Below are 72,089 nucleotides of genomic sequence, written 5' to 3'. Positions count from 1 at the left end.
ACTATTAAAAAAATGATGACACTGGTAATATAACCAATTATGATGTCATTTTTATGACGCTCGACGTGACAATTTCTCAGTTCTTACCGTGGAACAATTTTCAAATAGTGAAACTTAAGCGCGTGAAAGCAAAATTCCTTTATTTGCTCACGATGACGCGAACGCAAGAACAAGAAACAGTTCATAATGGCAACGTAAATACTCGAGACACACAGTTTGACGCAACTCATGCAACTAATAACACAGCAGTTTACACAGCAGTTCCCAAGACACCAGGAAAATATAGGACACAGCTTACACAGCAAAATCAGGTATTAAACGATTTCAAGAATAGTATTAGTCAAAAGATCAGTGAGGTGAGCAAAAGTATACGCACTGAATATTATGTGACGAACTATCCGGGAAGTTAACAGAGCTCGGTAAACAACTAAATGGTTCAAATGGCTCTGAGCACTATGGGACTTAACATCTGAGGTCATCAGTCCGCTAGACTCACAACTACTTAAACCTAACCTAACCTAAGGACATCACACATATCCATGCCCGAGGCAGGATTCGAACCTGCGACCGTAGCAGCAGCGCGGTTCCGGACTGAAGCGCCTAGAACCGCTCGGTCACACCGGCCGGACAAAGAACTACAACGAGAAATAACTACCGACATGTCTCGCAATTTAAATACGTTAACGGAAGAAGTAACTTCCGTATATTATAAACAGGAACAACTTGGAGGTGAGGTACAAAACCTTAGTGAAACATATCCTCAAATTCCAGAGACCCCATGAAAGTGAATGCTTCGGTAAAAAATGTTACAAACACAGTCAACGAGCTGCAAGACGTATGCAAAAACCTACCTACAGAAGTACACAAGTTGAGTTTAAGAGTAGACCAGTTAAGTTTAGAGTCAGAAATTGCCTAAAAACAGAGATAAGTTATGTGAAGATGTAAAGGAAATAACAGAAAAAGCCGGGATGCTCAATGGGGCCGCATCCTTACTGAAAAGTTAGTGTCAGAGTGCAAACTTTGTGTAGATACTGTCGAAGAAGCTCTGAAAGAAAGTCAACTTACAGCCAAAATAGTTTCAGGTTTAAAGGAAGCAGAGGAAAGGTTACGAGGCAGTGTGGCTAAAATTACTGATATTCCAAAACAGCGTACGACAGAAAATAAATCCATGATTTTAGAGAAGTTAGATGCCTTCACTGGTTACCCACAATACGGGGCTTGTCCGTCGAAGGAAAACAGTGAAGGTTGCACAGTGCAAAAACCACCTGCCGGCACTTGCACCTGTCGAGCAAGCGCAGTTGCCATGCGGTACGACACGAGCGAACATGAACACACCTGTCACTGACAACGCGGCGTGTTTGTCAACATTACTGGCAGATGAGGGATTACTTAGCGATCAACGGGTTCCCGGAATTTACTTCTGAAGAGAAAAGAACACACCCTGTGGTTTTTATCAGAGCATTTCTAAATGTTTTGCCACGTACGTGGACAGAAGCCTAGAAAATTAGATTTGTTGTTGGATGCACACAGGGTGGCGTTCTGCAGTGGGCTACGGGCATGGCGGAACAATGCCACTACTATGAACAGTTTGAGAGAGCCTTTCGGGATAAACATTGGTCTGAGACCGTACAAGAGAGGTTCAGACGTGAAGTATTCAACCTAGCTCCATTCAATAGCAGACATGGAAGCTTAAGGGGCTATTCTGAAAAATAATGAGTAATACCAGATACTCGACGAGCCTGGTTTCTTTGGTAGAAGCGCTGAAAAATTTAAAGAGCGTGCCCTCATTAGGGAAAAACTCAGTACCATTCCAGAACACGATACCGAATATTTTCTCTCTGCACTGGACGCCATAGATTTAATATACGAAGAGAGGCAAGAACAACCCAAGCCAGTTAATATGTCAATGTACGGAGGAACAAGTAAACAATGGGTGCGTACTACAACAGGGATGGCAAACTTGCCCACACGGATCTGTGGTAATCGTAACGGTAATCACAACGGCAATGGAGATATTCAGAGGCGGATATAAAACAAATGGGCAAAAATTTAGCAAAAACCACTACAACAGCCGGCCGGGGAGGCCGAGCGGTTCTAGGCGCATCAGTCTGGAACCGCGCGACCGCTACCATCGCAGGTTCGGATCCTGCTTCGGGCATGAAAGTGTGTGACGTCCTTAGGTTAGTTAGGTTTAAGTAGTGTAAGTAGGCTGTTTAGGTTTTTCTATTGGTAACGCCACCTCTGTATAAAAATCACTGGCTGTGCTGTGTGCAGTCTGTGTCTAGTTTGCATTGTTGTCTGCCATTGTAGTGTTGGGCAGCGGCAGCTGGATGTGAACAGCGCGTAGCGTTTCGCAGTTGGAGGTGAGCCGCCAGAAGTGGTGGATGTGGGGAGAGAGATGGCGGAGTTTTGTAATTTGCCATGAACTGCTATATATATTATGACTATTAAGGTAAATACATTGTTTGTTCTCTATTAATATCTTTCATTTGCTAACTATCCCTATCAGTAGTTAGTGCCTTCCGTAGTTTGAATCTTTTATTTAGCTGGCAGTAGTGGCGCTCACTGTATTGCAGTAGTTCGAGTAATGAAGATTTTTGTGAGGTAAGTGATTTCTGAAAGGTATAGTTTAATGTTAGTCAGGGCCATTCTTTTGTAGGGATTTTTGAAAGTCAGATTGCGTTGCGCTAAAAATATTGTGTGTCAGTTTAAGCACAGTCGTGTATAAATTGTTCTAAGGGGACGTTTCATATGGCGACCCTGCCAGGATAACTCACTGGAATTTTCTGATGTTTTTCTTGTAGTTTGTGTAATTAGTGTAGCTATTGTTTATTGCTAACACGTAATTGTAGAGAGAATCTCCTTTGTAGTTGCAGCCTTTCATTGTTGTACAGTAAAATAGTTGTGGCATGAATGTAGTTTTGCACCAAGTATTTCGCTGCTGCACTTGCAATTAACTACATATTATTTTCAGTGCTATGTTAATGTGTTCTCTTATTTTTGCTCTTCAAATTGTGCTTTTCCGTGTTAACGTGTGAAATATTGTGACAATAATGGCGTGTGAAAAACGTAACACTGGGCTCCAAAGTAAACTGAGAAATAATAGTGACGACGAGTGTAGCTTACCAGCACCGCTGTGTAATGAATTAACAGACATTCAAAGTAGTAATTTGGTAACTGTGCATAGGGAAATGGAGCGGGCGTCAAATAATGATGTAGACAGTGAAACAGGTAGTGAACAGGGAAGCATTATCGATTGATCGGTCGGCAACAGCTTGCCTCAGGAATCGGGAATGACAGAACACAATTTTGCAAATACTGTAGACTCAGGTTTTGGGTTCTCACCGTTTTCTCAAATGAGTCAAGAAACACTTTCTGCTTGTCAAAATGTGAATGTTGCCGGTGCAACTTCACTGCCGGAAAGCACTGAGGAACATGTTTCAGACACCAGTGCATTGTTATTACAGTTAATGCAACAAATGGGAAAAGGCTACAAAAATTAGACACAATGGAACAAATTCTTCAAAAGTTAGACACAATGGAACAAAATCAGAGACTAACACAGCAACAGTTAGACACAATGGAACAAAATCTTCAAAAGTTAGACACGATGGAACAAAATCAGAGACAAACACAGCAACAGCTTCAAAAGTTAGATTCACTGGAACAAACTCTTGAACACATGAAGATTTAACTACTGAGTTACATAACATTGAATCAAAATGTCAAAAAGTCTGTAATGACGTAAAAACTCAAATTTGTGAGTATTTTCAACCTATTTTTTCGCGGCATGAAAATACATTACAGAATCACGAAGCAGCCATAAAAGAACTGCAAACTATTGTTCATGAAAATCATGAGACCTTGCAAGCTAAATCTGACTCAGTTGCATCTACCGATTCGGTTACGCAACTTGCAAAAACTCAGGAAAACTTAAAGGACACAGTAGATACTCTGAAACTTGGTTCAGAAAAACACACTGAGGAAATAAGTACACTATCGGAGAAAGTAGCCGAACTTTCGGATCAATTCACTAATTTATCTACAAAGGTAGATGATAATCTGAATGACACAAAACCGGTAGTCTTTAATGACACAGAAGAGTGCGAACAAATTAGGAAGTTCAATCAAAATCAAATCAATATACAGTACAAAAGAGAAATCCGGGAAGTACAAGATCAGTTGGCACAAGTAATACAAAAATTACAAATTTCAGAGGACACTCGAGCTCCAACACGGGAAGAGGGACTTAGAAATACGGAAAAGCCGCAAAATAATAACACAGGGCATTTCGGAAGTTATGAAAGAAATTGGCAATGTGCACCGAATTTTGAGATGGAACGGCCGACACGACCTAACAATGACCGATATGCGACTCGCCGACATGATGATTTTGACTATAAGCTGTTCATTACTACACGTAAATTCAAAACATTTAAGAATTCTGGCAACGACATTCATCCACAAGCATGGCTCCATCAATTCTCTCATTGTTTTCCTCCCAACTGGTCGTTAGAACACAGATTAGAATTTATGTGTGGCTACTTAGAGAATGAACCAGCTGTAAGAATGCGATTGGTCATTCACGATTGTCAAAGTGAAGGAGATTTTTATCATGCCTTCCTCTCAGTATATTGGTCTCAAGCCACACAAGACCGAGTAAAACATGGCATCATAATGATGAAACATTTCGAACAATCAGAATTCTCCAGTCTTGTGAAATATTTTGAAGACATGTTGCACAAGAATCAGTACCTGTCAAACCCATACAGCCCCTCAGAACTCATCCGCATTTGCTTAATCAAATTACCTGAACATTTACGACATATTATTTTAGCAGGACGTTGCAAAGAAGACATTGAGGCTTTTCAGGGACTGTTGCAAGAACTGGAAATTGACACTGACAATCGGGGAACACGGAAACAGGAGCACAGCAATTACAGGTCACATCCGTCACAATTCCGCGATGACAGAAATAAGAACTGGACACGACAAGGCTATTCTCACAACACATATCGTGACCAAAACAGACACCACCCGTATGACAACCATTGGCAGAGTAGTAATAATTACAGGGAACGATCACCTCTCTGCGGTAGTGACTATCACAGAGACAATCAGAGAAACAGACAATTTGGGAACCAAAGTAATTATTATCAAGGGAGACAGAATAACTTTAGACGCAACGGTCCAGCGCGCAGTTACGATTCAGGGAGAAATTCTCCACCACGTGACCGACGAGAAAGAAACTATGGCATCTACCGACATGACGACAGACGATATGATCGTAACAACAGACCTGAATTTCATCAGAACTGGCGGGATTCAAACAGAGCAGGGCACTTTCGACAACGTGAATTTATAGAAGCTAGGTCTCCTAATCCCAATAACGACGTGAGCCAACAAAGAGACAGACAACGACTCGCACAGCAGCAGCCGAGTGCGCCAGCTGGCTCAGAGAAAAATTACATAGACGCTAACCTTGAGAAAAATTCCAGTATTCTTTACCGACGTATACCACATGATAATTGCGTTGAAGTTGAAACTCTGCGTACTAGGAAGAGTAAAGGTTTACTCCACATTTCACATGTAAAACCGTTTATTGAAAGATAATCTGCTTTTTAACTTTGTCTTTGCCATATAACTTTTCACTTTACATTGCTAATATGCTTTGTCAGACTTAAAATCTGTTACCATGCAACAATGTTTGTAGTTAAATATCCAGTCAAGAACCAAGAGAACTTATTTAAACAGAATTTACGAATGCATTGTTATTGCGAACGGACGACACAGTGTTATTGTGTGTGTACATTCTTGCTTGTTAGTTGCATGATTACGTAACGACTATAAGGCTCACATACTTAGAACATTTACCAGTACTGCCAATGAGATTTTAATGCAACATTTTGGTTTACTTGAAAATACATTCTGGATTTAAAGTACTTCCTGTGAGATACCAGATGACACAGTGGTTAGTTTATGTGACAGCTACACGATTTTATCACGACGCTACTAACGAGTGACAATTTACAATGTTGCTTTTGCAGTGTTTCTGTTTTATATCTGCACAGTTTTTTTGAATTCTTCTGGAAAGTAAAATATGTTTTAGTAGTAACTTTTGTGGTATAGCTACAATGAGACTGCCTTTTCCGTAGCACAACAATACATTACAGCACAGTACTTTCTTCATCGCGGTAATAAGCGTAATAACTAAGATATCTATGCACAAAGCATTTCGCTTTTGTTTATCATGAGGTAAGTACATTGGCTTCTGCAGAACTTAGCTTTTGGAGGACGATAACTACGACACTTCTACAGAGATTACCTTACAGCAAGACGCACATTTAGCGCTACAGGACACGTATTTGAGTCATTAATTTCGCACTTAAAACATGTATTTTTAAAGATATTTGAAGCACAATGATACAAAGGTTTTCCGTGACACATTTCATTCCATTGCTGTAATCTGTAACACCTGAGGGTATAATTCCATTAATCGTCAGGGGGGTACAAGCCTACTTTGTGTACCATGTGTTTGGCAAGCACAAGGAGCCCTAGCTAATATGGTATTTGCTTATACAACTTTACACATCGGTACCATATGTCTCTAACACAGAATTACACAGCTATCTGATTATTTACCTGAGAGAGACAAACATTTATTTTACTACATCAGTGACAGACGTTTACGTAATTACACCGTTGGATAACTTCACACTTACAAAATTGTATGTTGTTTGTACTTTGTGAACTGTTCATATTTTTTCAGAACCACTGTCATACTATGAGAGCTTTGAATGATGTATTTGGTATGGGATCATGATTTTTAAAGTGCGATTGAGGCAGATGACACTTTTGACATGAGCAGAGCATTTTTTTAGGTTTTGAAATTATTGGAGGAAGCTACGACGATTTTGAGAGTTGACTGAGGTGTTTTGATGTTATTTTTACGATGACGAATATGTATATATGTAATAAGGTAAGGAGAAATGAATAGTGGTTAGGGACTCTGACTTGCGAAAAAGGATGTTGTAAACCAAGAATCGTACTTTAAGAGTTATGAAATGTATGTAAATGCGTGAATGTATCACAATGCCGACGAAAATTTTTTGGACACTGTTATATCAATAGGATTTTGTTTCTACAGATTTGTAACCCAAATTCTCGACCTGTGAAATTTTCATATGAGACCGTCACTGTAGCGGAAACTGGTGTCGTAAATATTTAGGTAAGAAAGTTAAGTGACCACCTGCACGTAATGCGTCGTGGGCACCCAGCTGGGCAACAGTCGCCTTGAAAAAAGCCATTAGCGTGTGCCTTCCAGAGGCACAGGTGAAAAAAAAAAAAAGGGAGGCCATTTCCTCGCTATCGACATTCCTTTGTAGAAAGCATCGTAAATACACCGTCAAACTTGAACATGATTACACTGTGGAGCTCTTAATTTATGATATTTACTAAAATGCCTAATGAAACGGAGAAACATTTCACGGCTATTGTCTTGCTAATTGAGAGAAATGCCATATGGCTTGCCTTTATGTATTTATTTACTCATTTTGTTTAATATCTAGTTTCTAACTGCACTGTAGCATTGGTTAAAATAAAATTTTACAGATGAACTAATATAAATATTTTCTGTCTACAGATCGAGTAAATAATATTTTTTTCAAAAAAAAATGAGGGAGCACAAAAAGACATTTACCATCAAAGGAACTGCATTCATAATTTTCTTTTCAAGTACTTGGTAATTTCTTTTGTAGAATAAATTGTGATGCATCACTCTAGTGTTAAGATGTGACATAGGTATTAGACATGGCCATTTTTAGTGTACTATTTTTTTCTCCTTGAGCTTTGTCATGTTTAGATGCTGCTGCTATTTGCCAGGCATAGTGCTACTAAATTTCACGCTGCATTACTCTGTTAAGCCAGTTTACTACTGATTTATTTTTCTTGTTTGCTGCTCATTGCCTTATATTAGTTGTAATTTATGCTTCTTGCTTTGCCTTTTGTATTTTTTATCATTGCGAAACTTTGTGAGTGCACAAGTGGTGGTTTATGGACTTGCTATATTCTCTGCAAGACTCTTCGATGGTGATTGTGCAACTGCACAGTCGCAACAGATGGCTGCTAGCCGTCTCTACAAGGACTACATTGGGGCTGCATCTTTGATAGTCCACCAATACCATTATCTCTACAAGGACTACAGTGGGTCTGCACCTCTGGTGGCCCACCAATACCATAATCTCTACCAGGACTACAATGGGTCTGCTCTGTGACGACCTACCTACCAATATTCTTCAAAACGTCGAATGACTCTGCTGTGGGTTTGCTATGTTGTGGCCCATTACCTGTCAGCATGTCAAGAGTCAGCACTGTCTTTCCGATGGAAGGACACTACTTCTTCAAGACTGCATGGAAATCCACTACTTCTGTGTGCATTCTCTTTTACTGTTCAGACTTTGAAAAAAAAAGAAAAACACTGTAATTTTACTGTGATGAATCAGGACTGTCTTTATAGACTGTAAGAAAATTTTAGCTTTTGACCAACATTGTATTAATAAGTGTGTGCATTTGATATCTTTGATATTGCAATTATGAAAAATTTTTTCAAATCATTATTGGCCACTGCCCAAACAATTTGTAAAAGTTTTTGTGAGGAGCATGGGGGCTATGTAAGTAGGCTGTTTAGGTTTTTCTATTGGTAACGCCACCTCTGTATAAAAATCACTGGCTGTGCTGTGTGCAGTCTGTGTCTAGTTTGCATTGTTGTCTGCCATTGTAGTATTGGGCAGCGGCAGCTGGATGTGAACAGTGCGTAGCGTTGCGCAGTTGGAGGTGAGCCGCCAGAAGTGGTGGATGTGGGGAGAGAGATGGCGGAGTTTTGTAATTTGCCATGAACTGCTATATATATTATGACTATTAAGGTAAATACATTGTTTGTTCTCTATTAATATCTTTCATTTGCTAACTATCCCTATCAGTAGTTAGTGCCTTCCGTAGTTTGAATCTTTTATTTAGCTGGCAGTAGTAGTGCTCGCTGTATTGCAGTAGTTCGAGTAATGAAGATTTTTGTGAGGTAAGTGATTTCTGAGAGGTATAGTTTAATGTTAGTCAGGGCCATTTCTTTGTAGGGATTTTTGAAAGGCAGATTGCGTTGCGCTAAAAGTATTGTGTGTCAGTTTAAGCACAGTCGTGTATAAATTGTTCTAAGGGGACGTTTCAGTAGTTGTAAGTTCTAGGGTAGTGATGACCTCAGATGTTAAGTCTCCTAGTGCTCAGAGCCGTTTTGAACCCACTAAAACAGACGAGTAGCGTATGGCCAGCATGTACAATATGTACAGACACAAGCTACCGACAATAATTGGCTGAACGCTTGGCAAACGCAAAACAATGCCAGACAACCAAATAACCCACAGACAGCGGAATGCGGCCGGTAAAGTAACGCACATATGGAGAGCAATGCGCAAAGAAAATTTCAGTTGAGAGCCTCACAGGCTACTGATTGGCGTAATCAGACACCAACAGTCCACATACGCCTAAGTCAGAGACCGATGTCACCGCGATGCCAGAAAATTTGAACCGGTCACAGTACACCCCCGTTCTGTGACCTTGGAGAGGGGGGGGGGGCACGAGCCTGATCAACACTCGCTTCATCAGATACGATCATGGCAGTGATGTGAGAGATGATCTGTATCGAGGTAATGAGAGTACGCAGAAAAACTTGACAGAGGACAAGTACAAGCTACTATTAACGCCAAAATATTTGACCTTGTTGTGCTTCACACAGGTGCTACGACTAGTCTGATGGCATGGGGATTCTTTGAACCTGTGTCACGTGCAACTTGATGTGCGTAAAGTAGTAGGTCACTGTCATACACATCCTGTAAATTGTACCGAGCATCCTTGAAACGTGAAAACATCAGTATTTGTAACAAGTATACCGTATCTCCCCTTCAATATCTGTAGTTATTCATATGCACTACGTGGTTATATTGTTGCAGACTTACTCGGATTTTGTTCATAATAGTTCTTTTACTACGCTTTACTATTTCACTACTTGTCACTGGAGACGGGATTTCTGGCTCTCAGTCCTACAAGGACAATGAACTACGTGGCACACCACCTGTTTCTCCGCACAGTCGACTGTTTACGATACCACGCGTTCCAGTGACTCATCTTGCAGAAATGCCAATATTTCTTCTGCCTCTTGGTTCTCTCTCTGCAAAATTCCTTGGCTCCCTTTCTGGCAAAATGTCAACTCCGGTAATTGTTCTTGTTGATATAATGCAATATTGGCTTTGGGTTGTTTTGAAAATCAGATTTATGCAATCACAATTAGTTTTGTAGAACTTCGTGGGAAATTCTTGGTTTGGCTTTGAGATATTCATTTTACTCTAAAACAAATTTACAGAAATAAAAATTTGACCCACAGAAGGTGACACATAGGTGTCAAAACATGCCTGGGTAAATACAAAAAACTAATTGTGTTTGCATAAGGCTGATTTTCAAAACAACCCAGTTTTAAATAGCCAGCACGGTAGAACATCCAGAGGAGCTCAAACCGTAGTGAAATGAGTGATATTAGCTTTGTTTATCGTTGCCATCGCTCTGCTTTGTATCAACATCACTTTCACTGTAGCACTGTTGTGAGTCACTCGTCGACTAAGCAGCTCAATTACGCTCTGTAGCCGCACGCTGGGCTCGCCACTGGGTACCTCCAGCCCTGCCCTCTGTTCCCATCAGGAGCCGATGTTGTGGGGGCGTTGTTGGTCATACGTGGGCCGCCAAATGCCGTAGACCTCACTGATCTTTTACGACTTGGCACTCAGGGGATTCGTCAGCCACTTCGGATCACGGCTTTATGGGCTCCTTCGCCACTCTCTTTACAATGACGTCGCTAGGTGTCTAGAGCACATTCCACCTGGAAGCACACGCTCTGCAGAGTCCACAGCACACAACCGCACTCGGTTTTCAACTGTTCAGCTTCCTAATCCATCAAATGATAATGTTTAATGACTGCACGTAGCTTTAGTCTGTTGATTTTCTAAAGCAACTGGTACAGTAGCCACATGAGATACAGGTCGTCGATCTGTTGCCAAATTTCGTCACAGACCCTAAAGTATCATGTGTACCATTTGACAAAATTTTTCAGTATTTCATAAAAATGGTGCAAACCTATCACACGATCCTACTAGTCCTTAGACGAATGATTGTCGATGGCGTAGATTGGTCCAGGTGGAGTGAATCTAGCAGCTCTGCGTATCCTGCCCCCCCCCCTTTTTTTTTTTTTTTTTTTTTTTTTTTTTTTTGAGGGTACTACAACGCTGCTGCTAAGCCCTAGAGGTTTCCTCTGAATTTGAAAAGCTGTCTCTTCCTGGAACAAAACACATTAACGTCGAGTATTATCAATGCCTTGAATCTGCTGTAGTGTAATTTTAGCTTAACTTGCTTTATGAAATTACAATGAAATCCAGACCATTAGCTACTTATAGAGGTTGATAAATATCAATGGGGACAGTTGAATATGTGTGCCCTAACTGGTACTCGAACCTGGGATCTCCTGATTACAAGGCTGACGCTCTATACGACTGAGCCATGGGGGATAAAGAGCATAGTGCGACTGCATGGTCTTATCTCTGGCGCGCTCCCCATGAGACCCAAACTTCCTACTTAGTGTCCACACACTACATTTGTAGTGCCCCTGCCCCTGTACTCATTACTCACGGCAGTCAGTCTACCGATTGCAGTAAGAGTTTGAGCAATGTGAGTGCATCCACACTGATAAGCATTATCTATATGAAGATGGTTTCATTGTTCGATAGTTGCAAGATCACGAATGGTACCTGTTGTTTCGAACATGTCCGAGAGAACTGATACCATCTTCCTATATTCATAAAACCACCTTTATGTGAAAGTTAAGTTCGAGGCACAGCAGTACTATGAGCCCATGTCCACCACATACATTACTTCGTTAAATATTCTGCCATCCTTTGACGCTGCAGGATCAGGAAGAAAAGCTATTAACAAAATATTACCAGTTGTCTTCACTTTTATGAGCGCCTGCAGCTCTGCTGTATGGTCAGATAATGAGGGCACACTCTCAGATAAGATGTTATGGAGGTATGGAGGTCTTCCATGAGGATCTCTGGGCGAGGGATACTCGAGAGGATGTTATCAACAGAAGAGAAACGAAACTGGCGTTCTAGAGGTCAGAGAAGGGAATATCTTAGCCGGTAATGTAAGTTAGAGAATTTAAAAAGAAAATGAACAGTAGGAGTAGTGTTGTGTGGTAGGACGAAGGACAGGACTTCTGGCGAAGTCAGTATAGGTTTACCAACATAAAGTCAAATGGGGTAATGTAGATGCAGGTCTAACAATGAAGAAGAAAACAGAATCGTGGCTAACGCACTGTAAACAGCGCAGAGAATGTATTATCATGGCGAAGATAGACAGGAAGCTAAAACCAACGAAAACAGTACCAGTTTTATACGTCAATCAACCTCGCAAATGATACATAAAATCAAACAATATGAAATAAAAGAAATTATTCATAAGCTAAGGGAAAGCAAAATTTAATTTTGGTAGAGGACTGGTATTGGAGTGTAGCAAAAGGAAGAGAATAAAAAATACACAATGTTATCAAAAGTATCCGGACACCAGTAAAAACATACGTTTTTGGTATTACGTGCATTGCGCTGCCAGCTACTGCCAGGTCCTCCATACCAGTGACCACAGTAGTCGTTAACCATCGTGAGAGAGCAGAATGGGGCGCTCTGCAGAACTCACAGACTACGAATGTGGTCAGGTGATTGGGGTGTCACTTGTGTCATACGTCAGTACGCGAGATTTCCTCACATCTAAACATCCCTAGGTTCACTGTTACAGATGTGATAGTGAAGTGGAAACGTGGAGGAAGACGTACAGCACAAGAGCGCACAGGCCGACCTCGTCTATGGCTGACAGAGACCGCCAACAGTTGAAGAGGGTCGTAATGTGAAGATCGACTGAAAGTACAACGGCAGGTATGTGAGAGGTGAGTGAAATTTGGATTTCGTGGTCTAGCGGCTGCTCATAAGCCACATACCACGCCGGTAAATACCAAACGACGCCTTGCTTCCTGTAAGGAGCGTAAACACTCGACGATTGAACAATGGAAAAACGCTGTGTGGAGTGAGGAATCACGGTACACAGTGTGGCGATCCGATGGCAGGGTGTGGTATGTCGAATGCGAAGTGAACGTCTTTTGCCAGCGTGTGTCGTGCCAACAGTAAAATTCGGAGTGCCAACAGTAAACTTCTACGCTTGTTAGTTGTAGATAAGCTGGAAAACAGTAACACCAGACAGAGCGGTGGACGAGTATACTCCCATATCCTGTTAAGCTGATTTCTCAGACCCCAGGTTCCATACCTCAAATTGTTCAGTGGAGCATTCTGTATATCCTGTTGAATTTTTGCTCTCCCTTAAGGAAACACCCTGTATGTAATGTAACTGTGTCAGTTCTTTCACACCTCCTTCAGGTGTGGCTGAAATCACCTTTCCACCTGACGATGTTGTTCCTTTCAGAGCAGTGTGCTGAATTCTGTCCGCAGGGAAGGCTTGAGCCTGGTCCCCTGACCGGCGACGTCTTGTTTCCTCAGCAAACGGAGTGCCGGCACTGTCGCAAGTGACTTCCTGAAGTCACTGAACTAGGAGGAATCAAGCTGGCCGCCGATGTCTACAGCGCTGTGAAACTCAAGGAAAGTACGCGATACGCGAGCCTGTAACGTGTTCCATAACTCAACAGCAGCTTGACGTCAGCAATGATGGCCTCTAATTTCCTTCTTGGAAAATGTCATAACTTTTCCTTTTTTTCATTTGCTTCGTTGCTCCACTTGTTCTTATTCTAAAGCTGTTCTTTTGGTTTTTGCCATTCGAATTTTCATTAGAACGGCAATAAGAAATGATCTCTCCTTTACTTCGTGTTATCTCGACGCAAAACAGCACGCTCTGGTGAAGGCGAGGCCCGCGCTATCGCTGGCGACCCTTCTGCTCTTGACCCGCGACGCGTCCAGGGAGCGCCTGAGTGTTTTCCTGGTGGACAGTCACTCATCAGTGCAGCTGGCCAGTGGTTTTCAAGCAAGCTGCGAAACCACAACTAAACGATTCGATTGTCATTCCTCTACGAAAGGAGTTCCACATGTCTGATGATGTGTTTATTACACTGGTATGATTTTCACGTTGTTACATTTAATCACTCTCATTCTATTAAGTCCATTCATTTCAGATAATTTATTTTACTCAAATATGATATATTATATTTGTTTTTTCTCAGTTGGAAATATATATAGGTTTTGGGAAGATCAGCTATTAACATTACCATATCTACAGCCGTTACAGCAAAATTACAAAAAGTCTTAATTGCATCATATATACTGAATGAGCCAAAGATACTGGTACACCTGCCCATTTTCGTGGAGGGCCCCCGCGAGCACGCAGAAGTGCCGCAACTCGACGTGGCATGGACTCGACTATTGTCTGAAGTAGTGCTAGAGGGAACTGACCCCAATGAATCCTGCAGGGCTGTCCATAAATCCGTAAGAGTACAAACGGGTGGAAATTTTTTCTGAACAGCACACGGCATCCCACATATGCTCAGTAATGTTCATGTCTGGGGAGTTTTGTGGCCAGCGAAAGTGTTTAAACTCAGAAGAGCGTTCCTGCAGCCGCTCTGTCGCAATTCTCGATGTGTGGTGGTGTAGCACTGTACTGCTAGAATTACCGAAGTGTGTCGGAATGCACAATGGACGTGAATGGATGCAGGTGATCATACAGGATGCTCACATACGTGTCACCTGTCAGAGTCGTATCTATACGTATCAGGAGTCCCATACCACTCCAACTGCACACGACCTACACCATTATAGAGTCAGCCGAGCGGTTATAGGCGCTACAGTCTGGAACGGCGCGACAGCTATGGTCGCAAGTTCGAATACTGCCTTGGGCATGGATGTGTGTGATGTCCTTAGGATAGTTAGGTTTGAAGTAGTTCTAACTTCTAGAGGACTGATGACCTCAGCAGTTAAGTCCTATAGTGCGCAGAGCCATTTGAATCATTATAGTCTCCACCAGCTTGAACAGACCTCTGCTGACATGCAGGGCTCATGGATTCATGAGGCGGCGTCAAGACGCCAGATGCAGTTTGAAACGAGACTTGTCCGACCAGTCAACGTGTTTCCAGTTATCAACAGTCAATATCAGTGTTGACGGACCCAGGCAAAATATCCTCAGACTACTGGAAGAATGTGAGAGTTCCTATTCCACATAATGCAGGTGCTGACAAGTGAAAATTCTACAGATCCACAAATTTAGTTAGGCACAGTCACCATATGTTCACACGAATTATTTATGGAAGAATGGAAAAAGTGACAAAACCCATGTCAGGGGAGACAAGCATCTGTTCCAAGGAAATACAGGTATACACCAGTATGTAGTTACCTTGCGACTTTCTCTAGAACAGAAATGCAAACATTGTTATAGCGTTTGTAGATTTAGGGAAATTTTTTTACAATGTTGATTGAAATACCTTTTCCAGTTCTCAAAGACACTGAGATGAAATATACACAATGTGACCCAATGTATCCGGACGCCCCCAACAACGTGCGTTTTTCATGTTAGGTGCATTGTGCTGTCACCTACTGCCAGGTACTCAATACCTTCGACCTCAATAGTCATTAGAAATCACGAGAGAGCAGAATGGGGGGCTCCGCGGAACTCACGAACTTCGAATGTGCTCAGGCGATTGCGTGTCACTTGCGTCATACGTCTGTACGCGAGATTTCCACACTCCTAAACATCCCTAGGTCTACTGTTTCCGATGTGATACTGAAGTGGAAACGCGAAGGGACAAGTACAGCACAAAAGCCTACAGGCCGACCTCGTCTGTTGACTGACAGAGACTGACGACAGTTGAAGACAGTCGTAATGTGTAATAGGCACACATCTATACAGACCATCACACAGGGATTGAAAACTGCATCAGGATCCACTACAAGTACTATGACAATTAGCTGGGAGGTGAGAAAACTTGCATTTCAGGGTCGAGCGGCTGCTCATAACACACACATCACGACGGTAAATGCCAAACGACTCCTCGCTTGGTGTAATAAGCGTAAACATTGAATAGTGGAGAAACGTTGTGTGGAGTGACGAATCACGGAACACAATGTGGCGATCCGATGGCAGGGTGTGGGAATGGCGAATGCTCAGCGAACGACATCTGCCAGCACGTGTAGTGCGGTGGTGTTACGGTGTGGTCGTGTTTTTCATGGAGGGGGACTTGCACCCCTTGTTGTTTTGCGTGGCACTATCAAAGCACAGGACTACACGTTTTAAGGACCTTCTTGCTTCCCACTGTTGAAGACCAATTCGGGGATGGTGATTGCATCGTTCAACACGATCGAGTACCCGTTCATAATGGACGGCCTGTGACGGAGTGGTTACACGACAATAACCGGGATTAAATGTCTTGCACAGAGTCCTGACCTGAATCGTATAGAACTCCGTCGAGATGTTTTGGAACGCTGACTTCGTACCAGGCCTCAGCGACCGACATCGACCCCTCTTCTCGGTGCAGCACTCTGTGAAGGATGAACTGCTGTTCCCCAAGAAACCTTCCAGTACCTGATTGAAGGTTTGCCCGCGAGAGTGTAAGCTGTCATCAAGGCTAGGGGTGGGCCAACACCACAATGAATTTCAGCATTACCGATGGAGGGTACCACGAACTTGTACGTCGTTTTCAGCCACTGTGTCTGGATAGTTTTGATCAGATACTGCACGCAGTGTAAGGTTATTCACATTGAGTACAGAAACAAGAAGGCGGTTATAAGTGTCGAGAATGGAGAGAGACAGGATTGTAAACAACCGCCGCTTCTATTGAGTATGTACGTCGAGCAAGATTTGAAGATAAATTAGGAGATATTTTGGAAGGTAATTAAAGATCAGGATGAAAAAATAAAAACTTTAAACTATGTTTACGACATCCTAATGTTATCAGGGTTGCGAAAGACTTGGAAGAGCACTTGGACTAAATGGATAGCGACTTCATAATATATTATAAGGTGAACATCGAGATTAGTAAACAATGACAATTAAGTGTGACAGAATTACATGAGGCAGTGCCATGGTAATTAGATTAGGAAATGAGACACTAGAAGTAGTGGATGATGTTTACTATTTGGATAGCAAAATAACTGATGAAGACTGTAGTTCAGGGGAATAGAGTGTAGACTGACAATAGCAAGAAAAGTAATACTGAAAAAGAGGTGTTTGTAAAGGTGTAATATCAGTTTAAGTGTTAGGGAGTATGACATGTAGGTATTTGTTTGGCAGTAAATCGTGGATGATTAGCAGATCAGCCAAGAAGTGAATATAAACTTGTACATCACGGTTCTATTAAAAAAAAATGTTGAATATATGATGGACTGAATAACAAATGATGAAGACAGTAGAGACAGATGAAAATTTGTACCAAGGCAGGGATTTGAGATGAGGTTCCCTCGCACTATGGAAAAGCAGTAACCACTACGCCAGTCTGGCACAATGGCTTTGCACAACTGCACAGACTATCCTAGAGCACCTGCCTCCCCACACCAAATCCATATTCACACCTCAGGCCGCTTGGTAGGAACGAGAATTTGAGTTGAACAGGGAGGCATGCAGTGATAGTGCACACTGTTCTGCAAACACACTATAGCAGGGTGGCGTGCGAACCAGCACATCTGCCTAGAGTGCACGACACACAGGTTCAAATCCTGGTCTTGGTACGAATTTTCATTCATCGCTCATATATATGTATCACAGGTGTTTCAGACTTGAAGAGATCTCTGGAACCATATACTTTCATTTGATTAAGTGAGGGAGTACTTAACTGACTTGGGGGAAAGGAAATTTATTACGCAACTTGACTAAAGGAAGAAACTGGTTGATAGGAAACGTCTTGACGCAATAATGAATTGTCAATTTCATTGTGGAAAGATACGTGGACAATGAGGGTAAGAGTTGTGGGAGGAGAACGACGCTTGAATAAAGTAATTACGTTCAAATGGCTATAGATTGCTGTAGTTATACAGAAATTAAAAGACTGACGACCTTATCAGAAACAATCAAGGGAAGTTGTATAATGAGGTAGGACTATAACTTGAATAAAGGTGGCTGATCTGAGTGTATACCAAAGCGGACTGCCCAACATGTCTTAACGCTCACCTCCACGTAATGCGACGTGGGGACAGTGATCGTAAAAAGCGAGACGAGTGTCACACCCCGTTAATGACAGCAGGCATCAAACCTATTATTGATTGCTGCTGTCACTGTATGTATGGCCATTTCGACAAGTTTGCGAGTGAACTTTGCTGAGAGAACAGTATACACTGGACATTTAGCGTTGGTAGCCAGCAGCACACGAGACTGCTGGTCTTCAGCTGTGCCAGACAGCACGGGAACTGGGCGGTAGCGGGCTGGAGGTGTGCCGTTTGGCCCGACGTATCACAGGTCTGCTCCCTCGTCAAGTGACGCGAGGCCCTGAGAGCACCGAAGAAGCAACGAGGCGTTCTGCCCGGTACGTGTGGAGGCTGTAGTTCACGCTGGAAGCGGCTGAGTCACCTTTCGCGGTGTTTCGTGTACTGTTACTCAGGCCCACTCATTCAGGTTACTGTGAACGTGGACCACCGTGTGTACTTTGGTAGATTCTCGGTGTCCAGTTGTTGCCGTTACTGAGCCGTGATTTGCTGCCTGCGATGCTCTTGGCAGGGTAGTTTCTCTGTCGAAGTTACGCTCTTTGCGGCGTCCAGGTTGGCCAACACCCTCTAATTAGGACGGCCGCGGCTCGCGAGAAGAGGCGGCAGTGAGAGGGGGAAGGAGGCAGCGCGCTCCGTGTACTGCGGGGACGCACCGTGCTGACACTCGGGCGCCTGGGTCTGGCGGAAGCAGTCACCGGCCAACACGGGCTCTGTTGAAAGGGCCGGGTCTGTCTGGAATCCCGAGCAGAGCGCCGGAGCTTACCCTGGCGTGCAAGTTAACGGCGAGCTCCTGGACTAACTGTAAATGGTGAGCCATTTGTTGTAGAACTTTTGGATGTCATTGCTCCGTGTAGCCTCTTTGATTTCCGCTAGTCATTCCTTCAACCACCTGGATGTGGGATACTTGGTATTGCAAGTCCGTCTAACTGCACTGTGCACTGGTTCTGTTGCTTTACAAGTGTGGCCGATATTCGGCGATTAATTTTATTACTATTATTGTTAATACGTTATGTCGTCAATTTTATGACTCAAAGCTTATTCTCTGTATAAAATTCGAGCCGCCAATTTAAATTGGAATTGCCAACTTTATTGTCGTTGGCAACTGTAATAGTAACAACTTTGCATCTTCAAATGGCGCTTTGCTTTTTAACGATGTGTGCGGAATGTCTGATCATTATCACCTTGAACTAGTTGTGGTTTATAAATTTATCAAGTGAAATTTGACGTCATTGGAGACTGTGTAATGAACTATTGCTTTAACAGTAACTGGGACTGGCACACTATAACGTTTAACATCTCGTCCAGCGTTTGGCGCTACCCAGTACTTGGCTGTTGCTTTTAGGATTTTAGTGAACTGTGTATTAATACTGGGTTTGTGTGATCTAGAAGCCGTTATTGATTTGTGCAGGCCCTCCTGCCTGTTGGTGTCACTTTAGCTCTCGAGCACGGAATTCAGACGCGCGGCCGATGTGAACGCCAAACGTCGAGAGGGTGCTGATTACTGTATAAATCTTTCAGGCTACCGTGACATCATATTGGCGAATGTTTTCCATAATAGTTAATTCGCGTGTTTATGAGACCTTGCCATTTGAGTATTTGTTTTGAAAGCGAATAGCTTTTACAAATTGTAATTTTTCATATTCACAAGTGATTAGTGAGCTCAGATCTGTAGTTATGATACGGTTACGTTTGTGTAAAGTAATTTTTTATTAATTTAAAGTTGTGGCCATGAGGCTGTTTCTCTTTAAAATTATGTTCTGAATTATTCTCATTGCTTTTATTCAATTGAATAACCGGTGTAGATCATCCCAATTTGCAAATGCTAATTAAGCATTGTGTTGTTAACAGTGCTCTGTTTTAATTAACGTCGTGAGAATAAATTTTTGTGTCCACAAATGAGGCCAACATTCCACTCCAGAAGCCCATGTGCCCTGCTTACTGTTCTACCACCTTACCACTCACTTCTGCACTTCCTGATGAGCATGTTGTAGACAATCCCATTTCGATAGATTACAACAGCCACATTCACAGGACTGAATGGATACGTTCCCCTCTTGACAAACGCTCAGGAACCCGATCACATCTTAATAGCCCCACTAAATCTATCGATCTTAGTCCCATAGAAATGCGAGTCTGCGAGTTCCTGGAACAGCGTGTGATCGCAGCTCACCCCCGACTAGTAGCTCTACAGATGTAGTCATCATTTGGTGCATATCATACGAAATCCGTGTATTTCCTTCGTAGCCGAATGGAGGCCACTGTCAAGGGTACACGCAGTGTTGGCGGTATTTGCATCCTCATGGCGTGCTTGTCAGCGGATGGACTGGAACAGGCTCTGATGTGAGCACCCCGCGGTGAGCAGGTACCTGGCTACCGTGGAGTCGTACTGGAAGACGCCGCAAGGTCAGAATGAGCAGCAGGGCGGTTGCCGTAATTATCACGTGCCCTTGAGGTCACTGCTGCGAGGCGTTGCGCAAGAATACTTCCAACGTCGGACGCCGAGAAAGTTTGACCAGGAAGCGCTGGAGGAGGGGGCGTTCTGGAGCAGAAGGTAGACTGCGGACAGAGTAGTCCGGCAGTGGCCAAGATAAGGATAAAAGGCGGTCTTCGCGACAGCCCACTACAGTGGCTGCAGCGGCACAGAACAGAACTCACACATCTGGTAAGTCTCTATGTGTTTCTTCCAGCGCTGTGCGACGTGCTGTGCGTATCGCTTTCCTCAACTTGACGGTCTCCTGTTCTCAATGTTATCCTCCTTAATATCGGTATCTGTGAAAACGAGACTAGCTAGAGGTGGTACCGAGTTTTAACACAACTTTCTCAAATGTTTCTACGACCTCTAGCGCAACAACTCTTGATATGCATTCCGGTATCGATTCCCGTCATCTACACATTTCAGCAGCTACTGATTCCTACGGCACAGTCGACGTAATGGCGCCACTGGCCACACTAACTATTGTTACATGTTGTGTGCACTAGAAACAGGTTCCCGAGCGCATGCTACTTTCGATGCAAACTTGTCAGATCCGACAACTGAAGGAGTACAGATCTGCTGGAATACTGCCGTACAGTCCTCATACAGGGTGATGCACGAAGATATGCAGATGTTTAGTTACAGAGTTATGGCTAGTAAAAATTTTGCCTGAAATTTAGCAACTTCGCTAATATGAAGATATCGCAAAACTGGATGAGATTAAAGTAAAGCACGATTCCCATTTATTTTGTTGTTATTGGTCTGATGTCCGCCCCAGTAGCTGAGTGGTCAGCGTGACGGATTACCGTCCTCTGGGCCCGGGTTCGATTCCCGGCTGGGTCGGAGATTTTCTCCGCTCAGGGACTGGGTGTTGTGTTGTGTTCATCATCATTTCATCCCCATCCGGCGTGCAGGTCGCCCAATGCGGCGCCGAATGTAATAAGACCTGCGCCAAGGCGGCCGGACCTGCCCCGCGAGGGGCCTCCCGGCCAATGACGCCAAACGCTCATCATCATCATCATCATTGGTCTGATGAATCTAATAAAACGTGTCCCAGGCGTGTATCTACAATAGTTTTCCGGAATATCAAGAGAAGCAAAGGCGTAATTTCGTGAAATTTTAAATTTATTAACTACTTGGCCTAATTTGTTTTTTAAATTCCAGACAATTGCAGAAAGTTTTCAACAGAAGTTGTAGAGAATTTAATTTTGGAAAAATTGTGGTAAAAGCGTTAACTGCATGAATGTGTCACATAATCTGCTTTTATTTATACCACGGCACACGTGAATTCGTGTTAAACCGAAAAAAAAACGAAGCTCACTGTTAAGAAACTTGTACAAAGTACATAAAATTTCGCAATACAATCACAATAAATGTTCAAAAACCTCTCCACCGAGTTCAGTGCATTTAGCTGCACGTGTATGAACAGATTTTGTTGCTCCTTTCAGTTTCACAGACTTGTTCATAATTTCGTCTATTGCATTCATAACGCAACCAAGTAGCGCCTCACGATTATTGACATTGTCATCATAATCTATGCCTTTCACCCATCCCCATAAACGGAAATCCATAGGTGTTAAATCGGGCAATCTGGGTGGCCACCGACGTGTAGCACCACGACCAACCCATTCCTGGGGAAAATGTTCATTTAAATGTGCAGTATCTGCGCTGGTGAAATGTGGAGGCGCGCCGTCATATTGAAAATACATTTGCAGTCGCGTAGCAAGCGGAATATCTTCGGGCATGTGGGGCATTTCTTCTTGAAGGAATTGTAAATACGACATGCCAGTTAGACGTCCTGGGAAAATGAATGGTCCAATAAAGTGAGTGTTGATTATACCAGACAACATATCTATGCTAAATCGCTGCTGGAAATTGCGCTGCACTGTTGCTTGTGGGTTTCCTTCAGACCATACGTACTCGTTAAAAAAATTGTTTATACTATCTCGAGTAAACAGTGCCTCATCAATAAATAAAACGTATTTGTGTAACTTTCGATTAGTTTTTAACCAGTTGCAAAACTCCAAGCGAAGGGCAGGATCTCCCAGGTGTAAATGATGCACTTTTCGTTTATGGTAGAGACACACATTATTGTACTTCAGTGTACATCATACCTTACATCGTGAAATGCCTAATAGTTGAGAGATACGCCGTGTACCGTACACAGGCTACCTTGAACAGCATCCATAATATCTTCATCATCGTCTTCACGTGTCGAGCTCTCGTACTGATTATGAACGCTAGGTAGAGAACCTGTCTCCTGTAACATTCGAAATACTCCACTAATGATTCGTCCATTCGGAATCCTCCGAGATGGATAACGTCCGCGATATTCGTTACTGTCAGCCGTAGCATTGCCATCACATTTTCCATAAATAAACACTATATCGGCGTATTCATACGTCGTAAATTTCAAAGGCATCCCTATTTCAGAAATAATCTACAAACCACAACAGTTACTATATGGTTTTACTTAAATACACTGTTCTTATTGTGTTCTTTGATTGAACAGTACAGAAAACTAACTCTTTAATGGTAACCAACAATGACATAAACGTTTCTACATTCTTAATGAAAAGTAAACAAATTTACTTGTATAACAACCTTGCCTTCTCTGGACGTTCTACTGCAGATAGACGTCTGGGTCATGTTTTATTAGATTCAACAGACCAGTAACAAAAAGATAAATAGTAATCGTGCTTTAATTTAACGTCGTACAGTTTTGCGAGCGTGATGCTTGGCTTATGAGCAGCCCCTCGACCACGAGACCCAAGTTTTCTCACCGCCCACCTAAGTCATAGTACTTGCCGTGGATCCTATTGCAGTTTGGAATTCCTGTATGATGGTCTGGGCAGATGTCTGTTTATAACACATTACGACCCTCTTCAACAGTAGGCGCTCTCTGTCACTCAACAGACGAGATCGGCCTGTACGTTTTTGTGCTGTATCACATTGGAAATAGTGGACCTAGTGATATTTAGGATTGTGGAAATCTCGCGTGCAGACGTATGACACAAGTGACACCAAATGACCTGGCCACATTCGAAGTCTGTGAGTTTCGCAGAGCGCCCCATTCTGCTGTCTCACGGTGACGAATGACTGCAGATGTCGGTCATATGGAGTTACTGGCAGTAGGTAGCAAACAATGCACCTATTATGAAAAACTTATGTTTATGGGGGTGTCGGGATGCTTTTGTTGTGGGGGTGTCCGGATGCTTTTGTTCTCGTAGTGTTTGCCTATGACCTCCCATTAAACCCCTGGACCCATTTCACCGAAATAAACAAACAAACTACATGACTGTATGAGCATCATCACTGCTTGTCTTGTAGCCTTCCAGGTCGATAGGAGTGGGAATATGGACCATATCGTATTTTGACAGCTCATGCCATATCAGCTGCTCCGTATAATAGGCATGTTGTGAGGTGGCTGGTCTTAGGAACCTGCTTTGCTGTGATGCCTACTAATCGACTGTAAAAAATGGTTTTACAGTGGGTAGGCTGTACTGAACAGCAGTGTGTTGGGATCAAGTAGAACTGACCTGGTTTATCGATTTTCTTTGCATTACATCAGGGGCACTGATTGGTTTCAAGTCCCTGATGTGTAAGCTGCAATCCACAATATGTTTGTTGTGGGAATATTATCAGCCTGCTTTATCGACATGTTTAGTAATGGCTACATATGTGGGTGGGCATGGCTGGGGAATTTCTAAATGGATAGAGGAGGGGATGGACTGAGGGAGGGACCAGGAAATGATGGACTGGGTAAGTGGAGGCAGGGGGAGATGATAGGAGGCGGTGGACCGAGAGAGAAGGAGCAGGAGAAGACATAAAGAGAGATGGGAGTGGGAAAGGGTGAACACTGAGTGGCTGGGAGTAGAAGATGAATGAGGAGAGGCGGCTGGGGTAGATGAGTGGAGGATAGGAGGAGGTGGGTAGGAGAGATGGGCAGGAGGAGAGGAAAAAATGTAGGGAAGAAGAGATGGTTCAAAATAGCTCTAAGCAGTATGGGACTTAATATCTGAGGTTATCAGTCCTATAGACTTAGCACTACTTAAACCTAACTAACCTAAGAACATCATACACATCAACGCCCAAGGCATGATTCGAACCTGCGACTGTATCAGCTGCATGGTTCCAGACTGAAGCGCCTAGAACCGCTCGGCCACAATGGCCAGGGAAGAAGAGATGGGTTTGGAGAAGAGGAGGACAGAAAGGTAGAGAGGTGTAGGAGATAATGGAAAGAGAAACGGTGGCAGGAGGAGATGGATAAGAGAAAGAGGCCAGGAGGAAGTGGATAGGGAAGGATGGGAGATGCAAAGGGAGAGGGTGCAATAGGAAATGGATACATAGAGGGGGCAGATTTAGATGGAATAACATATTGGAGGCAGGAAGAGATGGAGAGGGAGAGTGATGGAAAGGCTATGGACAAAGTGGGGAGGAGGATGTGGGCAGTGAGAAAAGGGAAAGGAGAAAATGGAGAGAGGGGGTGGAGAAGATGGACAGAGTGAGAGGGAGGAGGAGGAGATGTAGAGAGAGAAAATAGAGATCAGAGGTACAGGGAGAATGAGATGAACTGAGACAGGGGTTGCAGGAGCCAGATGGATAGTGTAGGTGAGTAGTTGTAAGATGGAAAATGATGAGGGCATAGGACTGGACAGACAGACAGAGGGGTGAGGAGGAGATGGATGAAGACAGTGTGCAGGCAGAGATGTATGCAATATATGTGCCATACAGGTTTGCAAGTGAAATTGTGGGAACAGTGACATACAACTGGTACTCTAAACTGTACACCCATATCACGGACATTATAGTCAGTAAGATTTTGGAATATACAGGCTGATCCAACTTTATAAAGTACCTTGAATCATCGGCACATGGATAACACTGACTCAGGAAATATCTTTCTTATGGAACCCTACTGGCTTTTTGTCCACACAAAGTAATTACTGTTATCGACAGAGGACCTGTAGTTGATTCCATAATTCTAGCCCTACAGATAGCTTCTGACACCGTTCCTCACAACCAGCTTCTAATAAAATTACGTACCTGTGGAGTATCATCTGTGACTGGATTCGTGAGTTTACGCTATCAAGCTCTCATTATTCATCTCTTGGTGCTCCATCTCTCTTTCCATCCCTCTTTATCCCCATCCATCCCCATCTGCTCCTTTCTCTAGCATTCCCTTCTCTATGTATTTCAACCTCCCCAGACATGTAGCCACTATTAAACGTGATGACAAAACAAGCTGATAATACTCCCACAACACACCTATAATACTGTGTGGCCTACATGTCAAGGGCTTGAAACCATTTTCTTCTCTTGATTTATATGTTGTGGTGCTCTGTATGGCGACTGCAGGGTGAACCATCTCAAACTTGCACAGCAAATATTATGGAAATGGGATGTGATATTGACGTGCAGTTTTCACAGAATGAATTGGAAGCCAGAGTCTCGTACTGTTAGTCAATACACAGATTGTAATAATACTTAGAAACTGTATTTTATGTACCTGCAATTTTTCAAATGAAACAAATCTTATTGCCAGTAACAAACTAAAAATGGGGTAAACTAGAATTTCAGTGCTGTTTGCTGCAGAAGTCTAGTGCGAGCCAGTTATGGGATATCACATTGTGAAAAGTTTCCACATTGACACTTCTTTGTGCCATTCAACCTGCATAGTTGTTAGATCGATGTTGTTACGTTGGTTTACAGTGTGCTTGTGTGTTCCTTGAGTGCACTGCTATGAGTTACTAAGTGACAGTCTAAGCAGTATCTCATGTGTGTACAATGGGATTTATCGGTGCAGAAAAAGCTGACATGTGCATGGTGTATGGAGAGTGTAGGAAGAATGCAGTTCATGCGGCAGAGCCCAATCTCGGCCATCTTCTCAATCAGTTGTGTGAAAATGATAGTGTAACAACTATGCAACGCAACAGAATGAAACAAGTGAAGACAGATGGGGGGAAATTAATTTTCTTGCTGTTGTTGCAGTTGATCAACACAGTACCTCCTGTGCAATCGATTGTGGAAGTGGCATGAGTCAGGCAAGTGCCCTACACATTCTTCGTCAGCGTAAATTCCATCCCCATCCTCAGTCAAGAGCTTCATGGAAACAATTATAAGAATCGTGTTAACTTCTGTACATAAGCATTACGACTAGTACTCCAGATGTTTCATGTGTCTTCTTTCGTGGTGAAGCCAGGTAAACGGTGAAAACGTGCACTATTGGTATGTTGACAATCCCCATTGGCTTCCTTGGGTGGAACATCAGTGCCCACGGAGTGTAAACATTTGCTGTGGGATAGTAAACCATCAAATCATAGGCATGAGTTTCATAGATAGAACAATGAATGCGCACAACTATCACAGCCTCATAACAAACCATCTCCCACAGGTACTAGAAGGCTTTCCTCTGCGCACAAGGAGGAACCTGTGTTACCAATATGACCGACGTGCACTACATAGTGCGTGGATTATTACAGCGTGTCTTCACAAATTGTTTCCAAAACGTTGGATTGGATGGCGAAGACCAGTACGTTAGCTGCCCCTTTTTGCAGATTTGATGCCTGTTGATTTTTTCTGTGGGGAAAGTTGAATGACGCTGTCTGCAAGGACATACCGACTGCACTTGATGATACGCAACGAGTCATAACTGCAGCCTGCTCGGAGATGTTCGACGAAATGCTAGCGTGTGTGCAGCAGTCGCTCCATATCAGATAGGAAACGTGTGCTGCCGCTGCTGGTGGTCATTTTGAACACAACCTGTGATGGTCAGTTACCTCGTTACGGCCCAGAATGCACATAACTAGTGCATGCATTTACGTTGTGCTTTAGTGTATACTACCGCAGGTATTGTACAAGTGACAGTGTGGCAACTTTACAAAGTATTTATATTGTAAGCAGCTTGCACTAGAATCCTGCAACAAACCAACCAACATTATAATTTACGCTATTTTTAGTTTCTTAATGACAGTAAGCATTGTTCCATTCAATAAGTGTACCTTTGCACAAAAAATACACTTTACAAATATTATTACAAACTGTTTATTGGCCAACAATACGGAGCCCTGACTACCTGCACGTGCTGTGATAACTGCGCATCAATAGCACATTCCATATCCGCAATATTTTCAGTGCAAATTTTATGTTAGTCACCCTTCATGTATACTTTACATTTTCTGTTACGCATATAGCTGCATCCAAGCTGCTGTCCTGGAAACTAGCATGAGTTCTTGCAGTTCCTATGTGACCAACCAGTACATCCGAACATTATGAAGCACAGAGAAGGAAACTATCTATTGACACACAATCAGCAAGGACTCAGAAAATATCGTTCTTTTAAAACACAACTAGGAGTTTTTACTCACGAAGTAATAAGTGCTGTCGACGGGGGATTCCTATTTTTAGATTTCCAGAAGGCTTTCGACACCGTTCCTCACAAGCTTCTTCCAACCATGCCTATGGAATATCTCCTGAGTTGTGCGACTCGATTCGTGATTTCCTGTCAGAAAGGTCACAGTTTGTCGTAACAGACGGAAAGACATCGAGTAAAACAGAAGTAATATCCGGCGTTCCCCCAGGGTTATAGGCCCTCTATTGTTTCTGATCTGTATTAACGACATAGGAGACAAATTGAGTAGCCGTCTTAGGATCTTTGCAGAAGATGCTGTCATTTATTGTCTTACAATGTCATCAGATGACCATACCGAATTGCAAAATGATTTAGATAAGATATCTGTGTGGTGCGGAAAATGGGAATCAACACTGAATAAACAAAACTGTGAAGTTATTCTCATGAGTGCTAAAAGAAATCCGCTAAATTTCGATTACGCGATGACTCACACAAATCTGAAGGCTGCAAATTCAATTAAATACTTAGGGATTACAATTACAAATAACCTAAATTGGAACGAGCACATAGATAAAGTTGTGGGTAGAGCAAACCAAAGACTGCGATTCGTTGGCAGAACACTTAGAAGGCGCAACAGGTCTTCTAAAGAGACTGCTTACACCACGCTTGCCCGCCCTATTCTGGAGTATTGGTGTGCGGTGTGGGATCCCCATCATGTGGTACTGACGGATGACACCTGAAAAGTTCAAAGAAGGGCTGCTCGTTTTATATTATCGCGAAATAGGGGAGATAGTGCAACAGAAATGATATGTGAATTGGAGTGGGAATCATTAAAACAAAAGCGTTTTTCGTCGCAGTGGGATCTTCTTATGAAATTTCAATCATCAGTTTTTTCCTCCGATTACGAAAACATTCTGTTGGCTCCCACCTACATAGGGAGAAATGATCATCACTATAAAACAAGAGAAATTAGGGATCACACAGAAAAATTTAAGTACTGGTTTTTCCCACGTACCATTCGAGAGTGGAACGGTAGAGAGACATCTTGAAGGTGATTCATTGAACCCTCTGCCAGGCACTTTATTGTGAGTAGCTGAGTAATCACGTAGATGTAGATGTAGAACCCTGCGTAGCATATGGGGTTCTATCTAGAAAAATCCGTTGACAGGGTACGATTTCATTCCTCTGCTGAATGTACCCCACAGCCATTTGGGAAGCTTGAGAAAGGGGTCACATGTTGCCACTGGGCGCGTCCTGTGGAGCAGAGGACACTGAAGTGTCGCCCTCTTGTGACGCAGTCGCCATGCAGAGCAGACGCTCCTGTATTTTCAGCCTTCTGTCGTAGCTGACCGCACTTTGCCGACTGTTACCTTCTCTGCTCTCTGGTACCAGAAACCAACTTTCTCTAAACGCGCGCTACCTTCTTCTCTCTTTCCTGCACCAGTACTTCACTAACAGACTGATGAACGTCCCTAAACTCCAGCCTGGACAAGACCTCGTGTACTCCGTAGTTTTCAAAATGTAGCAGAATGTTGGTTTCTCTGCCAGTGCTCTTTTCTCGAATTCTTGACACAGTCCACTTCCACAACTGGTGCGATTTGTACAATCGTTGTGAACTGGTTTCGACTTTACCACTATACAGGAAACTGGTAACATTCTGTGTAATGCTGTGCAAATGCTTTGTTGTACACAAAGACAGTGAGTGAGTAATGTATGAGGGAGTGCCTGATTTTCTCTTAATATATGCGACATGACTCATATAAGATTTTGACCTTGAAAATACACAATGTGATCAAAAGTATTCGGACACCTGGCTGAAAATAACTTAAAAGTTCGTGGCCTCTCCATCACTAATGCTGGAGTGTAATATGGTGTTGGCTCACCCTTTGCCTTGATGACAGCTTCGACACTCACAGGCATACGTTCAATCAGGTGGTGGAAGGTTTCTTGGGGAATGGCAGCACATTCTTCATGGAGTGCTGCACTGAAGGGAGATATCGGTTTTTCGGTGATACCTGGCATGATGCCGGTGTTCCAAAACATCCCAAAGGTGTTCCATAGGACTCATATCAGGACTCTGTGCAGGACAGTCCGTTACAGGGATGTTATTGTCTTCTACTGCCGCCTTAGACTCTTCATTATGAACAGGTGCTCGATCGTTTTGAAAGATGCAATAGCCATCCCCGAATTGCTCTCCAACAGTGAGAAGCAATGAGATGCTTAAAATATCAATATAGGCCTGTGCTGTGATAGTACCACACAAAAAACAAGGGGTGCAAGCTCCCTCCATGAAAAACACGACCACACCATAACACCATCGCCTCCGAATTTTACTGTTGCCACTACACACGCTGGCAGATGACGATCACTGGACATTCTCGATAACCACACCTGCCATCGGCTCGCCACATTGTGTACCGTGATTCGTCACTCCACGCAACGTTTTTCCACTGTTCAGTCGTCCAATGTTTATGCCCCTTACAGCAAGCGCGGCTTTGTTTGACATTTACCTGCGTGATGTGTGGCTTACGAGCAGCCGCTCGACCGTGAAATCCAAGTTTTCTCACCTCCTGCCTAACTGTCATAGTAGTTACAGTGGATCCTGATGCAGTTCGGAATTCCTGTGTGATCGTCTGGATAGATGTCTGCCTGTTATACATTACGACCTTCTCCAACTGTCGGCAGTCTCTGTCAGTCAACAGACGAGGTCGGCCTGTACGCTTTTGTGCTGTATTTGGTGCTTCACGTTTCCACCTCACTATCACATGTCAAATAGTGGACCTAGGGATGTGTAGGAGTGTGGAAATCTCGCTTACAGACGTATTATAAAAGTGACGTCTAATCGCCAGACGATGTTCGAAGTCCGTGAGTTTTTGTGAATTTTTTGATTAATTTCAGCCAAAATAACAAAGTTGCTCTGTGATATCTGCTGAAGATTGTGAGTATAGTTCTGCAATTACGTGCAGTGTAGCCATTCCGATTTTTATCTGAAATCAGAAAGGATTTGATTTTACATTACTAAGTTATTTTCTAAGAATATGAGCCTCAATGCAAGTGAAAATAATGAAAATTAAAAACTGTGTAGGCGTTGGAAGAATTTACTGTGATTTTCACGTTTTTTTCTCCATTTAGGCGAAGAAAAATACCCGTGAAATCATGACATCTCCTCATAAGTTGGTTCATATAATTAGTAGTTTTGTACACAATCATACTATCACATTTAATAATGATCGATTGAATACTTTTTGAGTTAGACTGCACGCAAATGTGAAAAAAGTCATTTGGAGATGAACGCATTTGAGAAATCAATTCTTGGAAACTGGAAATTCATGGAAGTCAACAATAGTGTAAAATGCTTACCAATTGATCTGCGATTCCAGCGCCATATCGTAATCATTCTTCTTTCTCACAGGCTTCATTTTGCGCTTGCTGCAGTGCTTTCCTAGCTTTCCGACTTTCCTTCGATTCAATGAACTACGTCGATTCTGCCGGCATACGCGCTGGTTACCCATTTTTTTGGCATAGCTGAAGCTTTGCGTGTCTCCTACAATTCCTGCCTCGTTCATGGCCATCAGAAGGGATCAATTTCCTTCATTGAATAAGCCAGCTGCTAAATACGACGGCGAATCAACCACTTTTAGTCCGGAGTGCAAGTGTTTGGGAGCTAATCACCAAATAGTGGAATTAAAAGTTTCATTAGCATTTTGTGTGTGGCCATCTACACATTTCTCCAGTAATTCATCCCCTGATAAATCGTATATCGAAGAATTTCCTTCTGTAAGAATGCGAATTTTGCTTTGAAATTTTGACAGAGTATTCTTGGATAGTTAGCTTAACCATTTATACTATAAAAACTGGATTTTTCGAACCTCCTAGTGTGGTTTCCCCATTAACCATCGTAATCCAAATTAGGTTATTATATTAATTTAGATTTTCAATCCAGTTTGTTGAAAGTAAATGAATTGTGGAGATATATTTACTCATAAATTTACAGATTCTCCAGCAGTTGTTTATTTGGCCTGACAGCATTGTCCTTACATCATGTTCTGCAGAAGCGTTAGTTGGTTCATCTGCATTTTTGTCGGAGTACTCACTGCTGCCGACTATAGCGACTCTCATCCCAGTACAGGTAAAGATTTTACTTGTGTAAATTGACGTAAGTCTGTATATGATAATGAATAACCAGTTTTAGTAGGTAATGAAAAACATATTCAATATTTTCATTATGTATTTCATATATTTGTTTTTCAGGAGTCCATCCTGAACTCACAGTCTACCACTTTGGAACTGACAATCAGGGTAAGTGTCATTATTTTCCATTACTTCCAGAAACTTTTCATGCTTCAAGAAATTCATGCAGTGCAAACTTATCTCATTGCTAGGCTTATTTGATGATTTAATAACTGATTTGGATCATTTGATTATTATGTGTAAAATCTCTAACTTCACTGTGTTTCTATATTATTACTTTTGCTTTTATAGTCGGTATGAGTTGGAATACAGTTTACATATGTGTTACATACGTGTTGGTAGACCTTGAGAGTGGTAATCATAGCCTTTTTCTGAATTATTTTCATAAAGGTTTAGTGGTCCCATCTAGATCAATATAACACAATAGACGAAGCTAAACAGTATCATTTCACATAAGTAGTCGTGGTATACAGGTATTTGACATGTCTTCCAGGATTACGGTAGTACATTGTACACCACCTTCCATAAATTTATATTGACTACAGAAAAACCTTCTCACGTTCACAATATTTATGTAACCAATTAAAAACAGGAATCTGACAATGGTAATCATCTCAGGAGGTATCCATCAGAAACTGTAATGCTTGTGCTGTCTACGTTATATCCCTGTTTCTTACCTGTTTAAATTCATTGAGGTATGGGTTCAAAATTATGGTACGTTTGCTTCCAACGTGTCCCTTCATCAGTGGAAGAATTTTTAAATTAATAGTGGATGTCATCATTGTGGTTCAGCTGAACATTTGCTTTCATGTAAAACAGAGTTCCATAGAACCTTCACATGGGCACAAACAGTAAATTTTAAAGGAGTGTTAAGTATTCCCATCTATATAGATGACTTGTAGCACTTACTTCTTCAATTTATTTTGAATAACATACTAGTTTCTCTTTTCTTGGAAATAATGGTTATTTTAGGAAGACAGGTATGCCTGTAAGAACCAGTTACGTGGCACATGCTACAACTATACCAGTAGCATTATGATTCTCTTGTTAGTAACATTACTAAATCAATAATAAACCAAAACCCGTCGAGTTACCTCTTCACAGTGTGAGATATGTAATGTTCCCTATTACGATTGTCATCTGAGTGAATGTCCATCAAATTATTGCTATTTACTTTCTGTAACAGTACGTTACAGAAAGTAACTACAAGTTGGTCTACATTTTCGTAGCAGTATGTAGTTGATATGTACACTGTTTCAAAGGAACCACATGGTAAACAAAATGTCATTCAAGAATGGGACGTAATTGATGTCTGTAGATCATAAATTGTAAGTAACCACGTTGGTGTCGTCTGTAAGCATTAATTTAATTTCACACCTAATTAATGCCTGCTGTGTGCAGATTGTTACCAGAAATTCGAAGCATAAGGGGACGCTAGGCTATACAAAAATGTAACTCCTTGTCCGATGCCACAGAAACTTCCTGTGATGGGACAAGGTTTTAGCCGGTTAACTGATGAGTTACTGATTTTATAATTGCTAATAGCAGGCTGAACAGCACAAAGGCTTTAGTCAAATCACACAAGGTATTTACAGAAAAACAATTTCTGTGTCAACGCTCTAAGGTATACACAAATACAAAGATAGGAATATTCCTCTGAAAGCCAAATTATTTTTATTCCTAATTGCAAAGCATTCAATACAATTATTTATTTATTTATTTATGCATTTATTTTACCTGGCAAGATTAGGGCCTTCAGGCCCTCTCTTACACCTAACCAGGCATACTCAGATTCAACAAATTTCAGTTTCTACAGAACATTAAGGACATATAACATGTTATACAGTATTAATGTTAAGAAAAAATAGAGATTCTAAACGTAGTACAATGATAATTATAACAATCAAAAATTAATTGTAACAATCAAGAATAATAATAATAATAATAATAATAATAATAATGACTATGTATATGAAAGTAAACATATTTTTCTTTTATGAATGTCAGTCCTATTGCTAGTTGGGAATTTTCTCGTTATATTCTTGCAGCTTGTGAGTTATTCTCATCAAGCAGAGACATAAGACAATAGAATGGGGTGAAAGAGATACAGAAGAGGTAGATAGGTTAGAGGAAGAGAAATAGAATGGTAAAATTCGAAGCTATGATGGAGAGGAGAAAGAAAGAGATGAGAGGGGTACAACAATGGTGGCTATACCGTCCCTAATATGTAAGTCTTGAGTTCACTCTTGAATGTTGAGTGGTTCGAGATAAGACGCAGATCACAGGGGAGCGCGTTCCATAGTCGTATGGCTGAGATGGAGAATGACATGGAGAAAGATTTTGTGTTATGTAAAGGTACAACCAAGATGCTAGACGTATCCGATCTGGTATTGCGGTTGTGGAATGATGATAGGTGTTTAATGTGAGAAGATAAGTATTGGGGGCACCAGTGGCTAAGAAATCGATGAAGTAAGCACATCGTGTGGAGATCACGTGCCTTATGTGGGCGTTACCAACCTAGCTGGGAGTATGAAGGACTGATATGATCATAAAACCGTATATTGCATGCGTATCTAACGCAAGCATTCATCACTAGCTGGAGGCGTCTCGAATTTTCACTATTTGTGCCGTGTTGAACTACATCACAGTAGTAAACATTAGGCAAGACTAGTGTTTGGACTAATTTTTGTTTAACATGGGTTGGAAATATTTTTCTAAATTTCTGAATTGCATGTAGGGAGGAGAGCGATTTACGACAAGCTGTGACTTTGTTCTTCCCAGTTTAGGTGTTCATCCAAGATTATTCCAAGGTCTTTTACTGTTTTTTGGTATGGTAGTCGGGTACCATTGAGGTGTATTTGAGGGACTGTTTCGTGAAAGTACCGACTGATTAACTTTGGATGAAATATAAATATGACCTGGGATTTCTTGGGGTTTAGTTTCAGACCTAGGTTCTGTGCCCATCGAGAAACAGAGCAAAGATCTGCGTTCATACTCGCTACTGCGTCAGCAATCTTCTTGGGGCTTGCACTTATGTACAGTTGGATGTCGTCGGCATATAGATGGTAGTTGCAGGAGTGAATCAGTGAAGAAATATCATTAATGTACAGTGAGAAGAGTAATGGACCAAGGACGGAGACTTGGGGAACTCCAGAGTGCACGTTTTTCCATGATGACTTTTCCGACCCACAAATGACTTGTTGACTTCTGTTTTTGAGGTAGCTGTCGAACCAGTGTATTGCGCTGTTTGAGAAATTCAGCTGCTTCATTTTAATTAGTAATATATCAAAGTCAACTGTATCAAAAGCCTTGCTAAAGTCAAGCAGTGTTAGGATGGTAGCTTCACGTCTGTCCATAGCATGTTTAATGTCATCAGTTACTTTGATTAATGCAGTTGCTGTACTATGGTGCTTTCGAAAGCCTGACTGATATTTGTCATGGATGTTATGAGTTTTGAGGTAATCCGTCAGCTGTTCATGGACGATGTATTCTAGGGCTTTAGATATTGCAGGTAGTATGCTGATCGGCCTGTAGTCACCTGGCGACTTAGGGTTGTCAGTCTTGGGTATAGGTTGAATTAAACTTTGCTTCCACTCAGTAGGATATGTACTACTGACAAGAGACAGGTTGAAGATGTCTGTGATAACTGGAGTAATAGTGTCTACGACGTTCTTAATCATGCCAATGCTCACTCCATCATTTCCTACTGCCTCGGAAGAGATTCTCGTAATTGCCTTGTGTACTGTGCCGGTAGTGACATGTTTTAGGAAAAACTTGTCTCTCGAGAGATTGATATCTTGGGGCTCGTAATTTGTCGCTGCGTGGCAGTTTACAGCTGTTGAGAAGAAATCGTTTAATTCTTCTGCAGACGCTTGATAAACAGCGTCAGATCTTCGCTTCCCTATACCGAAACTGCGCAGCTTTTTCCACAGTGCAGCAGGTTTTGATATGCCGCATACGACAGATGGGCATGTCTGATTTTGGCATTCCTCACGCTCTGTTTGGTTCTATTTCGGAGTTTCCTATAAGCTTCGTACACCTCGGGAGTTGGGTTACGCTTGAAGGCCCTATGTGCAGCATCACGTTTATTCATTAACTGGCGTAATGCAGTGGTGAGCCACGGAGCGGGAGCTCTCTTTACCTTGACAGTGCGTTGAGGAGCATGTTTATCATACAGTTCAATGATTTTGCGACATAATTCCCGAATTTTTCCGTCTAAAGTCGGTTCATTGCTTATATCATGCCAAGGGATGTCTGAGCAATCCTTTTGAAGAGCGTCATGGTTAACATTTTTTAGGTTTCTATAGGTTACCAAGTGAGATTTTTCTTTGGTAGTATGCACTGAGTAATTTAAGAATATCACGTCATGAGCAGAGAGTCCCGGAGCAGATGTCTGATTGGCGCAAATTATTTTATCTGGTCGCTTTGTTGCTATTATATCAATGAGTGTATGGCTGTGTGGCGTGTGATGAGTTGGGTCCAGCGGTGTTAAACTCATATCATTGGAGTGGAACAGTCTCCCTAGTTTTTCTGCAGAGGGAGATTTTAACTGTAAGTCGGTGTTTGTGTCGCCCATAATGATTATGTCTTCATACAGTGTCACGAGCGAGGACAGGGCAGACTGAAAGGAGGACATAGCACCGACGTTTGGAGGTTTATAGATTACTCCAATTAGCAGTTTCTGATTTGATGTATTTATTTCGAAAAACAAGAACTCTGCTTCTCCTTCGCCCTTTGCATCCGATGTGCATAGTATAGTAGGTCTCAGATCAGAGCGAACATAGGCACCCACACCACCCCCGCATCGTGTTTCACGATCTGCCCTTAGGAGAGTGTAACCAGTGATTCGGATAGTGTCGGAAGAAATGTTTGGTTTCAACCAAGTTTCAGAGATGAGGATAATATGGAACAGCGATTGGCAGAACAGGTTACAGAACTCGTCGAAGTGAGCCGTTAGCGACTGAGCGTTCGAGTGGGCCACAAAGAGCCCACCGCCGGAACCGGTCCGTCCCATTGTGGCCGCCTGTAGGACCGAGCGCGCTCCGTTTACCTGCTGGCCGGAAGAGGGACAAAAGCTGGATTTCGCGGGGAAGACATATTTACAGGTGTGTCCAAGGTCGTGACTGGCTCAAGCGTCTGTGGGCTAAAGGTGAAAGACAAGCTGGAGGTATCGGAGAAGGGAGGGTAAAGAAAGATGGAAAGTGGCAGTGGTGCTTACGAAAAAGATAATAGTAGTAGTAGTGGTAGTGACGAGGATGAAAATAACAGATATAGAAAGGCGGTTTTAAGGAGATTCCTGTTAATGGTGAATGTTAATTCCCGTTTGACTGACAATATGAATATACATGAGCACTTATGATACACAAATAAAGAAGCAATATCTATGTGGAACAATTGACTGATTTTAAATAGAGTACTTATGGTACTTATAGAAATAACGAAGTAATATTTACGTAAAAAAAAGAAAAGAAAGAATAAAAATTAACTTATATTAGACAGAGTACAATATGAGACTTTGTGTCTCGCGAGATTTCGCTCAGTCTTTCAGTTCGGACATGTTCGTCACCGTTTTCCTCCCTCCTTCCGTCTTGACTACGATCCTGCCATCCTAGGTCCATACATTTTGAAGGTCGAACTGTGTGATCGCAGTGTTCAAAACTTTTCGTCTTTCGCGCGTCAGATCTTCCCTCAGGGTAACCCCACTCTTGGCGAGTTTTCTTTTCTGAGCAAACACTTCAGCTCTTTTCTGGTATGACACAAATTTAATTATTATGGGCCTGGGTTTCATGGCACCTGGTATCGTGCGCCCAACACGGTGGCTTCTGTCAATATCGGTCACGTCGATCCGCACGCCAAGTTTTTCACGCACGAGGCTAATGGCCAGGTCGTCGGTGTTTTCGCGATCGTTTTCAGCTACCCCCAACAAGCGCATGCTGTTCCTTCGCTGATACTGCTCGATTTCATCGGTGGCCGCAGACAGTTTAGCTTCTAGGTCGGCGGCTTTTTTTCTCTTGTGCGGCCAGGGACTTTTTAAGAGACTGGATGTCGGTGCTGTTGATTGTATGAATTAATTATTTTAATAATTTGAGGTTCTCCACATTTGTAACATCCAATTAGAGTTCCCTGGAATTTTGTGTAGGACACCTTTTTCTAAAGAGTTCATATGATGGTGTATTTCATTTTGGTGAAACAAATACTGTGGTGAAGTGTTGCGTTAAAACATGAGTGAAATCTATGTATTCCATCTATTTCCCCAGAGTAGGTTTTCAGCTGTTTACATGATGTACTGCCACATCATGTGATGCTTATTTCTGAAGGCAGGATGGTTTGGTTGACTTACTCAGTGGTTACAGACAGGTGACTCATAACTTTCATGTAAAATATTAGGAGTTAATTGTTGTAGAATATACACTGCAAGTCTAATGTCAGTGACATTTGAGCATCTCATGTACGTGGTCAGTGTGTGTCATGTGCCTTCTGCCTAGTGTGATGCACTGTCGCGACTTCCTCCCTGTGCCAACCTCTTACCTTCAGAGTAGAACTGGTTATCTCACGTTCCATGTTGAAAATTCATACCAGGACGTAAAATCTTAGAAACATTTTCCTTATGTTTGGTTGTAGTAGACACCTTCGACAGAGGAAAGCCATCTTTCCCTCTGCATGTCTGCCTCTCAAATCCGCCTTACTTTGTCCTTCATCTGTAATTTTGCTTTCAAGGAAGCAAAATTCCTTCATCTATTTTGTGATCCCAGACTTTGACGTTAAATTTAACGCTAATCTCATTTCTGGTATTCTTCATTACGTTAATCTTTCTTTTGTTCACACTAAGTACATATTTGCATTCATTTGACTCCCCATTCCATACAACAGACCTTATAATTCTTCCTGATCTTCACTGACAGTAATGTTTTAAGCGAATCTTCCCCATGGCACTTTATAACCATGACTGTTAATCCAACTCCTACATTTGTCTTTGATCTGTACATTTAGGAAACCGTAATGAAAATAAGACAGTGGGGGAGAAACACCGTTTCACTACCTTACACCCTCATTAAGCACATCTCTTTTCTCATAGTCTTCCGTTCTTATAGCTTCTTATGTGTTCCTATACATATTATTGTACACCCAAATTTCCGAGTATTTCTAGACATATCACGCTGTAGAACGCTTTTCCTAGGTCGAAGAATTCTATACATGTATCCTGATTCTTCTTAACTCTTGCATACATTACCAAGTGGAAGGCAGCACTTGTCTTTTGGGTTCTGTCGTGTTTCCTATGCACCTACGCTACATCTGTTCTCCAGAACAGAGCTTTCTTTGTGGACCAAAGTCTCCTCCAGCCACTCACCCTCCCACAGATGCAAGACTCTTAAGCTCAACATCGAGGTGATAGCATACAGGAGGATGGCACACCGTAATACTTGAGAATCAAGACAATCCTCTTGGCTGCCAGATCTGTCCTTTCGTTCCTCGCAAATCCGATGTGTCCTGCTACCCAGCAAAAGGACACCTAAATCCCCAGTCGTTGTAGATGGAGGAGGGACTAGCTTCCCTGCTGAGTACAAACGTTTCACAGAGTGAAGGGAACTTAGAAAATCGGATGAGACAAGATATTTATCACTGGAAGAACGTCTCACCTACTCCAATAAACCGCAAGATCGCATAAAATTCTGCTTAAAAGACAGTAAACGCTTAAGGCAGTATGATCTTGAGGACAAGATCTGTCAAAAAAACAGAGCAACCAACAGGATCCCCCTGTAGTGATACATGCATAAAAACAGCTATATTGTTGTGGTGCCCAGGTAAAATGTCAGAAAATATGTCATTAAAAGCGGAAGCAGGAGTGTAATCTCTCTTGTAGCGCCCCAACTCTAAAATCACTCTGGGTCTCTCCAGTAACCAAGGCAGCAGGCAGTTAAAATCCTGGATTTGGGGCGGTACTGGCTCTGCACTGAGGGACTCCAGCACATGGTGCACGGGGATCGCAAATGGCATTGTGGCTCTTTAATGGTTCGAAATAAGGGGGATGAGCAACGTTATAGAGTGTGGGTGAAGTTGGAGCTGTGAGGAACTTGCATGCCTGATGCACTAGGTGGAGCTGCTGGTGACCCCCCAGCCTCAGCACATAGGCTGGGTATGGGACTGGCCCTATAGCGACCTGTGGCCAACTGGAGCCCCTCAAGGTGGACAGTGTCAATTCAAATCGAAAGGCCGCGCCAATGCATAAACCATGCACCCATAGTCCAGCCATGAACGCATGAAAGCTGTATAAAACTTCAATGCTCAGATACACATTGCTGCGGCTCAATGCAAGTTCTTTAGCTATCAGAATCTACATTCCTAAATCAATAGCTACGGTCCGGGGTCTCTCCCAGGAATGCTGGTCCCTATGTGCCACAATGCATCCCTTGTGCATCAGCTCTCATCTGTGACAAGATTTTAACTGACATTCCTGATGAAAACCTCCAATAGACTCTTCTGAACCTCAAAGATCCATTGCTCATCTCATGATTTCCTATCATTCGAGCTTCTGAGCAGGCTGCCACAGCAGCAGCTTTTATCGAAGACCCAACTCTGGTATTTGCCACATAACCCAAATTGGAAGCTATGCAACATTGGTTGTAGCCCAAGTCTGGAAAAGTCCTCAATGCCATTTCCACAAGGTGAATTGTGTTACTAAGTGTTAGTGTGCCCCCAAAGCTGAAATTTGCCACACCTCCACCACTATGTCTGTGGACTGGTGACTGGGCGACACCAAGGAATATTCTTCCCAGCCATATTTTACAGAAGCGACACTGGTACAGGCTATACTCTTGCAGTCTACTCAGTTGCTTTCTATACAAGCTAAGTTGTAATGCAAGCCAGTCAGATTCCAGACTGACACTGGGTCATCAGCTACAGTAATCGACTGGGCTACACAAGCCATTAAGTCTCCTCCAGGCACCGCTTCACAACAAAGTTATGTAGTTTTAGTAACAACACCATTTCTGTTACAGGACATATCTGTTAGAGGCCTTTTCTATAGCAAACGCTACTGTGGCGCCTCAGTAGCTCCAGCTTGGATTCTGAAGGTTGTGGCCCCTTATATCTCAAACCTATCCAGTATAGACTTATTCCATGCCTTGGGGATTGAGTTCTGCGCCACCTCTGATGCAGTCCAAGCCCTGGGCCTCTTCCTACACCACCTACATCTTGGTTAAATTAGGACCAGTGTTCTGCCAGTGAGCATCCTGGGATTCTATATATACCTTTAACCTACTGCAGCTCCAAAATTATTTAAGGTCTGTAGCGTCGAGTTTGAATACCAGGATAAGCATCAACAGGACTTGCAACATCCTCAGGATGAGGGCGTCTTCATCCCAGTAACACACAGCCAATGGGCCCTTCCAATTTCACTGTGGGGAAACCATCAGGCGCTGGCTGCATGTGTGGTGACTTCCAGGACACTGTGAATGCCCAGTCTGTAGTCGTCAGGTATACCACTCCCATGCTTCAGGACACTGTTTACATCTCGCGGGGTCTATGGTATTTGCCAAAAATGACCTTCATTATGCTTATTTGCCAAAAATTACCTTCATGATGCTTATCTCCACCTCACACTGCGTAACGGATCCCAGGAGACTGCAATCATAACCATCATAGCCACTCCTTTTGGATTGCTCCAATACACATAGCTTCCGTTTGACATCGCCGAAGTTACATCAGTTTTTTGGAGGTACTATGTTGTTGTGATCTTCAGTCCTGAGACTGGTCTGATGCATCTCTCCATGCTACTCCACCCTGTGCAAGCTTCTTCATCTCCTAGTACCTACTGCAACCTCCATCCTTCTGAATCTGCTTCGTGTATTCATCTCTTGGTCTCCCTCTACGCTTTTCACCCTCCACACTGCCCTCCAATGCTAAATTTGTGATCCCCTGATGCCACAGAACATGTCCTACAACCGGTCCTCTCTTCTTGTCAAGTTGTGCCACAAACTCCTCTTCTCCCCAATTCAGTTCAATACTTCCTCATTAGTTATGTGATCTACCCATGTTCAGCATTCTTCTGTAGCACTACATTTCGAAAACTTCTATTCTCTTCTTGTCCAAACTATTTATCGTCCATGTTTCAATTCCATACATGGCTACACTCCATACAAATACTTTCAGAAACGACTTCCTGACACTTATATCAATTCTCGATGTTAACAAATTTCTCTTCTTCACAAACGCTTTCCTTGCCATTGCCAGTCTACATTTTATATCCTCTCTACTTCGACCATCATCAGTTATTTTGCTCCCCAAATAGCAAAACTCCTTTACTACTTTAAGCGTCTCATTTCCTATTCTAATTTCCTCAGCATCACCCGACTTAATTCGACTAAATTCCATTATCCTCGATTTGCTTTTGTTGATGTTCATCTTATATCCTCCTTTCAAGACACTGTCCATTCCGTTCAACTGCTCTTCCGAGTCCTTTGTTGTCTCTGACAGAATTACAATGTTATCGGCGAACCTCAAAGTTTTTATTTCTTCTCCATGGATTTTAATACCTACTCCGAACTTTTCTTTTGTTTTCTTTACTGCTTGCTCAAAATACAGATTGAATAACATCGGGGAGAGGCTACAACCCTGTCTCACTCCCTTCACAACCACTGCTTCCCTTTCATGTCCCTCAACTCTTATAACTGTCATCTAGCTTCTGTACAAATTGTAAATAGCCTTTCGCTCCCTGTATTTTACCCCTGCTACCTTTAGAATTTGATAGAGAGTATTCCAAATAACACTGTCAAAAGCTTTCTCTAAGTCCACAAATGCTTGAAACGTAGGTTTGCCTTTCTTCTAAGATAAGTCATAAGGTCAGTATTGCCTCACATGTTCCAACATTTCTATGGAATCCCAACTGATCTTCCCCGAGATCGGCTTCTACCAGTTTGCCCATTCGCCTGTAAAGAATTCGTGTTAGTATTTTGCAGCTGTGACTTATTAAACTGATAGTTCGGTAATTTTCACATCTGTCAACACCTACTTTCTTTGGGATTGGAATTATTATATTCTTCTTGAAGTCTGAGGGTATTTAGCCTGTCTCATACATCTTCCTCACCAGATGGTAGAGTTTTGTAAGGACTGGCTCTCCCAAGGCCGTCTGTAGTTCTAATGGAATGTTGTCTACTCCTGGGGCCTTGTTTCGACCCCAGGTCTTTCAGTGCTCTGTCAAACTCTTCACGCAGTATCGTGCCTCTCATTTCATCTTCATCTACATCCTCTTCCATTTCCATAATATTGTCCTCAAGTACATCGCCCTTGTATAGACGCTCTATATACTCCTTCCACCTTTCTGCTTTCGTTTCTTTGCCTAGAACTGGATTTCCATCTGAGCTCTTTATATTCATACAAGTGGCTCTATTTTCTCCAAAGGTCTCTTTAATTTTCCTGTAGGCAGTATCTGTCTTACCCCTATTGAGATAAGCCTCAACATCCTTACATTTGTCCTCTAGCCATCCCTGCTTAGCCATTTTGCGCTTCCTGTCGATCTCATTTTTGAGACGTTTGTATTCCTTTTTGCCTGCTGCATTTACTGCATTTTTATATTTTCTCCTTTCATCTATTAAATTGAATATGTCTTCTGTTGCCCAAGGATTTCTACTAGCTCTCGTCATTTTACCTACTTGATTCTCTGCTGGCTTCACTACTTCGTCCCTCAGAGCTGCCCATTCTTCTTCTACTGTATTTCTTTCCCCCATTCCCGTCAATTATTCCCTTATGCCGTCCCTGAAGCTCTGTACAATGGTTTAGTCGGTTTATCCAGGTCCAATCTCCTTTTTGCAGTTTCTTCAGTTTCAATCTACAGTTTATAACCTATAGATTGTGGTCAGAGTCCATATCCGCCCCTGGAAATGTATTACAATTTAAAACCTGGTTCCTAAATCTCTGTCTTGCCTTTATATAACCTATCTGATACCTCCTAGTATCTCCAGGATTATTCCATGTATCTAACCTTATTTTATGATTCTTGAACCAAGTGTTAGCTATGATTAAGTTATGCACTGTGCAAATTTCTACCAGACAGCTTCCTCTTTCATTTCTAATCCCCAATCCACATTCACCTTCTATGTTACCTTCTCTCCCTTTTCCTATTCTCGAATTCCATTCACCTGTGACTATTAAATTTTAGTCTCCCTTCACTACCTGAATAATTTCTTTTATCTCATCATACATTTCATCAATATCTCCATCATCTGCAGAGCTAGTTGGCATATAAACTCGTAATACTGTAGTAGGCATGGGCTGCATGTCTATCTTTGCCACAATAATGCGTTCACTACGCTGTTTGTAGTAGCTTACCTGCACTCCTATTTTTTTATTCATTATTAAACAAACTCCTGCATTACCCCTCTTTGATTTTGTATTTATAACCCTGAATTCACCTGACCAAAAGTCTTGATCCTCCTGCCACCGAACTTCACTAATTCCCACTATATCTAACTTTAACCTATCCATTTCCCTGTTTAAATTCTCTAATCAACCTGCCCTATTAAGGGATCTGACATTCCGCACTCTGATCTGTAGAACGCCAATTTTCTTTCTTCTGATAACGACATCCTCTTGAGTAGTCCCTGCTCGGAGATCTGAATGGGGGACTATTTTACCTCTGGAATATTTTACCCAAGAGGACGCCATCATCAGTTAACCATACAGTAAAGCTGCATGCCCTCGGGCTAAATTACGGCTCTAGTTTCCCATTGCTTTCAGCTGTTCACGGCACCAGCACAGCAAGGCCGTTTTGGTTAGTGTTACAAGGCCAGATCAGTCAGTCATCCAGACTGTTGCCCCTGCAAGTACTGAAAAGGCTGCTGCCCCTCTTCAGGAACTACACATTTGTCTGGCCTCTCAACAGATACCCCGCCATTGCGTTTGCACCTATGGTACGGCCATCTGTATTGCTGAGGCCTGCAAGCCTCCCCACCAACAGCAAGGTCCATGCTTTACAGGGGGGGGGGGGGAATGAGCAACACTTAAAGGACGTCTCGGGGACCGTGAGCTACCTTGACAATTTTCTGGTTGTTGGAAAGTATACAGCTGATGTTGCTCTTCTCCCCATTCACAGAAGCTTACCTTCGTTGTTATCTTGGCAAATGTTCTTTTTCCATCCACCAGGTCGAATATTTAGGACACATCTTCAGGACATCAGGCATATTTCTTACACCACATTGTGTGCTTGCCATCCAAAAATTACTGGCCTCGATAGATGCATTCCAGCCGAAGTCAGCCAAACTGCTAGAGACCATTCATGCCTCATGCTTCAGCGATTCTGGCACCACTCGCTCTGTAACAGAGTTCCCTGGAAGTGGCCATCCTAATGTAATAAGGCCCTCTTCGACCGACATGTCTCATGGCATACAATCCAACGAAACCATTGGTATTAGTGGCCGATGCTGACTGGCACACTTTTGTCCCATATTGAGAATGGCGTGGAGCGACCCACTGCATTTGTATCCAAGACACTTACAGCAGGACAGAGGAACCACATAGAAAAGGGGGCTTTGGTCATCATCTTTGGCAGCAAACGCTTCCATGCCTACATCTATAGCCGCCGTTTCACACTCATGACAGATCATAAGCCTCTAATGCGACTCTTCACTCTTCAAGTATTCAGCAACTTGCCACTGTGGGCTCTGTTTCTCTCAGGCTATGCCTATGGTATCCAATATCACCATAATGCCGCCAATGCCAATATCCTATCGCGATTTCATGTCAGCCAGAACCCAGAATTTCATGAGGGTCCAGAAGTCTGTTTTCATGAGGACAGTGAGACTGCCATCACCAAAGACCTATCTTCCAATTGATGCACGCCTTGTGGGATAACACACAGTGACAGGCCATGTCCTCCAGGAGGTTTTGCATTATACAAGAGAAAGATGGCCTGCAGACAAAGTAATCTCTCATGTACCCAGACCTCCAAGCCTTCTGTAGCACACAGCAAAAGTCTTTATCCTTGCATCAAATTGCGCTGATAAAGGTCACGATGGGCCACGCTCAGGTCCTCATTCCCAGAACCCTATGGCATTGGGAAGTCATTTTCACTCTCCTAGCAATACATCCACTGGAAGGGTATGGAGACACTTAATGCGAGAATGGTGAAAGAGTGCCTCACATGTCAAAACTAGCAAGCTGTGCCCCCCTGTCAGTATTTTCCATAGCCTCCTATGGTGACTCATTGGTCCTGTCTTCATTTGGACTTTGCTGGCCCATTCCTTGGATCTGTGTGGCGTCTGATTTTGAATGTGAGCAGTGAGTTCTCCTTTGTGTTTTTCATGCCATTCACAACCTCAGTGAAGACGATCCAAATTGTTGCATGGTTGTTCGCCCTTAAAGGTGTCCCACAAGCCTTGGTCACTGACAATGGCCCCAATTATCATCAGCAGAATACTGATTCTTGCTGTTCAATTTAGTTTCATCAGTCCACATGGTCAACCTCATAAATCACCATTTTCCCTAGAATCAGAACAGCCCCCTACCTTCTTGGATCAATGGATGGTGTAGGTTTTCTTTGCAGGATCCAGTGCAGCTGTGGACACCCTCCCTTTATTCTCCATTTGATTGGGCAGGCATTGTTTGAATTTCAGTTGCTGCAAAGAGGCTGTTGCTGCTGGCATATCCATGAAGTATGGGCCCATCATGGATCTAAACCACTAATGGGTGCCATAACTCCTTCTTGCACTCCAGACGCCAGTAATGCGACTCTCTTTGCGCCATCTACCATTTCCCCCACCCAAGACCTCCTGTGGGCAGCCACAATTCGTCACGCTCTCATCCCATATGAATAGAAGTGGATCGTCCCCCCCCCCCTTCCCCAGAATGGTGAATGCTCCAACACGGTCGAGGCCTCCAGGGCCTGCTGTGGCCTAGATGCACTTTTGGGGGAGAAGGGCGGGCAGCGACAACATGAATTACGGTTGTACCATGTATGTCACAGAATGTAACGCTCATACAGTCCATAGCTGCTACGCAAGATTTTCAGAAGGCCCACTAAGAACTACAGACCAATAGATATCTCGACAGGCAAAAGTAAGAGGTCGCTGGCCTTATCGCAGGACCGTGCCCGTATCCGGTCACGAGTTAGAACGGGACAGCACGGTTCTTCCTGGAGAATAACTATTTAAGGGAACCCAGGGATCACTGTGGACAGTTCCCATCGACGAGAGTTGGCTGATTCATGCTATTGTCTATACGCCATCGATGACGACAATGCAGCGGCGAGAAGTAGGCTTCTGATTTGGAAAACAGCTCTCACCGAGTGTTGGTCATTTCAATGTTTAGTTCCAGCTCCAGGGATTTAGGTGGAGCCAAATCCACAGAATTGTATTTTGTTCGGAAACGCAGAGGAGGTATAGTCAGACTGTAATTATAAATTGTGACAAACAGTTAATTTGCCTTTCGAACGGACAATAATGGAACTAAGAAAATTTTTTGCTTCAACTGGGATACTCAATAACGAAAAACAGATGGATTTTGCAGAAATTATGAGCTCCACAGTTTGATATCAGTAATACCGGTTTTCTGTCACTAAATATGATCTGGGCACGCCTCGACGTTATTCGCGAGCTGTTAGGGTACATTATACTTTGGGCCAAGAAGAACGTTAAATACAAATTATTCGGTTGTCGAATGATACTTTATATCAGCGAGGCTTTCCGTTTTCTATGGACTGGCGACATGCAGACCTACGCGAAGTAACACTGCAAAACTACAGAATAACATGTGACATATTATACTTCATTATTTTCATCGTGGCAGTGACAGTATAACAGAGGTAGTGGCGGAGGACATACGTTGCCATATGTAATTTTATTTATGTTCGAAACAGGCTTATGTCTCTTGAAACTATTTTATTGGTCTTGACACAGCTGCTGGTCTAAGAGATTATTCATTTATTTGTGTGTATGAGTTCTGAAGAAGGCTATATTATTATAGCAGAAACCATGGTCCAGATTTAAAAGAAACAAAATTTAGTGCAACTGTGGGCTGTTTTTCATTCGAGACAACATATTATACAGTGCAGAATCCCAACGCCCCTCCTACACTGTCTGGAGCACTGCTAACAGTTCTCTTACACTACAGCAGATGTCAGTCGCGTCGCCCTTATGGAACGTCACGACTGACAGCTTCCTCACCTGCATTAAACCGGCAGATGAGCGCTGAAGTGGAGACGACACACTGTATGCAACACACTCACAAGTCAGGCGACCATCTTCTCACAGATTACGATGGGAAAACGTAAAAGATATCCGTATCCTGAGTGACATGCATGCTGGATGTCAGAAAAATGAGAATACTGAGAAGTTACGTCCAGAAACAGTGAAGTTTTATAATGACACTAAGGATGGAGTCGATGTTTTTGACCAAATCGCTAGATACTACAGTCTCAGAGTTGTTACACAACGATGCCCTGTAAGTGTCTTTTCCTTGGCCTCGCCATGATTAACGCTCGCACAATTTTTAAGTCAGGTACCTCTGAGAAGATTTCACGTCGGGACCTTATCCTCAGAGTAGCAGATGACCTCGCTGCCTCTTACACACTGCAGACAAAAGTCAATCTCCCCTTACAGGCACTTGATACTGCCAGTGGCCAATAAGGAATTAGAAGGTCTTCTCAAATTCAGGTTTCCTGGAGACAACAAAACAACAAAGGGAAATAAAACGTCAAGTGCAACAAGTACATGTGCAAAAGATGCCGAGCAAAAACTGTTGTCGGCTTTTTGAATCGCTGAGTAGGCAATTCTGTCACGTCCTTTTTCTTAAATATACTTAAATATCTATAATTATAGGCTGAAGTTATTTATTCTTATGTTTTATTTCCTTCATTGCAATAACCACAAAAAATGCAGAGCATTTTAGTCACCTACTGCTTTTTAGAATGTTTCACAAATATTTGGTACTTATCTTATTCTTCTATAAAAGGAAAAATACTATTAATACTCACATAAACAATATGTTTTGATTCTGTTTCAATCTTTTTATAAAGAAAAACATTACAACATTGCTTTACCTAATTTACGAAAGATTGTGGAATTTCTTCTGTAACATTTAAAATAAAAAAGTTTACTTAGAGAAAATTTATATTTGACCACGTACTGTTCATTTTAGAGACGTATTGTCAACATGAAGACGCTTAAAATACCACCCAAATACGAACAAAATGGTGGTTTTGTACTGCGGGTCAAAAATGACCCACATGGTACTACCAGGGGTATGGCGAAGTCTGGTTCTTTTAGTGTTAGGAAGTGATGGTTGAAGCAGATCCAGTTGTGGCTCAAGCAAGTTCTCACATGGAGGGTGCTGTGCAAGGGGGAAGGTCTACTCAGTGATGCTGTGTTTCAGAATCGCCCACAGCAGAACACGTCCAGGAGGGGAAAGAGGCTGCAGCTGTGGACCTGGGCACCCTGCTGGACGCTGGAGGCAGCGCCGTGGTGACTCTGGTGGCGGGCGACACCCGTCTGGCAGCGCACAGGGCCGTCCTGGCCGCCAGGAGTCCCGTGTTCGCCTCTATTTTCAGCCACGGCACGCTGGAGGCCACAGTCCCAGACGTGGGGGGCCAGTTACTGCGCCACCTCGTGGCCTACATGTACACCCTGCAGGCCCCACAGCTGGCCAGAATGGCCCCCCAGCTGCTGGCCGCGGCTGATGAGTACGGCTTGTCAGGCCTGAAGGCACAGTGCGAGCAGCAGTTGGCTGCACAGCTGTCTGTTGAGACTGCGGTGGCCACAGCTGTGCTCGCTATTCGGAACTCCTGTAGCAGCCTTAAGAAGGCCGCCGCCGCCTTTATAAAGACTCATATTTTGTACGTGATGGCCACGAAGGGTTGGGCAGATGCGCTACATTGTCAGCCTGAAAATTTAATTGAAGTGCTCAAGCTGCTGTCTGAGCCACCAGCAGAAACCAGGTAAATACAAGAGAAGCTACATGTCTACCTTGTCCAGTCCTGTGTAGTTCTGTGTGTGTGCGTGTACTTCCAGCTCCTTTACGTGTATCTGTGCAGCAAAATACACCATCACTGACAGACATTTTCTGATATCTCGCGATGCTTTCATTCATTTCTCATGTTAGTTTAATGTTGTTGTTGTGGTCTTCAGTCCACAGACTGGTTCGAAGGAGCTCTCCATGCTACTCTATCCTGTGCCATCTTTTTCATCTCCCAGTACCTACTGCAACCAACATCCTTCTGAACCAGCTTAATATATTCATGTCTGGGTCTCCCTCCACAGTTTTAACCCCCCACGCTGCCCTGCAATACTAAATCAGTGATCCCTTGATGCCTCAGAATATGTCCAATCAACGGATCCCTTCCTTCAGTCAAGTGCTACAAATTCCTCTTCTCCCCAATTCTATTCAATGCATCCTCATTATTTCTGTGATCTACCAATCTAATCTCCAGCATTTTTCTGTAGCACCACATTTCGAAAGCTTCTATTCTTTTCTTGTCTAAACTATTTATCACCCATCTTTCACTTCCATACATGGCTACACTCCATACAAATACGTTCAGAAAAGGCTTCCTGACGCTTGAATCTATACTCGATGTTAACAAATATCTCTTCTTCAGAAACGCTTTTCTTGCCACTGCTGGTCTACATTTTATGTGCCCTCTACTTCGACCATCATCAGCTACTTTGCTCCCCAAATAGCAAACCTCATCTACTACTTTAAGTTTGTCATTTCCTGATCTAATTCCCTCAGCATCATTGAACTATATTTCATTATCCGCCTTTTGCTTTTGTTGATGTCCATCTTATATCCTCCTTTCAAGACACTGTCCTTTTCTTTCAACTGCTCTTCCAGGTCCTTTGCTGTCTGTGACAGAATTGCAATGTCGTCGCCAAACCTCGGAGTCTTTATTTCATCTCCAGGGATTTTAATTCCTACTCTTAATTTTTCTTTTTTTTCCTTTACTGCTTGTTCTATATATAGATTGAATAACATCAGGGAGACGCTACGGCCCTGTCTCAGTCCCTTCCCAAACACTGCTTTCCTGTCAAGCCTGTCTATTGTTATAGCTGCCATCTGGTTTCTGTACTAATTGTAAATAGCCTTTCGCTCCCTCTATTTGACCCCTGCCACCTTCAAAATTTGAAAAAGAGTATTCCAGTCAACATTTTCAAAAGCTTTCTCTATGTCCGCTAATGTTACAAACGTAGCTTTACCTACCGTTAATCTATCTTATAAGTTGTAGGGTCAGTATTGCCTCACATGTTGCAACATTTCTATTGAATCCAAACTGGTCTTCCCCATGCTCGCTTTCTACCATTTCCATTCGTCTGTAGAGAATTCGTGTTTATTATTATTCTGCTGTTACTTGTTAAACTGATAGTTCAGTAATATTCACACCTGTTAGAATTAAAGAAGTACTAGATCCAACTGGGTTTATTACCGGATAGGTTTGGTTAAAAAAATCATTGGAGAACTTAATTATTCGTAGATTTATAAATGGTTTTATCATTATTTGCGGCCATTAGATGTGCTGAACTGCATATGTGCAACAGCCTTATAGGTTCTGGTGTAAAGTATCTGAATAAGCGGTATATTGCTGTGAAGAGGGTAGGAGCTGTATCAGCAGTGGGGTGGACACAGTGATGTGCTGCTCACAACAGATCTACACCAGACACAACGATGTGTAGTGTCAGCAGCCATGGCAGCGACCTGCAGTGTTTATTCTGTGTGCTGTGCAATTCACCAAAATCTCTTTACTCAATACTACATATATTGTTGTCTGCTGTCTCTTCTGGTGTTCACAATGAGATACTTACAACCGACATATGCTGCATAAAGGAAGGATGGCGATGATCAACAAGCGTGTAGTCCGGCGTTAACACCAGGAACTCTGCAGCGCAGTTCAAAGAGATCAGAAAAGAATTTAAAACTTTCCATCTCTGATGTTGTCATGACATAAAAATGAAACCTTGGAAAAAAATAGGTGCTGTGCAGAAGACTGTCAGACTGATCGCTATTTCCACATCACTACTGCAGTTTGATTTCTATGTTTCTCCTTCACTTTCTATGTTCATTTCTGAAATATACCTACGGTTCACAGAACAAACTTTGTTTATTCTCCCCAAGTAGTAGAGTGTTATTAGATACAGGTCTTAAGATGTGTGCTAGAATCCAAGAAGAAGGGTGCGGTGCTGAATCGAATCATGAGGAAGACATCCGTTGCAGGACGTGACACAAGTACGTCTCCAGGAAGCTGTAGGTACTTACTCCTCAAACAGCCGGTGGCCACTTCAGGAGACAACAGACCAGTCTCCGCAACCCAGAAAGATCCACAAAATGCGTAGATCCACCACACAACGCTTCCCATTTCCTTTCGCCTTGTGTTCCGTTGTTCCAAAGGATATGTGCTGTAATTTGGACATTCCCATTCTCTAGCACATTAGCAGAGGTGGTTTTATTGTCAAAACACTGTATGTGCTTCTTGGTGGAACATCTGTCAGTTGTCTACCAACCTGGCAGCCTTGCTTGTAGTTCTCTATGCTGTTTCTAAAGGCTGCCCAAAGAACTTCACAGTGTTAGGACATTCCCTAGCCCATACATTGCAGTTACTGATACATCTCCCACAATATGAGTATACATAAGACCTTTTGTCTCGTTATCATTTTCTATATGCTGTATCACTTAACAAATGCACCATAAAATCCTAATGCCCAATAGTTCACACATATTTGCTTTTTGCAGATGTTTTGTGTCTGTGTCTGTGTGTGTGTGTGTGTGTGTGTGTGTGTGTGTGTACAGTAGGTTCAGAAATTTCCTTTAGAGTCTTACATGATTTGTAGAGGGGAGTGAGAGCTGGAATCCATGTCCAGAAACAAACTGTTTCCCTCCTACGACGGTCTCAGTTCAGATGTTTAACTCATCCACTTCTGCTTGAGCAGCTGAGTTAGGTGTGATGCAGTACAGTTACTAGATAACAATTCGAAAGAAACACAGCGAAAGATCCCTTTATCAGCTAAGCCTCCTTGTTTGTATTATCACTTAAATATTACGTGTTCACATTACTCCAAAACAGAAGATCAAGCTGGCAAACAGTACATGCAGAAGGTAATGTTTAAGTGTTAATGGAAACAGATGTGTGGAACTGATAAATGGATGCTTAGCTGTGTTTACTTTCGGACTGTTACCTAATAACTGTATTACATCATGCCTAATTCACTTCTTGAAGCAGAAGTGAATGATTTAAACATGTGAACTCAAACTGTCGTAGAATGCATACATTACATTTCCAGACGGAGTTCCTGTTCAACATATTACGTTCTCTCCCCCCTCTACAAGTCCTAGTAGTTTGTAAAGAGATCACTGATAGAGTTTCCACTCATCGACCTGTATCTTCTCCTCACTTGTAGCAACCACAGCTTACTTTAGTCACATTTAATGACTGATAATGATTTAATGCGTATTTACACAACATTGAATTGTCTCCTGTGTTATGTAACCCATGTCTCCTTAATTTAAATCCAACTCTTTCCTTCGTTCTACAGGAAATCTTCTTATCACAGTCTGATAGAACTGTATATATAGAATAAAAAAAATTTTCATTCGAATAGCAACTGCTGACTACATATCATGCATAAGTGTATGTATAGAATGCTTCTGTTTGCCTTTTTTATCTTACTCATTCCTCAATGTTCTCTAGTTTATTGAGAGTGCTCGTTGGCCAATGTGAAACAAATATATTTACTTGCCTCTTTTGGTGACAGTTAAACGTATTAAGGGAATAGCTGCACAGTATCACACATCTGTATCCCTTGCTTCTCTAAATTTCTTTTGGTGCACAGTTCAGAATCTGCTCTTCTGTAATTTACCAGCTGTGCATCCTACAGCCAAGTCCCTAACAGCTACCGATACAATCTGATGATAATGGTACAAGTTGTACATGTAAAGATTATTTCCATTTTTATTTCTGTGGGAATGTTGTTTTTATGTATTTAAACTACGCTGATGACTAGTTGTCATATCAGTTCAACCTAAATGTTGACCTTAGCATGTACCTTTTATTTGTACTTTAATTTATTCAGCCTGTTGTTTGCTAAGCGATGCTACTAGTGTGGGGGCTGAACCGATTAGCACAGGGGTAAGTCCTTCATCTCAGAGGACCCACTACTGATGTTGAAAGTGTGTGTTCTATTAGTTGTGTCTGGACAAACTCTCAGCAGCATTGTCTGCAGTAGGCTGCCCTCTGTCCTCCGTGTGTAGAGAGTGACCACACCCTGTGTCTCTGCACAGCACTCCAGCCACTGGAGACAGCGAGGTCACCCCGACCAGTCAGCTGCACATGGGCCACAAAAACTGCAGCAGGGCTCCTGTTCCAGCTGCAAAGCACACAGCTACCTGCCCCACTCCCACATTTGACGATGCTTCCGTCTCTTTCCTGCGGTGAGTACTGTCGCTATGCACCATTTCCACATTCACCATACCACTTATGAGGGCGTTAGCCAAGTGATCTTTTCCAAAAACAGAATTTCACTTTATTGTATTTTTCGATAAAATAGAAGTTATAATTGTCAAGAAACGGCATTTTATTTGTTAATTTTTGATGTTTGTGTAAGCATGTATCATAGTGTATCTCGAGATATTTCTCTGGGAACAGAGTGTGAATTACAACCCGTTCAGACCACAGTTATTTGACAAAGGTACTATAAACAACTTTTACTCTCCAAACGTAGTGAATGAATAGGTGTGTCGGGTGAAAGTTATCGTTTCACTGGTGGTTTCCCATCCCCTAAAGTAATTTTGTATAAAATTGGTGTTACAGCTAAATTTATGCATTGTAACTAAAAATATTACTTTAATGAGAATAAATAATTATCTGCAAGTTCGTTATGGTCGTCAAAAGGAAATGATGATGGGTCATTATGAAGGAAAAGACGTAAAAATAATATCCATTAGCAGAATAAAGTTATGGACTGTTGCAGAATGAAGTTTAATTTTTATGTGATTTCCTGTATTTTTTCCTTCAAATTATTTTTTGACGTGTCAGTATTTAGTAACAACTGCAAATTTGCGCCATACTGGGTGTAAAATACCTGTTTAACATTTGCCACAAGCAGTAGCCTTAACTAGTAGGTCATCCTATCAAACGACCTCACTTGGCTCAAACTTTAAGCTGTCAGTTTTATTTCCATGTTTGTTTTGCAGACACTATAATTGCGTTTCACAGAATGAGCCGAAATAGCACCATTGAATGAATGGCGTCTGTAAGAGACGGAGGTTCAGTCTGCCACGAGAGCTGAATATGAGATCGTCTGGCAGTAGTTGTTGGAAATAATTTATTGGAACATCAGCCTCAATGAAACTGGGAGTCACAGGTGCATCGTGTTGCGAGGCAGCCTAGTAGTAAAGGCGACTGCTTGTGATGAGCGAGAAATACGTATTCGACACCCAGTATGGGACAAATTTTCGGTGGTCACTACATAACGGTCAAGATGGCTGCTCGTGTTAATCCGACAATCCAGCTGCGCGTGTGGTCAGGTCGAGTCGTGTGTAGTGGCGTACGACGTCTTCTGTAAACAAATCCCTGCAATTGACAGTGTGTCACAAGTGTTGTGGGTACAGATCTTGACTCAGCATGGGGAAATTTATGCGTAAATGGTTCCTGATATTGACTTATATTAATGCAAATCGATTGTCGATTGTAGTAGATAATGGTAGTTGACTTCACGAAAAACTGTGAGTGCACATTGCATTACATTTGTTGCATATTTAAAGACCTGCTACCTGAAATTTTAAAAAGCATTTCGTGCATTATGCAATTTTACATATAATACTGCATTGTTCTACATCACTAGTAAAATTAGTTTTGAGCTATAAAAGGAGGGTAATAACAATGAATTAAAAAGTAAATTAAATTAGTTGTAGGAAATAGAGTATTAATAAATGATAGTAATTTAGAGCAGAAAATAGAAACGTAGGAAAGGAATGATCTCCAAATATTATTTTACTGTTAAAACAAAATATAACATATAAATTATGGTTTGTGTGCTTGCCATTCCATGTGGGAGGGCCTTGGCAGAAACGTTACTAAATGAAGTACACCATGAGTGACTGCGAGTGTATTTGTTTATACTGTCTATGGAGTAGTGCCACCTATTAGATCTTATCTAGGGCGTACTATTGCACTGTGTTGCAATGGCTTGATGTAGTTACCCATATACATGTCGTATGTGTGCTGTTATCTTGTATGTCCCTGAGCATGATGTTTTTATCTTTAAGCAGTGTCATAGGCTGAAGTGGAACCACAGAACTTAAACTTGAAGATTCGCCTTACCATATAGCATATTCCTTAGATGTAATGAGTGTCTCAGTTCTTCAATTAGTCGTTTTCCTTCCCGTTTTCAACTGTTGTATTGAAAATTCATATCAGGTAAATGAAAAAATCACATGCGATGCCTCCTTTCTTGTAGTTATCTTTTTTTGTCTGTTTTAGCTATTGAACCTCTTATAATATGATGTTATTGCTGTGCTTGTGTCATTTTCTGTGACCGCATCTACATCAATGTCTGTGATGTGTCTGAGTTTGTGTCCTCCCAAGGATCTTGTTGTTGTGGTTGTTATGTGCTTGTCTGAGATCTGCCATATGAGTTCCCTTGTCTGTAGATTTCGTGCAGTGTTCTTGAAACATTAACAGTTGCGTTGCTTAGAGCACACTATTTGTCTGGGTCTCGTAGCATTTCTTTGATGTCGTTATGCTCTGTTACAGATCTTATATGTGTGAGGGTGTTGGATGTAATGTCACATGTTCAGGAGACCTATATGCCCCACACGTGCATGTAGTACTTTAGCTAAGGCTTTGTACAGCAAGGCAAGTGGTGATTTGTTGCAGATCTGGCGACACAGTATAATTCTGGAGCCGGCACAAGTGGTTCACAGCACAAAGTTTGACACAAGTTGTTGAATGTGAATATTCATACTATAAGACCTGAAACAAATTTGCATGTGGACAGAATTAAAGCATCATTGTTGGATCTTGCCCACTCGTATCGTATAGGGTGCCTAATGGATGCTTCGTTCTCAGAATGCTATACAACAATTCAAGCAAATAACTTTAATAGTTTTACTTCGTTAAAGCAGATTGACAATACTTAACTTTAATGTAAAAAGGAGTCGCAAGCGATGGGCGAAATGCAATATAAATTAGTCTAGTGCAATATGCAATGTTCAGGCAAGTCTGTATCTCAGTTTGTGGATCACAAATATCAGTTCTCGTAGCAGTCTCTGCTAGGCCATGCTAATGCTGTCCACTGATGTCTGGCCGAGGCTGGCAGGAGCGGCGCCTACCTTCATTTCTCGCAGTTGTCACTCCAGTCATGGTGCGGTCCTAATCAGTGAGCCATTGGCCCATGTCGTTTCACTGCCTTCTCTGGTCTTGCGTTCTTTGTCTTCGTTCTGGCGCCAGTGGTTACACCAGAACAGTCATTACCACTGTAGTGGGAGCAGGCTCATCGAGACTGGACAGTGGATCACTAGAAACGTATGGTCTAGTAGGATGAATCATGTTATTTTGGTTACATTATGCTGATGGCAATATCCAGACATGCCATCATCCAGGTGAATGGTTACCCAAAAGATGCACAACATATATGCTGGACAGTGAGAGCTGGACTATGTGGTGGGTGTAATCATCTGGGCTTACATGGCATCTGTAACCGATGCCACCATGACAGCTGAGGATTACCTGTACACTAATGCAGATAACCTGTACAATTTCACGATTTATGTTTTCCTCAACGACGATGACCCTGTCACGAAGACAGGATTGTGGTACAGTGACTGGCGGAGAATGATGCTGAACTCGTCTTGTCTCGTCCACATAATTTGCATGGTGTCAACCTGATGGAACACGTCTGGCTCGCTATCAGACAGCACCTCCGCTCTTACAAAACAATAGTCCATAATTTTCGAGAGCACAGTGTTGTGTAAATGTAGAGATAACACACACATAAATTTAATCAGAATTATGCACAGGAAGGCTAAATAAGGGTGACAGTTATACTGAATCTTCTGCAAGGTTCGCAGAAGAGCTTCTGTAAAGTTTGGAAGGTAGGAGACGAGGTACTGGTAGAAGTAAAGCTTTGAGGACGGGGCGTGAGTCATGCTCGGGTAGTTCAGTTGGTAGAGCACTTGCCCGCGAAAGGCAAAGGTCCCGAGTTCGAGTCTCAGTCCGGCACACAGTTTTAATCTGCCAGGAAGTTTCATTAACAACCTTGCTTGATTATAGCCATATATATATAAAAACACAAATTTACGTAAGTCAGAGCTTCCAGATGAGCAGGAATTCCTTATGCAATTGACTAGTTCTTACCACGAGGAAAAAGGAATTTTTTCTTCTTTCTTAGAGTACCTTTTACATGTGAGTCTAGTAATACCAGTTATGGCAGGCGAGAAAATGAATCAGGTCTTAGTGCCCTGCATTTTAAACAGTACAACCATTGGTGCCTTAGACTTTCACAGGCATAGCAGAGGCTAACAGTCGAATAAACCCGCAGGTGGCTGGCTGAAGTGGCCGAACGGTACTTGGTACTTCACTCCGGAACCGCGCGACTGCTATGATCGCAGGCTCGAATCCTGCCTCGGGCATGGATGTGTGTGATGTCCTTAGGTTAGTTAGGTTTAAGTAGTTCTACGTTCCAGGGGTTTGATCTCAGATGTTAAGTCTCACAGTGCTTCTTCATGCCGCAACTGCCAACTCTCCACAAGAGCCCATACAGCCACATCTTAAACCCACGCGAACAGCCCACTTTTCCCCTTTCCCTCTAGAGGGAGACACCGAAGCCTTCAATTGCGACAACGGTGCCACCGCCAGAAAGCGGAGGGCAACTGCTTGACGCTACGTGCTGTGGCGCGCTTTTCAAAGCTAACTTTACCATGGGTCACCAGTGGTCCTAACACCACCAGTCTCTAGCAGTTCCAGGTCTGAGGACGAGGTGCAGATTGTAGAATCGCTCAAGGTCCTATATCGTGCTGACGCTTCAGACGCAACAGTCTTGGATACCAGCACTCATGGTCACACTGAGGCCTAAACTGTCTCCTTGATCCCTTCATGTGTTCCCAAATGACTGACTACCTATTGCTCCAGTGGAACTGTGGCGGTTTTTTCTCCCACCTCGCTGTATCATGACAACTTTTAAGCATTAGACTTGCGTTTTGCATTGCTTTTCAAGAAACGTTGTTTCCTGTGATGTGGACCCCAGCTCTTTGTGCCTGACAGGGGTACTACAAAAATTGTACTGACTGTGACAGACTGCGAGGTGGAGTCTGCATCTATGTCTATGTCTGTAGCGAACCTATTCCCCCTTGAAACACTTTTGGAAACTGTGAGGACAATGCAGGAAATTACCATCAGCAAGATATAAGTCTCTCCAGACGGTGAAGTGTTGCACCATGTAATAGCTGCACTAATTTTCATCTCTCGCCTCCACCCCCACTTTTCCTCCTTCTGGGTGATTTTAATGCCCCTAACTTTGTTTGATGATGGCGTCCTCTTGGGTAAAATATTCCGGAGGTAAAATAGTCCCCCATTCGGATCTCCGGGCGGGGACTACTCAAGAGGACATCGTTATCAGGAGGAAGAAAACTGGCGTTCTACGGATTGGAGTGTGGAATGTCAGATCCCTTAATCAGGCAGGTAGATTAGAAAATTTAAAAAGGGAAATGGATAGGTTAAAGTTAGATATAGTGGGAATTAGTGAAGTTTGGTGGCAGGAGGAACAAGACTTTTGGTCAGGTGATTACAGGGTTATAAATACAAAATAAAATAGAGGTAATGCAGGAGTAGGTGGTGGTGGTGGTTAGTGTTTAACGTCCCGTCGACAACGAGGTCATGAGAGACGGAGCGCAAGCTCGGGTTAGGGAACGATTGGGAAGGAAATCGGCCGTGCCCTTTCAAAGGAACCATCCCGGCATTTGCCTGAAACGATTTAGGGAAATCACGGAAAACCTAAATCAGGATGGCTGGAGACGGGATTGAACCGTCGTCCTCCCGAATGCGAGTCCAGTGTGCTAACCACTGCGCCACCTCGCTCGGTACAGGAGTAGGTTTAATAATGAATAAAAAAATAGGAGTGCTGGTTAGCTACTACAAACAGCATAGTGAACGCAATATTGTGGCCAAGATAGACACAAAGCCCATGCCTACTACAGTAGTACAAGTTTATATGCCAACTAGCTCTGCAGATGGTGAAGAAATTGATGAAATGTATGACGAGATAAAAGAAATTATTAAATTTTCGTCTCCCTTCACTACCTGAATAGTCATGGGTGACTGGAACTCGTCAGTAGGAAAAGGGAGAGAAGGAAACATAGTAGGTGAATATGGATTGGGTGGAAGAGATGAAAGAGGATGCTGCCTTGTAGAATTTTGGACAGAGCACAACTTAATCATAGCTAACACTTGGTTCAAGAAACATGAAAGACGGTTGTATACCTGGAAGAATCCTGGAGATACTAAAAGGTATCAGATAGATTATATAATGGTAAGACAGAGATTTAGGAACCAGGTTTTAAATTGTAAGACATTTCCAGGAGAAGATGTGGATTCTGACCACAACCTATTGGTTATGAACTGCAGATTGACACTGAAGAAACTGCAAAAAGGTGGGAATTTAAGGAGATGGGACCTGGATAAACTGAAAGAACAAGAGATTGTAGAGAGTTTCAGGGAGAGCATAAGGGAACAATTGACAGGAATGGGGGAAAGAAATACAGTAGAAGAAGAATGGGTAGCTCTGAGGGATGAAGTAGTGAAGGCAGCAGACGACCAAGTAGGTAAAAAGACGTGGGCTAGTAGAAATCCTTGGGTAACAGAAGAGATATTGAATTTAATTGATGAAAGGAGAAAATATAAAAATGCAGTAAATGAAGCAGGCAAAAAGGAATACAAACGTATCAGAAATGAGATCGACAGGAAGTGCAAAATGGCTAAGCAGGTATGGCTAGAGGACAAATGTAAGGATGTAGAGGCTTGCCTCACTAGGGGTAAGATAGATACTGCCTACAGGAAATTTAAAGAGACCTTTGGAGAGAAGAGAGACACTTGTATGAATATCAAGAGCTCAGGTGGCAACCCAGTTCTAAGCAAAGAAGGGAAGGCAGAAAGGTGGAAGGAGTATATAGAGGGTTTATACAAGGGCGATGTACTTGAGGACAATATTATGGAAATGGAACAGGATGTAGATGAAGACGAAATGGGAGATAAGATACTGCGTGAAGAGTTTGACAGAGCACTGAAAGACCTGAGTCGAAACAAGGCCCCGGGAGTAGATAACATTCCATTAGAACTACTGATGGCCTTGGGCGAGCCAGTCATGACAGAACTCTACCATCTGGTGAGCAAGATGTATGAGACAGGCGAAATACCCTCAGACTTCAAGAAGAATATAATAATTCCAATCCCAAAGAAAGCAGGTGTTGACAGATGTGAAAATTACCGAACTATCAGTTTAATAAGTCACAGCTGCAAAATATTAACGCGAATTCTTTACAGACGAATGGAAAAACAGGTAGAAGCCGACCTCGGCGAAGATCAGTTTGGATTCCGTAAAAATGTTGGAACACGTGAGAGAATACTAACCTTACGACTTATCTTAGAAGAAAAGATTAAGAAAAGGCAAACCTACGTTTCTAGCATTTGTAGACTTAGAGAAAGCTTTTGACAATGTTAACTAGAATACTCTCTTTCAAATTCTGAAGGTGGCAGGGGTAAAATACAGGGAGCGAAAGGCTATTTACAATACAGAAACCAGATGGCAGTTATAAGAGTCGAGGGGAATGAAAAGGGAAGTAGTGGTTGGGAAAGGAGTGAGACAGGGTTTTAGCCTCTCCCCGATGTTATTCAATCTGTATATTGAGCAAGCAGTAAAGGAAACAAAAGAAAAGTTCGGTGTAGGTATTAAAATTCATGGAGAAGAAGTAAAAACTTTGAGGTACGCCGATGACATTATAATTCTGTCAGAGACAGCAAAGGACTTGGAAATGCAGTTGAACGGAATGGACAGTGCCTTGAAATGAGGATATAAGATGAACATCAACAAAAGCAAAACTATGATAATGGAATGTAGTCAAATTAAATCGGGTGAGGCTGAGGGAATTAGATTAGGAAATGAGACACTTAAAGTAGTAAAGGAGTTTTGCTATTTAGGGAGTAAAATAACTGATGATGGTCGAAGTAGAGAGGATATAAAATGTAGACTGGCAATGGCAAGGAAATCGTTTCTGATGAAGAGAAATTTGTTAACATCGAGAATTGATATAAGTGTCAGGAAGTCGTTTCTGAAAGTATTTGTATGGAGTGTAGCCATGTATGGAAGTGAAACATGGACGATAACTAGTTTGGACAGGAGGAGAATAGAAGCTTTTGAAATGTGGTGCTACAGAAGAATGCTGAAGAGAAGGTGGGTAGATCACGTAACTAATGAGGAGGTATTGAATAGGATTGGGGAGAAGAGAAGTTTGTGGCACAACTTGACTAGAAGAAGGGATCGGTTGGTAGGACATGTTTTGAGGCATCAAGGGATCACAAATTTAGCAGTGGAGGGCAGCGTGGAGGGTAAAAATCGTAGAGAGAGACCAAGAGATGAATACACGAAGCAGATTCAGAAGGATGTAGGTTGCAGTAGGTACTGGGAGATGAAGAAGCTTGCACAGGATAGAGTAGCATGGAGAGCTGCATCAAACCAGTCTCAGGACTGAAGACCACAACAACAACAACCTTGTTTGGGGTGGAACCAAGATTGCTGGTGTGGTAAGACTGTCGAGGATCTACTAACTCACCTCGGCTTTTGCCTCCTCATTAGAGGTGCGCCCATTCACTTTAGTGTGGCATCTGACATATATTGAGCCATTGATCCCTTGGTTTGCTGTCCTGGTCTGCTCATTTATATCCACTGGAGATCTCATGGCAACTTGTGTGGTAGTGACCACTTTCCACTCTTTCTGTCCCTACCCCAGCATCGCCTGGACACTTGCCCATATGGGCTCTTACCAAGGCTGAATGGGATGCTTTCAAGGGCACTACAACTGTTGAATCTCCTTTGCATGGGACCACCATTACTACCATTGTTGCCCAAGCTGAATCTTGAATCACTTGTTCCTCAGGTTGTCCCAGTGGTAGTCAGTGCCTTGGTGGTCACTCAAAATCGCTGTGGCCATTAGAGACTGCAGGTGGGCCCTTCAACATCATAAGCGCCATTGATTTCTAGAGCACCTCATTGCCCTCAAAATGCATTGTGTCCAGGTCTGTCAGCTCATTGAATGATGGGACTATTGGGAACGATACATCTCCACCACTGGCACAAAAACCTCTCCTTCCCAGGTCTGGACCAAGCTCAGATGCCTTTACGGATATGAGACTCCTTCAGGTATACATGGAATTTCGACAGATGGTGCTGTATATGCCGATCCACATGTAATTGCAGAATGTCTTGTGGATCATTATCTTCGCATCTCTGCATCTGACAATTAAATCGTGGTGAAACGACAATTCCTATCTCTCGCTCCACACCAATCCGAGACATATAGTGCTCCCTTCAGTGAGTGGGAATTGCTCAGGGCCCTTGCCGATTCTCCTGACTCAACCCCTGGGGCAGACTACATCCATTCCCAAAAGCTTAAATGTCTGTGAGTGGATTATCAGCGCCACTTCCTTGCCATTATCAACTGAATCTTGAGCGATGGCGAGTCCCCATCGCAGTGCCAGTTAAGTATGATCATCCCAGTGCTAAAGCCTGGTAAGAACCTGCTAGATTTGGGCTGTTACCGTCCTATCAGCCTCACCAACGTTCTGTGCAAGCTGCTTGAATGAATGGTGAGCTGGCCGTTGTGTTGGCTCCTCAAGTCTCAGCGTCTTGTGGCTCCCTCCCAGGGCGGTTTTTGGCGAGTTCGCTCCACCACTGACAACTTACTCTACCCGAAGACTGCCATCTGATTGGCCTTCTCCTGGCGTGAGCACCTGATTTCCGCCTTTTTTGGTCTGAGGAAAGCCTACAATATCACTTGGCGACACCACATCCTCCCTACTCTGCATGAGTGGTGTCTTTGGGGAACGCTCCCGATTTTTATACGGAACTTTTTGTCGCTACGCATTTCAGAGCTCGAGCTGGTGCCTCACACTGTACGCCTCACATCCAAGAGAATGGGGTCGCAAATGGCTCTGTCCTGAGCGTTCCAATCTTTTTAATCATCGTTAATGGTCCTCAGTATCTCCCCACCTATATGCTGATGATTTTTGTATTTCCGTTTGCTCCTCTTCTGTTGGTGGCTGAACGTCGACTGCTGGAAGTCATACAAAAGGTGCAGCAGTGGGTCCTCACTCACAGGTTTCAGTTTTCAGCTGCCAAGACTTGTGTCATGCCCTTCTGTTTTTGTTGTACTGCCATATCCATCTGGAACTTTACCTTGATGACCAACTACTTAATGTAGTGGAGACGTTCTGCTTTTTGGGACTGGTCTTTGATACTTTTTTTAACTTGGCTTCCCTATCTTCGTCAGCTTAAGAAAATGTGCTGGCAGCATGTTAATGTTATTCAATGCCTGCACCTCAACGAATTGGGTGCTGATCGCCCTACACTGCTGCAGCTGTGCAAAGCACTTTGCAGTCCCTTCTTTCCTATGATTGCCTGGTGTGTGGTTCTGCTTTGCCCTCAGCATTCCAACCGCTGGACTCTATACACCACTGTGCGACAGGAGCTTCCTAAACCGGCGTCCTAATAAAGGCTGGTGTTCCTCCATTGCGAATTAGGTGACAGCAGTTGCTTGCGAACTATACTGCCCATATTCATTATTCGCCTTACCATTCAAATTATGATCTCCTTTCCCTAATATGGCTACTCATCCCTGACAACAGCAGCGCAGATTGGGGATGCCAATTGCAGTTTGTGTTTGCTTCTTACTGATCTCGACATTTTCCTTCTATCACTTTTCTATGTGTTCATTTCGTGGTCCATACCACAGCCACTGGTTCTTCTGGACCTATCGCAAAGCCCAAAAGGCTCAGTTCCACCTGTGGCCTCCATGGCAGTTTTTCTCTATTCTTGGTGAGTTCCAGGACTCAGAAACAGTCTACACAGATGGCTCAATGGCTCTTGTTGGCTTCACTTATGCTCACGTTAGACATGCTGAACAGAGCTCCTAGCTGGATTGGTTCAGTGTTTTCACTGCACAGTTGGTAGCTATCTCTTGCACTCTTCAGCATATCCATTCCTGCGCAGGTGAGTCCTTCGTCATCTCTAGTGACTCTTTAAGTAGCATACAAGCTCTCAATCAGTGCTTCCCTCACCACCCTTTGCTGTTAACTATCCAGCAGTCTCTTTGTGACCTCGGCGACAGCGGACATTCAGTGACCTACAATAGGACCCCAGGACATGCTGGGATCCTGGGCAGTGAACTTGCTGTCTGGAGATCTTCCCACTGGAGACTGATCTCCAGTTGGTCTTATGCTGTTAAGTTTTCAGGATCTGGGATGCTGAATGACACACGGTCAGTACACCAAATAAACTATGTGTTGTCAAGGAGAATACGAATCTGTGATAATCATCCATGCAAGCTACTCGCAGGGAGTCTGTTGTCCTTTGCTAACCCCACATCGGCCGCACCTGGCTGACTCATAGACACCTCCTCCGTCGCTAGGACGTACCTCAGTGTTGCTGTAGGTCCCACTTGACTGTCGTCCTCATCTCACTGGACTGCCCTAGTTTAGTTGCTCTGCAGTGGACTTTTAACCTTCCCATCACACTGTTAACGGTGTTGGGAGTCAATGTCTTAACGGTTGACATCGTTTTACGTTTTATTTGTGAGGGGAATTTTTATCACACAATCTACCTTTATTTTAACTCTTCCTCACTCTTTCTTTGCTGTTTTTTAGCCTTGGTGTTCGTATTTTCCCTGTCCAAGTTCGTCTAGCCTTGTCTTTAAGGCTGGAGGTTTTAGTGTGTTGCAGAGTGGCTCGCTCATCCTTTATTTCTGTCGTGATCATCCAGTCCTGGCCATCTGCTATGTTATTCTGATACCATCCACTGTTTTTTCTTTTAGTTTACGTTTTCCCCTTTTGTTAGCCTTTTTTGTTTTCTTCTTCAGTGTAGTTTCGAGTCAGTCTTTCTCCTTTTACTTCCCCGAAATCGTTTTGGTAATGTTTTTAACCCGAGAGCTGTTTGAATGTTGCGAAAGGGACAGATGACAGTGTAGTTTGATCCCTTTACTCCCCACACCAACCAACCAACTAAAACTGCTTCTCATAAAGAATCGAGCTCAATGCAGTTTTCGTAGTACTATAGCTAGGAACATGTCAGATCTATTGCCAGAATGTACATATATATTTTATATCAGACCTCAGCTTGTAAATCACATCCAGCGAAAATGATAGTTGGGTTTGACAATGCATATGACTGAGTGAAAAACAATTTTTAATATGACTGTGAGCAAAATTCGATTTAACAGATGAGTGAGTAACATGATATACAGTGTTATAATTAACGAGGCATCCACAGTCATCGTTAGTCAGCATCTTATGACACCACTATACCCAGATTAGTATGGGATGTCTGCTGCCAGCAACATCACATGCTACTGATTTTAAATCACATCTCGTAATATGACAAGGACTTCAGGTTTCCAAGATGAAGAAGATATGTAAGGAAAATGCTCATAAATAAGTTTGCAGTTCAACAGGAACTAAAATTTGCAGAAAACTGCACACGTTTGAACAGCAAGACCAGTAATTGACTACGAAACAGTTCCAGCTCATAAAAATAGCCTAAATATCATCTCCATAAATGTAACAGACGAGAGGATGCTTGCGGATCTTATGTATTTTCCCACAATACGCTTTGAATTAGTTAGGAAAATAACCATATGTCAGTGCTTGAAAGGGTAGACGTCTGTGACACAAAAATTACTTATAAGATACAAGTGGTAACTTTCATGAAGACTTATACCATTGGTAAAAGTATTTAGCAGTAGTATTTCTACTGTCCACAACATTTCCAAACAGAACAAAGGCAGTGGTGTATTCCTTCATGTGTAATGACAGCACCTTCAAGACCATCTTTAGTGTCACAATGCTACCGGACATGCAAATGTTGGATCTCAAGCCATGGAACTGAACGTCACGAAAGACAAGAAATTATTGCTATGTCCAAATGCATTCTCATTCCATATGAAGCATCTAGCAGATACACTTCGATCAATGTAGATCTAATAAATCACAAGCTAGATTCTGTTTCTGAGTATTAGTTGGACACAGTTTTTTTTTTCAGGGAATAATCTAAATAATCCCTTGCTGACCACAAAACTCAGAGCCAGCAGGTAGGAGGTAATTTGTGATAATGTTCCCGTCACAGATAAATTATACAGTTTCCTACCCCTCCAAGTTTACTTTGCCTGCAATTCTGAATAGTAGACAAACGATGAATGGAGCTGTATGGTGGAAAAAACATGTTCACCAACAGAGCAACTTACAAACACACGGAATTCAAGTGCATTCCTAAACCGAAATATACTGATCACTAATGCACTAAATCACTGTTTTAAGGAAAAGAAATCCTATTAACTGTCTCTCAAAGTGAAAGATTAAAAAATCTGTTAAAGTGTCTGTTCATGCTAAGCAGGAAATCTAACTTGCGGTCGTGATGTGAAACAAAATTTAAACTGTCACTAATGTTCATTACATTACTTTGCAAGTTCACCTTTTCTGAGTGGTTTTCCAGGATATCATTTCACTTCAGTGCATGTTCATTGTTTTCAGTGTGATTGGCTTCTTCTTTCTTAGTGCATTAGATTAATTTCACTTCAATTATTGCTTATGGCACATACTGTCTCTCAAATGGTTCAAGTGGCTTGGAGCACTATGGGACTTAACTTCTAAGGTCATCAGTCCCCTATAACTTAGAACTACTTAAACCAATCTAACCTAAGGACATCACACATATCCGTGCCCGTGGCAGGATTCGAACCTGCGACAGTAGTGGTCGCGCGGTTCCAGACTGTAGCGCCTAGAACCGCTCGGCCGCCCCAGCCGGGTGCCTCTCAAAACTACTTACTATAACTGAATTATATTTTTATAGTAGGTTTGTGTTCCTGGTACTTTCATGAGGTGAAACATTATTTTTCATCACTAGAGAGAAAAAATTGTGTGCCAAAATTATAAATGAAAACCACTGTTTTGAGAATCATTCGGCAAAAAGTCCGTTAAGTATAACAAATATTTTATAAAGTCATTCTTACATTTCAGAGTGAATCATAAGTTACCCCATTTCCTGTTAGTATTCTACGTACAGTAATCCATAAGCAGAGAGCAAACTTTTAATTTATGGGAGCACAGTCAGTCCCATGGTATGAGATCCTACATCTGCATGTACTGTAGCATTGTGACACTAATGGCAGTCTTGAAGATGCTGTCATTACATAGATAGAGACACACCACTGGCTGTGTTCTGTTAGGAAATTTTTTGGGCAGTGGAAGGACCGCTGCTAAATACTGAAAGAATTGGGAGTGACTCATTATTACTAACAAAGTTTATATGTATGTAATATTTGTCAAAAATATGAGAGAAAATGCTAGGAAAGCTTATGACGTGTAGTTTTCAGTTTCATGCATGCAATTTTGGGCATGGTTGGCAGGTCTCCACCATATCCATTGTACATCAGTGCTAGAAACACCACTCAACAAATGGCCTGCTACACCACACCCCATCAGAGATCACTCGAGTATAGGTGGCTATCATCGGTTCATAGCTGAGGCACGCCCATGCGGCGTGGTACCACTACCAGCCCCAATAACCACACATATGAAAGGCAAAGACTCATCGCTCTGTAGAAGTTGTGTGTGGCTGCTTCAGCAACAGATTTAGAGTACAGAGTAGCGGATCATTTTTTAACAGCGAAAAACTTTGTGGCACAGAAGCCCACATACGACTGATCTAACAGAATATAGAATTACAGCATCTTGTCCACCCAGAAAATCTGTTGGATTGGAGGAGAGGGGATCATGCACTGGGTGTACTCATGAGGCAACGAGCTGTAATTAAAGTGGGGATTCCATAACATATTCAGTAGTAATGAGAAAGCGTAGTAGATTAAGTGTCTTAAATCGTCACTGATTCTGGTCAGGTTATAAATGATTACCATTAAAGTACCAGTAATGATAGATTAACGCCTGTTTGTGAAGCAGCTTCCACGGCTCCGTATTAAATTGCCCAAACAGCTCAGTCTGGCTCTCATCTGTAGGAGTTTTTTGAATCTGGAGATGTGACTTTGACGTCTGTCAGTGATTTGTGCATTTAAAAACTAAGTAGCACTACTTCAAACATTCAGTGTCACACCGTGGGTACACCTTCACCAGACTACACACACACACACACACACACACACACACACACACACACACACACACACACAAAACACTCACACACAAAACACTCACACACACATTCAAACATGTGTGCGAGGCAAACATAAATACACTGCCTTCACCAGGACCACACCAAGTTAAGCGCTGTGGGAGTCAAAAGGGCTTCAGAGCTGTTCGTTCCTGTACAGTCATTCAGGATTCACGTCTGTTTCTCTCTATATAGAAAACATCCATTATTATCTGATGCAGTTATCAGAACTATAAAATGAGTTTTGTGTATGTCAACTGTATGATTTTCAATAGAATCAGCAACATTTGCAAATCTGTCTGCCCAAAATATTTCTAGAAAAAGGAATTATGTATTTTATCGATCAGCGGATATTGGATTCATTATTTTAATACGTCATTTACCAGAATAATGGAAATAATTACTTCTTAATTGACTTTAGTTTCAAAAAATGTTACTAAATTCTTCCCCTGAGCACATGCCGCACAGTGTGTTGTATCAGCATGTAGGTATTTTCGTTTAGACCCGTCCTAGCGAGATTGTCGCATGTAAATTACATACTTCAGGACTTTCCAGGAAACAAGATTTACTTTCCAACGGTTGTCATATCGAGACAAGTTCATTAAACTTTAATTTACTCTCATGATCTCGCTGTCGCCTTAAGGCGCATCACAGCCAGAGGAATATAAGTTTCTCTCTCTCTTTCTCTCTCTCTCTCTCTTTGTCTCTCTCTCTCTTTCTCTCTCTATGTGTATGTTTCTGTGTGTGTGTGTGTGTGTGTGTGTGTGTTTGTTTGTTTGTTTGTTTGTGTTAGTTCCTGTGTGTATGTGCATCTGTCAATGAGTGTGATTGTGTGTAGTGGTAGAGGAGTCCAGTTTGGTATTATTGCTGTATCCGAAACGTAACTACTAAATGGTTTCCTGATTAACAGTAGCTTTCTCTGTTTGACGAGTTTGCGTCAAGAAACTTGTTGATAATTGGGTTTACTTTTGTTCCTGTAATAACAGAAACTTCTCTTTAAATAGCAGGAGACGTCATTAGCATTATTTGTCAAATTTGCAAGTGTCAGAGAGGACTGCTGCACACAGAGACGTAGTAATGGCTGAACGAAGTGGAAGGCAACAACTTCTATAACGACTGAATTCTAAGGTCAAAAATCTAACGATCACGAATTAAAGTGACAAAATGTGATAACTTTGTATCTTGAGAGTTGGAGTGTAGGAATTTTTTGTGGAGAGTGCATGAAGAATTTCAGAGGATGACGTAACTGTGCATCTGTACGTTAGTATAAAACAACTTTCTCAGTGTTCTGTATCACAGAAGGGAGATTTATCAGTTGTCAGAGAGATGAGTTATAGAATTGGTTACAGTTGTACCACTCTGATACGTTTCTTCATCAGAAGTGTGTGTTTGAACAAAAGTACGAGAATTTCTGTGTTTTGTGTAGGACCCTCTCGGCAGCGGAGAAAGGAAGGAGGCTGATGAAGGCAGCTAGCGATGGGGCAGTGCAAGAGCTGCAGATGCTGCTGGCAGCTGGGGCTGATGTGGGTGCGACGGATGGGAACAAGAATACTGCGCTGCACTGGGCAGCCTGGCAGGGTCACGTGGAAGCGGCGAGCTGTTTGGTGGGGGCTGGCGCGGAGGTGGGCGCCGGGAACTGGGTCCAGAACACGCCGCTGCACTGGGCTGCATGGGGCGGCCGGCCGGCCGTGGTGCGGCTGCTGGCGGCGGCCTCTGCAGACCCCAATGCCAGGAACGTGGACGGGGACACGCCGCTGCACTTCGCGGCAGAGCATGGCCGCACAGAGGAGGCGATTGCACTACTCGATGCAGGGGCTGACAGCGGGACCAGGAATCACAAGGGGAAAACCCCAGTGGACCGCGCCAGGCAGTTCAACCACCAACACTGGATAGACAGGATAAGACGAGACTAGCAGTACAATACACACCTCTGAAGTAAAAACAACGCTAGTCTACCAAAATCACAACAGTAGCGACAATGTGAGATTCATATAAACTAATGTGTGTAGCAAGAAGCGAGTTTCCTTCCATGAAAACTCAACAATAATCTAAACGTATATCATTAATAATACACATGTTTTTAACTAAATTCATTATTGTAAAGTAATTGGTAAGAATATGCTATTACAAATAACACCACCTCCAGTGTGGCAGTAAGGCGCTGTACTGTTGCGGTAAGTTGTTGGACCACAGTAACAATAAATCATTAATTTAATCAAGAACAATTCATTTATTGAGCCAACTGTGCAGTTTGTAAACACTGCCAGTGCAGGTCGGCCAAGTATGACTTTAAGTAAACAGTTATGATGAAAGTCCAAAGACAGTCGTCTGAACAGAAAAAGAGCATGTTGTATTGAGCAGGAACATCAGTCATCTCCAAGGAAACCCCAGAGGCTTAGTTTGTGCCTCAG

The 72,089-nt window shown here is 42.6% G+C and overlaps 1 protein-coding gene across 2 annotated transcripts; it reads left to right on the top strand.

Moving 5' to 3' along the window:
• The first annotated feature begins 18,913 nt into the window (after positions 1-18,913).
• On the top strand, positions 18,914-71,832 carry LOC124720329 (ankyrin-3-like). 2 transcript variants are annotated; one of them, XM_047245640.1, is made up of 6 exons: positions 18,914-19,077; positions 32,088-32,222; positions 32,345-32,392; positions 49,646-50,207; positions 54,539-54,688; positions 71,105-71,832. In XM_047245640.1, exons 2-6 carry the CDS (start codon positions 32,135-32,137, stop codon positions 71,589-71,591), a joined length of 1,335 nt encoding a protein of 444 aa, XP_047101596.1. In that variant the 5' UTR covers positions 18,914-19,077; positions 32,088-32,134; the 3' UTR covers positions 71,592-71,832. The 2 variants fall into 2 exon arrangements, with proteins under 2 accessions (XP_047101596.1, XP_047101597.1); XM_047245641.1 differs by lacking the exon at positions 18,914-19,077 and adding an exon at positions 20,890-20,931.
• Positions 71,833-72,089: the final 257 nt, after the last annotated feature.

The sequence above is a fragment of the Schistocerca piceifrons genome, chromosome 11 (genome assembly GCF_021461385.2).
Source record: "Schistocerca piceifrons isolate TAMUIC-IGC-003096 chromosome 11, iqSchPice1.1, whole genome shotgun sequence".
Lineage (NCBI taxonomy): Eukaryota > Metazoa > Arthropoda > Insecta > Orthoptera > Acrididae > Schistocerca > Schistocerca piceifrons.
This window is presented reverse-complemented; position numbering and strand designations above follow the sequence as displayed.

Bases quoted from the DNA above. Each gene is read 5' to 3' on its own strand.
- LOC124720329 (XM_047245640.1), top strand. From the start codon at position 32,135: ATGTTCTGCAGAAGCGTTAGTTGGTTCATCTGCATTTTTGTCGGAGTA. The intron at 32,223-32,344 runs GTAAAGATTTTA...TTTGTTTTTCAG, and splicing joins CGACTCTCATCCCAGTACAG to GAGTCCATCCTGAACTCACA. The intron at 32,393-49,645 runs GTAAGTGTCATT...GCTGTGTTTCAG, and splicing joins CTTTGGAACTGACAATCAGG to AATCGCCCACAGCAGAACAC.